General features: G+C 38.6%; 1 pseudogene; it reads left to right on the top strand.

Annotated features, from left to right (window-relative positions):
* The first annotated feature begins 25,879 nt into the window (after positions 1-25,879).
* On the top strand, positions 25,880-70,717 carry LOC149251539 (uncharacterized; annotated as a pseudogene).
* Positions 70,718-72,089: the final 1,372 nt, after the last annotated feature.

Below are 72,089 nucleotides of genomic sequence, written 5' to 3'. Positions count from 1 at the left end.
TTTGACAGGAGTAAAAGCAAACCCTAGACCTAATGCCTAGTGACCAAATTTTGCTTGAAGACTTACTGAAATGACAAAATTTGACCTTGACACCTTAAAATCACTTTGTAAGAGCATATTTGATCACTAGAGGAAGGCTTCAAAGACTGAAACTAACAGTGTCCTTAATCTGGAACCCCATAATTTGGGCATCAATCCAAAATTCTCTACATGTTATCTTCTTATTCTTCCATACCCTCCTAGAGTATCTTTTGGGTAATTTATCGGAGATGACTCCTCCCTCAACCTCCTCTTCTAGGATGGTCACTTTCACACTCTTCCGCAACTAGCTCAACATCTGGCCATCGTTCACAATCTGTAGAAATAATATGAACCAGTCTTCGATGGGTTGGACTACGGTGGAATGTGACAGGTATGAGCTCTTAGTTTTAAGATATTCTGGCTGACCCTTCTATGACTCTCCACCTCTGGTTAAATTGTTGAAAAATTTTGTTGCTTTCTTGTAATACTATTTCTGCTGCTCAGGGTCGTATCAACGCTTTGGGGAGGCCAGTATTATAATTGTGGGCTGGTCCATGGCTCCCCAATCAGCCCCAATATTTTTTCCTCCTCATGTGACTATATTAATATTCAGGAGGGGGGCTCCCTTTGATACCATTGGCTCTGCATTGATTAAATTGACTCCTGTCTCATAGTTCCACTCTTCCCATCTTACAATTAGTTCTGGATAGTCCTTTGTTGCATGCATGTTGACCCTACACTAAGAGCACCATGGTCTTATTGGTAGTTGGAAATCCCATGCAACATTCCCTTCTTGATCACAATTGTAATAGTGAACTAGACCTTTACCTCCTGCCCTTCCACCCCTTATTCCTCCTCCTCCTCGCTCTCGAGGAGTCTCATTGAATCGGAAGGTTGAGAAATCTAACCTATCAACTAGAGCATCTAGTGCCCTACACTGGTCGGTGTGGTGAGTTGTTGAAGCACATAATTCACAGTAATTTCTATTGGGAACATTGGAGTATTTTTGTAGTATTGTGCACAAACGAGGGGTGTGTCCATACCCCCCTGCATACCTTACAATAATCTAGTTAGTTGCACTGAAGATATAAACCTTGCGATCCTATTTGCGTGAATCCTGTTGTAGGTGTAGTCCTAGGTGGTCCTGCTGGTGTAGATGCGCTACTTGTGCCTCGCAACCTTAGACATTCTATAGCAACATTACCTTCCACTAAGCAGGTTGTACACCATACATTTGGTCATGTCAGGCGAGCTAGTTGAAAATCCTTCAACTTCTCTATCAAACTTGCGATTTGATGTTGGAGACCCAAAATGGATGGATCATGTGGTGTCGCTCCTCCCCAGTACTCGTGTGGGTATCCTACTATAGCTTCAATCTGAGTTTCTTACTCAAGAGAATCTTATAGCGTATCAATTTTATGTTACGTCAATGGAGTATGGGTGAGAGCCAATAATGCTTTGATAAACTAGTCACTTTGATGATTTTGATCTATCAGGTAACTTAGTTTACTGATTGTGTCCTTAAATATTTACATAAGCTCTCACGCAGTCTCTCCCTCCCACTATTTTATCTCCCACAACTCTAACGACCCTTGTTGATTGGTTTGTGGAAGTTTAAATTCTTATACATATTCTCTTTTAACATCATCCACAGTTGGATTCTGGTGTAACTCTAACCACTTTATGAACCATCTCAAGGCCCTTTCCTTGGGAGTGGTCTGAAATTTGATTAACTTCATATCATCTAGTGTCTGGGGGGACCTCCAGAGGGCTTCACATAGATACTACTATTGTTCTACGCCATCATTCCCCTTTCCAGAGAACTCAGGATACCTTGTGAACAATCCCACCATTTTTTTACTAAGTCCATGCTAAGAGCACAAATCCTTTCAATCCAGGTTGTAGAAATCCTTGCAAACTCATGCCACTACTACTAATTCCATTGCTACTAGCACTAGATTTATAATTAACATGCACACTATGAAGTCTTATAGTTTTGATTAACTTAGATAGGAACTTGTCAAGATTGTGATAGAGTACCAGGGGAAGGTTGGGGGAGACACTACCTGAGCTTCGAGGAGGTAGATCATTGATTCCTTTGGATACATCATCTTCAGCAAATAGTCTCCTTATAGCAAAATGCATGTCATCTTCTAGGCTTCCCTCCAAGCCTAGGTGGCCCTGTCCATCCAACATCTCCATCTCCACAGGCAGGGGTGGGTCCCTACCATCTTCCGGACCCACTGTGATTGAGGCCATATTTTCCCTTCCCACTGATATTTCTTTCATACTTTATCCTTCTTCCATATCTCTCAACACCGTTCCTACTTGTTGCAATCCATTTTTTCACCTTTTAATTGTCTCCATGACCCTTTTCTTCCATTTCTCCGCTATCTGCACTCTCCTTTGTGCTCTTATATCCTTGGCCTTTCGAGAGTCATATACGTCCATCCTTGTGATAGTCTCATATTTCCCCACTCGACAACATCCCTTCCTTTAGGTCCTTTCCCCAGTACTAGGTGTTTGCGCGGCCATACTTGGGTTTTGGAGCACCAACAAGCCCTCTTCCACCATTAAAGCCTTGATCCATAGGGTAACCTCTTTTAGTAGCTTCCCTCGTAACCCTGATTGGAACATGACTTTATCTTTCGAAAAATATTGGTGGATTTCTGTTGTAGATTCAATATTATACCCTTCCAACAGGGTCTGTACCTAGAGATCTACCGCTCTCGTCAGATCCCTATCAAGATGATGTAGTGCAGTGAGATCCACTTGAGTTTAGATGTGACGAGATGGGTTTTTTCCACTGGAATTTCTTTTCACATGTAATCTATGCAACCAATTGTAATGTTCTTATGGGAACTTGCGCTAGAAGATCTCGTACTAATCACTAGCCAGCTTCAAATACATGATTTACTACTTCAACTTCCAAATAGTTCATCAACGGAGTTCAGCTTGCTGACAAAGAAATTGGACCACTTGCTCATCCCTCCAGTTTTATAGTTCTTTCTTAAATATCCTCGATACCATATTCCAAACCTCCTTTTTGAATTTTAGGTCCCAAAAATGGAACCATTTGTTGGCACAGAAATAGTAACAGGGTTGAGACCCTGGATTTGGGTGCAGGGACCAACAAGTCTCCTTTGTAGTCTAGCACAACGCCAACATATTCACCTTACCTAGAATGGGTAAGGAGTCTCACCCGAGGCATGCCACAAACTTATTTAGATGAGGGCTGAAATCTAGTATCAGGGAGAACCATATTAGAGAATAAAGATCAAAGAAAATTGAATCATTCTACAAGGAAGTTAAATCGCAACAAGCCATACATGATGTAATAAAGAGACTACTTAAATATGTGTACACATAAAAATTTTAAAGAACCAGAATAACATAAAACTAACACACTATGATCCCAATAGCAATCTTCATTATTAATATGAAATTTGAATACATTATATCAGGCTCAAGGCCTCTTCCTCAACATACAAGACTCTAACAAGATAAAATACAAGCTTATGGAATGATAGACATAGAGTATTTCTCATAGCTCCACAACACAAGAGGAACAACATCAACAATAACAACAACAACAACAAACCTTTTCAGCTCTCCTTTTTGCTTTTTGTATTCTTCTTCCTTCTCTCTGCGCACCAACCTGAACTACCAGTTCCTTCCCAGGCTCTCTGCCTTCTCCCTTGCTTGGATGTATCCATTCCTCAGTTGTCCTTTCTCTTTTCCCGCTCAGCTGTATCTGCTCCTTCCTGCCATCCCTTGACAACTTCCAGTCTTCTGCAAGTTCCTTCCTTTTTCCCGGCTATTATTTATGCAACTCCCCAACGGCCATTTCCACCACTTGTCGCCAAACTTTTTGCTTTTCTCCAAAAAATCTTAATTCCTTCAAAAGCGAAGGCTCCAACATGATTCTTGTGACCATGCAATGCATATCATTGGAGGCCCAAAATACAAAACTGCATAGTTGACGATCACAGTGAGTCATGATTTCCATCAGTTCAAGAGAGAGAGGGCTAGTGGATTGCACAGTTGCACGGTTTAGGAAGGTAAGGAGGCATATTGTTGCTTGCAATTGTGCATTACGCAATAAGAGACTAACATGGAGGCATTATTCCACAACTGTGGAGTTCAAGAATTTGTATTGAGCATTGTGATTATGCAATATGAATTCCTTGGAGGAAAATACGCACATTGCACAGTTCTAGGAGGCAAGGTTTCAAGCTTGAGCCTCACAATTGCTTAATGTACAATTCAAGAGGGTAGAGTGAGCTCAAGTTGGTCGGAGCTGAGACTGTCCAGATTTTTATTAAGTGTGGGATCAATAAGGCAAAGATGAAACCAAGGTTGGAATTGAACATGATCATACACTCAAAAAAATCAATGACACAATATCAAAAACTCAACACTTAGAATAAAAAATGCTCCACTTAATGTGACGACAAAGCAACATTCTCCTCCAAGTGTGACACTTAGGATTTGTGACGATAGTGATGACACTAGTACGAAAATGCATAAAACTTTGGGAATGATTCTAATACATGTCTATATGATAAATAGGACCCATCGAAACCAAAGTTTCCTCTTGAAATGAACCATATCTCCACTTTTTCAATGTGCGACACTTCCCATGCCAAACAACAACACTTAAGTTTTCTTCAGAAAGGGACTTGAAAATTTAGAGGATATTCATGGATTGTCTCTTACTACTAGAAATGAAAGCTTGTAAGGTAAAGGTAATCTCTGAAATTTGGATGTAGGCCAAAATTTTCAAGGGTGTTGTAGCAACAAGAATAAGGAGTGTGGATCTCCTCCCTGTTTGAGAGGGAGTGAGGGTGGAAATCACATTCTCCATGTGTCATGCATTATGGCTAGGAATAACAATCATAAGCCTAATGAAGGCATTGGTAGGGAGAATTGTAAATTTGATAAGCTTCTAGGACCAATATTCTTTGAGGATTTGGATCCAAGATAAGAATAGTCCCAAGGACCAATATTCTTTGTGGATGGGGTATCCAAGGTAAGAGTAGTCCTATGAGGACATCCCTGGTGAACATCCAGATGCGGTATGTGCCTAGAGAGATGGTGGTGTCCAAATTTATGCTGCCTAGAATTGTGATCTGATCTAGTGGAGAGATATATATTTTTATTCAAGGCCTTGATATGTTTGACAATGCTAGTTATAATGATGCTTATAAATCCAAATCCCTTCTTATCAGAATATTTCAATTTGGGAGTATCTTGTTTTGTAATTATGAATACCTCCCCAGTTAAGAGGGAATGTTGAAAATGTAATTAATATCAATGTTCATAATGAAATTGAAATTCATCATTTATGTACTTTTATATTCATTTATTATTATTATTTTATTTCTATTCAAAGCATCTTCTTCATGCTTTTGGTGACGATTGAGTCAAAAGAAAATTTATCATGAGTCAATGAAATGAAATTGAGTCAAAGTCCCATTTAGAATTCTTGTAAAGGAAAAATAAAAATTATTTTTTGAGTAAAAAATTCCACCACAAAGATCAAGTCATCCCTGTTGGAGAAGTTAGCCTAAAGAGGCATCCATTCAACCTCCCGGACATGTATAAATACAAGATAGTTGACCTCATTTGATAATCCGTCCATCACTTTAATTTCCATGCAAGAAGGAGAATTTTAACGAAAGTTAAAGGAGCAAGAAATTTTTGTTTTTTCCCTAGTTTTTGTTCACATGTGTGAGTTTTCTAAGGTAGTTTTTGTGCTACTATAGGCCCAAACTTTCAGGGGTCGAAATTTCAAGAGATGACCATATTTATGATATTTGACCAATGTTGACTTACGTTGACTATGACTTATTGGAGATGCCTTGGAGGAGGGTTGACTGGGGTCTTTTTGGCTCTCTTGGTCTTGGTCTTGGGTCTCAGATATCTCACTTTGATCCAATTTAATAAGAAGGGGATTTTCTTGGGTTTCCCCCCTTGTGGGGTTTTTCCGTGGCTTGGAGCCTATTCTTTGTGTTCTTTTTCTCTTGTGATGTTCATGTTTTTTATATTTTGGGAATTGCTTGATGAAGAAAACAAAATAAAAGAAATAAAAATCCAACAAATATTCACAAGAAATTATCAAGTATGAGAAATCAATCCTAATCTACAAGTATCTTGATTTCTCAACATGGTATTAGGGCTAAGCTGAAGGGATGATAGATTGAAGATCACATCTTGTAGTATACCTAGGGGGGATAATATGGGGTACAAAGAGAGGTACCTAAGAGAATAATGTGATGTAATAATATGTAAGGATGATGAATAAATCATCCATAGTTAATAAATAAAGTGGTTAACCCACATTATGTAAGGGGCCACTAGTAGTTAGGAAATAATGAGATAGGCCCATGGTATTGTACGTATAGTATTGAGAGACCCATGATAATTACCCATGGTATTGTATGTATGAAGCCTATATAGAGGCTATAGACTCTCCATTGACATATGTCAAAGATTTTTGTATTGACAAGAATATGGCTTTTGGAGCATTCTCTTTCTTTAAGGAGTAGTTGTATGGCGTTACCCTACCTCAAGGGTTTTATTAATAAATATCTGAAACTTCTATATCTTGTTGTTGTATTTCTCTTGGTATTATTTGTATTTAATGGGTAAATTTTCAATTTTAATATATTTTCAGGTTAGATAAATTATAAGTGGTATCAGAGCTCTTTCTTGGGCAAAGCGGGAGGAAGTTTTATTTTTATTTTTTGTAGGAATTTTTTGGGCAGGAAGTTTGCAGATCAGATATGAAAATTTTGGTGAAATATTTTCAAAAAAATAGCAGATCTAAATTACTTGCAAAACAATACCCAATTTCAAAAAAAAAAAAATGGTCGAATCGAAGTCTAGATGAGGAAGATATATTGATTTAAAATCAACTATTTTATAGAAATATTTCCGACGAAATTTCATGGACGATGGCTTTCCAGTAATTTTTTGTAGTTTTTGTGAAAAATTTCAGAAAACTAATTGCATATTTGAGATCCTCTTGAAAATAATCCCATTTCAAAAAAAAATCATTCGAATCAAGGTCTATATGAAGGAGATATTGTTGATTTAAATCAACTATTTTTCTAGAAATTTTTGTGACGGTCAGACAATTGTAGCACGAATTTGAGTTTCCAAAGTGCTGAGATTGTGATTTCAATCAAAGGGGAAGATGCATAACTCTCATTTAATTTCCAAAAACAAGTTATAATAAGGATTTTGAGTTATATTGGATGAGTTATGCCCATTTTAAATTCTCTCCAAATTAAGTGATTTTCTTCAAAAACCTTACTCTATTTTAAGGGTTCTAACAAGATGATTTTTACAAGAAGTGATGATGGTCCCAATATTAAAGAATTTATACAATATCACAAATCTCTAAACCCACTAATTTAGGAGCTCTTCATAGAGAATCATTTGAAAGATGAAGTGGAAGTCATTGGACATTTCTTCATCGAAACTTTCTAGTAAAGAAATTGAAAAACTCCTTTTGGACAAATGGTCTCATGCTAGGAAATTGGATAATGAGAAACATAAGGGGCTATTTTCTGTTGGTATCTCCTTATTACAAGTTCATGGAAGTATTCAAAAAGAGAATATTATTGTTTCTATTCACTCTAGTTGCAAGAAAAATCTAATCAATCTCAAATTGGCCAAACGCTTGCAAGTTCCAGCACAACATATTGCAAACACACAGGTTGATGGGGCACCTATTCAAATATTTAAGGACTTGAAGATGACCATGGATAAATATGTATTACATGCTGAATTTTATGCTTTATACATGGATGATGCAGATGTTATTTTGGGTTATCCTTGGATGGACTTAGTGGGCACCATCAATATTAATATACAAAAGAAATTCCTGAAGCTATGGTATAAAAAGAAGAAAATTACCCTGTAGGATATTTCCATTAGAAACCAGACAAAGACTATGGAGGTTGGAGAAAAATATCTAAGCACAATGACACATTAGGTGATGAACCTTTGATGGTATATAACCAAACACAAACATCAAACCAAGTACCAGAAAACACACCCTGACACCACTCAGGCACCAATAGTGGAGGAGTTAACGAAATCTATACCATCAGTTAAAGATTCAACATATCCCCACCCACATCACCCAGCAAGACAATAACCAACAAGGTGGAAACAAATTAGCAACAAGGAAAACAAACCCTGGACAACACACAAAGAGGTGTGAGGATCCGCCCACAACACATCAACATAGAGGAACCACCAGAACCAACTTCCATCTCAAGTGAGTGAGGCACTGGCTAGATCGAGTGTTCACCTTTCTCTTGGATTCATATTATTCCCCCTAGGTATACTACAAGGTCGAGTGTTCACCTTTCTCCTGATATGGGGTACAAAGGGAGGTACCCAAGGGAATAATGTGATGTAATAATATGTAAGTATGATAAATAAATGGGACATAATTATTAGTGGAGGAAATAACGAAATCTATACCATCAGTTAAAGCTTCAACATATCACCACCCACATCACCCCACAAGAAAAAACCAACAAGGTGGCAACGAATTAACAACAAGGACAACAACCCATGGATGACACACAAAGAGGTGTGAGGATCCGCCCACAACACATCAACATAGAGGAACCACCAGACACAACTTCCATCTCAAGCGAGCGAGGCACTGGCTAGATAGAGTGTTCACCTTTCTCTTGGATGGATAGATGCACGTGCATGGTACCAGTGGACTACTCTTTTGAGTAGATCCTATTATTTCTGTTCTTCTCATGTTTTAGGGACAAAAAATGCTTAAGGGTGGTGGAATGTAGTATACCTAGGGGGATAATATGGGGTACAAAGGGCGGTACCCAAGGGAATAATGTGATGTAATAATAGGTAAGTATGATAAATAAATGGGACATAATTAATAAATAAAGTGGTTAATCTACATTATGAAAATAACCACTAGTAGTCAGGAAATAATGGGATAAGCCCATGGTATTATATGTATGGTATTGAGAGACCCATGATAATTACCCATGGTATTGTATGTATGAATCCTATATAGAGGCTAGAGACTCTACATTGAGATGTGTCAAGGATTATTGTATTGACAAGCATACAACTTATGGAGTGTTCTCCTTCCTTAACAAGTAGTTGTATAGTGTTTCCCTACCTCCAGGGTTTTATCAATAAGTATATGAAACTTTTATATTTTGTTACTGTATTTCTCTTCAGATTATTTCTAGTTTTGGGAAAATTTGCAATTTTAATATATTTGAAGGTTAGATATATTACACATCTTGTTGGCTTATTTGAAGATATCATTGCAACAATTACATCTGAAGACACCATTACAATAGTTAGATCTCTCTATGAATATCATATTGTTGAAGAAATCCTGGCGTCAATCTCTCTTGAAGACATTATTAAAGGATATTATAACTAAGATTAAGTTCTTTCTCATTAATGCACGTGCTCACTCATCAACAAGTATGTATCACATATCCGAAATCTGTGGTGATTTGATTGAATTATGAGGTACCTATCTAAATTTTATGGTGAAAGTACATTAGATTGATAGTTGTGACATCAAATACTACTCTAATTTTAGATCTGAATTTCTTGGCACCTTTGTAACAAATTCAAATTTCCTTATGACATCCATTCCACTCATTGTGATAAAAAATCCTATTCACATCCCTTTGAAGGATATGAAGAAGACTATAGACAAGGAGAAATATTTATGAAGTTTATAAAGAGATTAGTGTTATCGTCTTTGTAAACACCTTTCTTTTGTGGAATCCATATCTTCTAAGCCACATTGGTCATGATGAAGAGAACTTCTCTAAGGCACTATACTTCTAAACTTCGAGCTACAGAAGACTATGTGATCGACAAGAAATACTATCATCATCTTTGTTTAATTGCAGGATACTAGAAGCCTATATTTAGAATTTGAAGGCTAACTTGTCATTTGAAGCAAGATCCTATCCTCGTAAGAAGCATTAGTCTAATAATTTTTCATCCGAAATAGTAGACAAGGCCACTTGCTCTTGAAAGATGAACAAATATATCAAAATATGAAGTAAACTATCTAGTATAATATATATTTTGTAGGAATTGTATTATATCTCCTAGTTATCCAAATCCAAAATCTATACCATTTCATGCTTCATCACTATTTAAAGATCTTCTATGAAAGAATTCAAGTTTTATGGAAACTTGTGCATAGACCTAAAGGACATTACTTCCAGATGTATGCAAAGGATATAAGTTTGGTGTAATATGAAGATAAAAGAAAACACTTGTGATATCACCTTTAGAGACCTAAAATAGTATGTGGAAAGTAACCAAACTATAAAATCATATATTTGGTCATGAGAAAAAGGAATCAATTTTGATATCTAAATATCCAGTTAGGACTATGATAAGAAAACTAAAGGTGCATAAAGTTCATCTCAGTGGCAATATTTTTTGTGGCAACACATTTCTAATATTTTTGTGGCATAATTTGAATTGAATAAAATCAAGATACAAATCAAGATGGCAGACCAAAATCCAATGTTACCCATGTGGGATTGTTTAAAACATATTTACGATCCAAAATAATTTGGTATATAGGTCAATGGATCAAGGTTTGTGTTATGAAGGTTTATCATCTCTATAATTCAAGCTAGAATACAAGTCTACAAGATGTGGTCCAAGACCGAGCATCGTTGAGGAGTATGTAACTACAAGAAAAGAACTATGGAAATTTATAATAATACCATAATTTATATGAAAATATACTATAAATATATAAGGCCCATCTTTTTAACACAAGAATATGAAGCAATGTTATATCTCTTTGTAAGGTGGACTGCGAAGGTATAGGAAGTCAATTGCATAATCATCCTTCTCAAATATAAAAGACAGATGAATTCCATCTATGAAGCCCACTTATTTGATATTTTATCTTGAAAAGTGAAGGACATTGCAAGAAACCCAAACATATCTCTATGCTTAAAGGATGAAGGATTTAAATCAATGTTTGACCTCTTGAAGACCAAATGAAGACCTTGTTGCACTAGTATGAATAGAATTATTGTAGACATGTCTCTTTGAAGTAAAATTTACATACTCAAAGGAAAAAATGGAGATAAGGTAAAAGTAAAAGAGGTATGTATAAAATTCTCAACCAATGATCTATGTCAATAATAGTGATGCTAAGATAATGATCTCATGAAAGATAGTAATGAATTATAGAAAGGGTTTTTGTTACAAATCATTTGCATTTGAAGTATTTCCTCGCATATAGAGACTAGGAATGAAATGAATTCTATTTATAAAATGTGATAATGGTAATTATAGGGTTTGTTTAGAACTTGAAATTTATAATTTGGCATTCCTTGAAGACTTTGGAAACTAGGATTTGTAAATCCTAGCATGGTTTAGATTAAGAAAAACCCTAGGAACAAAACCCTATCTAATCATGTCCAATGTAAGAGGTAGATCTAACCCTTGATGATAATGACACCATGGTAATATAAGAACAAGGTTGGTGAATAGGTCCTAGAATAAGAGGGAGATAACCTTCCTCAAAAGATGAGTACCCTACATCTCCTTGATTACTACTAAAGCTAGTATCTTTTTTCGTTTCCATTTTTTCTTTCATAGTCTTCTAATAAAGGTTGTAGGTCAAGACAACATCTATCTAAGATTGACTAAAAACTGGAATAATTGGAAGAACGTAGAAAAGAACGAATATTTTGAAAAGAGAGAATTTTTTTTGAAGTATGCAACATGAAAGCATGACTTAATAAAAGGAATTTCATCTAATTCAATTGGAAAGAGGAAGATGTTAGATCTTGGATGTATACAATACTACTTGAAGTTTGGTAGAAAAACCAGAGAAGCTTGTGATCAAAAGAAGATGTCAGTTCTAGGGTGATACCCATTAGAAAGAAGTTGAAGAGGTATGATATCATTGTACCAACAACTGATTGGTTGAATCTAGGATTGAAAATACTAATGATGATAGGGATACTATTGATGATTGAAAGTTGAGATAATTTCTTGGAAGAACATGAAAACAAGAACCCTATTATGAAGAAAGAAGATATGAAGCTGTGAAGAAGTTTGGATGCATAATATGTTTGATGAAATACTTGATGACATGTTGGATTCAAAGTTGCATGAATATTGTTAGAGAACTAGAAAGTTCGAAGCTTGTTATGACATGATGAAGATAAGAACCAAGAAGCTACAACAAGATCTCCATAGAAGAAAAAGCAGCAGATGCATTGATGAGTATTTTTTGAGAAAATATTATCCTTCTGGTTATTCCTCCATGTTTAAGAGGGAGTGATGATCTCCTCCCTGGTTGAGAGGGAGCAATGATGGACATTGTATTCTCCATGTGTCATGCACTATGGCTAGGAATAATAACCATAAACCTAGTGAAGGCACTAGTAGGGAGAATGGTGGATTAAATTAGAATCTGGGACCAATATTCTTTGAGGATTTGGATCCAAGATAAGAATGGTCCCAAGGACCAATATTCTTTGAGGATAGGCTATCCAATATAAGAATATTCATATGATGACATACCCAATGAACATATGGATGGGGTATTTTCCTATAGAGGTAGCGATGTCAAAATTTATTCTCACATCATTGTGATCTGATCTAATGGAGAGATATAGCTTGTTAGTCAAGGTCTTGCTATGTTTGCTAATGCTGGTTATAATTATTATTATCAACCTAAATCCACTCTTATGAGAATATTTCAATTTGAGAGTTTCCTATTGTGTCATTACAAATACCTCCCTAGCTAAGAGGGAGTGTTGAAAATGTAACTAGTGTTGGTCTTCATAATGGAATTAAAATGTATCATTGATATACTTATTACATTAATTTATTCTTATTATTTTATTTCTAGTCAAAGCATGTTCTTCATGCTTTTAGGGTCAATTGAGTCAAAAGAAAATTTATCATGAGTCAATGAAATGTAATTGAGTCAAAGTCCCATTTGGAATTCTTGTAAAAGAAAAAGAAAAATTATTTTTTCAAGTCAAAGAGTAAAAAATGCCACCACAAAGACCAAGTCAGCCATTCTGGACAAGTTGTCTTAAAGAGGAAGCCATTCGACCTCATGGGCATGTGTAAATACAAGATCGTTCGATCTCATTTGATCATCCATCCATCACTTCGATTTCTGTGCAAGAAGGAAAATTTCAGTGAAAGTGAATGGAGAGAGAGAGAGAAAAGTCAAAGGAGAGAGAAATTTATATTTTACACCCTAGTTTTTGTTCACATGTGCAATTTTTCCGAGGTACTTTCTGTGCTACTACAGGCCCAAAATTTTATGGGTTGAAATTAAGGAGATGATCAAATTTTTGAGATTTGACCAACATTGAATTTTGTTGACTAGGATGTGTCAGAGATGGCTTGGAGGAGGGTGGTCTTGGTTCTTTTTGGTAGTATTGGTCTTGGTCTTGGGTCTTGGATATCTCACTTTGATCTATCTTAGATATCTCATTTTGATCTGATTCTATAAGAAGAGGGTTTTGTTGGGTTTCCCCCTTGTGGGGTTTTTCCTTGACTTGGAGCCTACATATTGTGTTCTTTGTCTCTTGTGATCTTCATGTTTTGCATATTTTGGTAATTTATTGATGAATAAAACATAATAGAAGAAACAAAATTTCAACAAACATTCACAAGTAATTATCAAGTTAGAGAAATCAACCCTAATCTACAAGTACCTTGATTTCTCAACACAAATGGGGCAAAAATAGGTGACATGTGGCATATATCAAGGAGCGACATGTGAAAAACATGTGCATGTGGTAGACACATTGGCAGATAGGTCAGAAGTGGTAGACACATCACCCTAATGATTTAACCCCGACAATTTCCTTTGTAGCTAAGAGTTGTATTTTCGATGTGACAGGGTGATGGGATGAGGTGGCATACATTCTGGCGTAAAAGTGGAGTGGTGGAATAATCAAAAGGTGGGACCTCTAAGGACATATCACCATGGAAATTTCATCTCGACATTTTTGGCCAAATATAACTAATTATTAGAATTGGAATTGGAAATAAAAACTCTGCTAAATCTTGTAAAATTCCAGAATTGTGAATTTCGCAGTTAAACTTAGATTCTCACCTCAAAACAAGCAGACCAGAGTATGAAGACTTCATGAACACATCAAGAAGAATTAACATAAGTAGTATATAAATAAAAATAACAATTCATGCATAATTAAGAGCTATACTTAATCAAATTTAGAAATCTAAAAATATCAACCCCTGTTCTTTATCAACATAAAGTAAATTAACAAGAAGGTTGTTGTAGTTGTTGGTGAATTGATTAGTGATCAAATATCTTTTAAGGTGATTTTGTGGTGATTGGATGTGTTATTTAGGAGAGATTTATTTGTTTTATGAAAAGTTGTGGCCTTCATGATTTGAGTTTGAAAATGTGATGAAAGATGAATCAAGGAGGTCAAGCAAGTGACAGCTTGCAAATCAGGGATAGTAGCTCCTTTCAGTAGAAATTGATAAAATAGTTAGTAATAAATTCCTTTAGGTTCGATCCTGAGAAACCAATAAATTGATGGTTGTAACTCTCAAATAGGTTGAAGCTTACAAATTGATGTAACAACAAGTTGAAGCTTTTTTTTGTGAATGTAATTGAAGTCTTTATGAGTTGCATGTATTCTTCTTGTGTTAATAATTACTTGAATTATTGTTAAAGATATTGTTGGTGTTTTAGTATTCTTTACTTTGTGAAAGATATTTTAAAATTCTCACAATACTGATTCACCATCCCCCCCAGTATTGTCCTTGTTTCTAACACTTTTGTCTCTCCCCTTGTACTGCTTCTAGTAGTTGGAGGCATAACAGGTATTCTTGCACTTGCAAAGCATGTACACAACACTAAATGTACAACATACACACAAAACCATATACCCAAAACTGTATGTACAACGTGTACACCACACCTCGTGTACACAACGCTGCATATAAATATGTACACAACACCATCTGTACACAATACTACACATACGACATGTATACAACACCATATATAAGAATGATCCCTGACAACCCTGTTCGTAACAACATACATACATACATATAAACATTAGCATAAAACAATCATGATCCCTGATGACTATATCAGAAAAAGACACACATACATATATATACATGTAAACACTAACATAAAATAATCATAATACCTGAAGAACCTATTAGACAACGATATACATACATACATGTATAGATATATAGGCATCAACATAATTAAGATCACAACATAATTACCAGATATCATAAGATCAAGGTTAAGATAACTCCCTTTATCCATGCACAACATTGAGAAAAACAATTCCCAACATAGCCAAGGCATTTGACACCTCAAATCCATTTAATATGCCTTTCCTATTACCTTTCTCATGATTGTCCTCCTATCATCCATTTACACCATTTGACCCAACCAATCCAACTAGTTGTCATGTTATTACCTTAAGCTTCCCTTTACTCATGCACCAAGCTTCATTTAGGTCTTACATTACCTATTGGGTTCCACACAAATCTCCCTGAGCTCCATTAAATTTCCTCTTTCCCAAACCAATTCCCAAGACCCCCAAAACATAAAGGACAAGTCAAGAAGGAAAACAAGAAGAAAACCATGAAAACCAATAACGATACAACACCACAAACAAAGTGGCATGGCCATGCACCATACATAAATGAAGATATAAATCAGGTGCAAAAAAATAAATACTGAAAGTACAAAACTCCCAACAAAAACCATGAATCAATCCCCATGGGTTCAAAAATAGATATACAATATACAATAGATATACATAAATAGATATACAATATACCAATTACCTTACCTTTCTTTCCCAAGGACGCTACCTTGTAACTGAACACATACATATATCAACTCTCAAGGGACTCCAATTCCTTGACAAATCCAGCCATAACTAGAAAGAAACTGTTATACTTTTTAAATACATGTTCATGAATATAGTACATATCCACATAATGTCAAACAAAATCAAGGTTAAGAAAGTTTCCTGTATTTATGTAAAGCACTCATTCATTTGTAATTGTGGTTTCCAAACATAGCCAAAGGAATTCTCGCCCAATTATTTTCTTTTACCTTTTCCCTGCTACAATTTAGTCTTATTATATGTTGTCACATCGCCCAACTATTATTTATATAAACAAATCAAATGTTACCTTTTCATGCTAATACCAAGCATGTTGCACTACAATTATTCACACATGTCAGTCACAAGATCAAGCCATCATGTCAATTAATTTGAAATCAACCTTTACCAAGACTAACAACCATGCCATAATCAACTAACATTCATTAATCATAAAAATACAAATAGCACCCACTTACACTCAAGTGCATATCAGTTGTATCAACACATATTGTGTTAGTACGATCGTCTTAAAACAAGATCATTCCTTCATGCAATCTTATAGAAACATACTCATATCATGCAATTAATCAAACATTCAGAAAAATTGTAAACATGCCATGTTAGATAAATCAAATAGACAACATAGTCAAACTCATACCTCAATGTATCTCAAGGGAGGCTATCACATCTACACAATCAGTCCAATCTAGTATGAAACAATATCACAAGTATATCAACTCATACATGAATATCATAACCATGACCATATGCACAGGAAAATTTAGGTTAGTACAATACATATAGCATTAATATCTTAATGCAATGACCATAATCATCATGTGTATGTACGCAATGCATACAATAACAAGTTACTACCATTCCTAACTATCTGACACATGTGCATATAATCATACTAATCAACTGGAATCTATCCTGCATATAAATACAACAATAATAGAATGATAGGCAGGTATATAACCCTAATGCATGTAACAACCATTAACAAACATACCTACATGCCCAACATACAAACTTGTATGATGATTTTCTCTTACCTCGAGGTCTAGTGATGCAACCTCGCTCTAATAATCTGCATCTCATGCTCTATCTCGACAAAAATGTTAGCCTCATAACATACCAACCACATTATAAACTACATAATTACCACCACAATGCATGCACAAAAAACACATATACAACTAATATGCATTCATGACAAACATGTTCCTCCCATCCAGTCCAAGTGTTGAACCTGAGAGCTCTAATACTAATATGTAACTCCCACATTTGCCACTTTCACTGGCCTGTTGGGATAAACATGAGCTAAGGGCTACTATGGCATGACTCAACCTCCTAAGTACATTTAAGGAAGTGGAATCGACAAACTAAAACTTTACTAGCCTTCCTGAGGAGCTACAGGACCCCTAGGAGCTAAACAACCACTCTAGGTTCCAAGACCATGTGCTATATTTCTTTTTCACTAACCTAAGCTACTAGTCACATGCATAAGCCTACATCCATGCAACTATATGCCTCCAGTCACATGAATAAGCCTGAAAGGTATCGACTGCAATCCCAATTTCTCAGTTTTGAGCCTACAACTGCGTAATATGTGCCACATTTTTAGGGCTAGACTCCATATCACTACCCAAAAGTTGATGAGTTTTTCCAAAACAATAAATGAAACAAGTACAAAGCCTCTAACACAATACTTAATCAAGGACATGACCTAACCAGGCCTAACCATGAAATTCATTTCATAAAACAAATTGAAAACATGTAATCTATAGGTCATGGATGCATATCTGAACATAGGGGTCTCAAAATTATCTAGGAATCATCAAGAAGGTCTAATGCCATCTCAAAATAGTTGCAATAACATTTTTTAACTCATACATTCAATAACCATTCATTAACTAATCAAAACATATTAAGAGCCATAGCTAAAACCTGTTATGAAACCATGCTTATAACCAACATATAACCAAAATAATAACCACAATAGAACAACCATCAAAGCCACATAATAACAAGTACAAATACTCATGAAATATAAGGGGGAAAGTGCTCTTATTAACATATGCAAAAGCTAACCAATTCAGGGACTTCCATGTACCACCTGCCCATATATTGGGCTAAACCAAATCTTTCTTTAAGCCAATCACCCCCATGCCATATTCCAAGCATGAATGTGAGACTCAAGAAAAAACAACCAAGGCTTCTGCAGGCTTTACCAAAATCTCGCCAAACCAGTCAAGGGATTCATAGACCTGAAGCAAGCACATGATCAACCAGGATTTACCCACAATCCCACCAAAATTGGTCAAGGGATCACTAGGCCTAAAACAAGAACATAAACAGCTAGCCTTTACCACAATCCAATCAAAACTAGTTAAGGGATTACTAGGCCTTAAATACAACTTAGATTCCTCTAGATTTATTCACTAATACATTGACGAATTTTCCTATCTCCACCCTCATGCTTTACCGCAATCCTTCCAAAACTAGTTAAGGGATTCCTAGGCCCTTGGGAATTTTCCTCATACCACCTCACCGAGTTCCAAAACCATTTGGAAATCTAAAGCTCAACCAAATGAAAGAACCCCATCACACCATGGCTATCCAGAAACAGAAAGACAAGGCTGAAACCATTATCACACTTGGAAAAACCGATGCCAATGACAACAAGAAAACCAAATATACACATGCATGTACCATGTATGCCAAAACTAGAAAGGAAATCATATATACAACTTGATAACTACAAGTAATCCCATTATAGCCGCTTGATCCAACTCTTCCTTGCTCAATATTTACTTTCCTATGCTTTCTTGTCCTTCCTTTTCCTTCCTTTCTCTAATGCTAGAGTTCTCAAAGAATTCTCTAAGTGTGCAAGAGTATGAGAGAGAGAGAGATCCAAGCTAAAACTGACAAAAAATCAATGAGTTGATCCTGATAAGCCTTTTTATCATTAAGGCCTCTATTTTCTTCAATTTCCTCTATTTTTCCTTCAATTTCCTCCTCACATGCAACCTGAGATGTTCGACCTTCCTTTTCTCCTATTTTACAATATTTTCATAAATAAATTTCAAATTAATGCGTCTTTTCCTTTCCAATGCCTTTGCCAATTTCCGTAGCCATAATAAACCAAAATGAACACCCAATAGGATGTTTTGCCTGCCATTTTGCTTGGAATACGTGTCCCATGACCTTGGTCTTATTTTTTCCTTTATTAACTTTTATTAAATGAATTTTTAACCCGGGTCTATTACAAAAAATTCATATTATGTGCATGTTCTATTAGGATATCTCTTGTGATTCACATGTGCATTATTAGGCATCTAAGGCTTAAATATTTAATTGATAAGACACTACTTTATCCAGTGCAAGTTGACTAATTTTGTTATTTGTTGATACACAAGGTAATCTTTTGAAGTTTCTTGAATTTTGATGCATCTGACACTACGATCATGCCTTGAAGGATCCTATCTATTGGTGGTAATAACTACCATGATGGTTATATTAATGCCATGATATGGGGATTCATCAGATATAGTGTGGAAGTTGGGTAAAGATGGTAAGGAAATACAACAATAGATGCAACATTCACATTCAACAATACGTTGAGAGGACACCACATTAGTTTCATGTCATCCCTTCTAAGGAATGGTATAATTTCATGGAAAATCCGATCCTAGATGCAACCTAAAGTGTCAAAGATACAATGTTCAATGGGTTACTAGGATTGTAATTGGAGTCCAATGACAAGAAGCATGTCGATATACTAGATATTGACACTAGTATGCCCCTTGGCTGTCCATATTCGACACACTCTCATTAAAGGATTTAATAGGAGTTGCTCAAGTCACATATTCAATGGCATGTAATGCCATTAGATAATGCATTAGAAGGACACCTCTTGTGAGAAAGACTATTTAAATATAAGATATCAACTCTATAAAGTTTTTGTAAATAATGGCGCCATATATTCCATGGGCATTGTGGATGTATATATTTGAAATACAAAGTGGTGCAACGCAAAGAAAATATATGGAGGAATACATATAATAAAGACACTAAATATGCGATCAAGTCACACTATAATAGCATCGATTATTCCTTTAAAGAAAAACATGCATGTGCATTGGGAAGAACACAATAAGAAATGAATGAGGGCACATTATATTGACACTTGTACTAAAGAAAATGATACATTAGGATATTTTTGGGGTCATATTATAAGGAACAAACCCTATAAGGCACACTACAAGGAATCATTTTCCATGGTCATTGTCGATATTGTGTTGGGGTGTTTCTATTGAATGGCATTGATGGTTAAGAAATGTATTGAGAAAAAATATATAGCCAAGACATGCGCTAGAGTCATGGTACATAGGAGTAATTCCAACAATCAATAATGTAGACAATGCATGGAGAGAACAATTTAAAATGTCACCCAAAGATGTGTTGAAAGGCTAGACATGGGAAGATCAAGTACTATTTGAAAAAAAACGTATTTCTTTGGTGTCTCTACCAAACATAGGGCATATTTGATACTCCAATGAAATGTGTATCATATATTGGCCATGCGTAGGCACTGTAAAGAAAATAAGCTCCAAGCTGAAAAGGATGAAATAACTACCTTTTAGTCAACACACATTGTGACTCCCAACATATGTATGTTATCACATAGAATTATAGGGAGGCATGTCATCGAATGCACAAACGTATACCAACACCACACCAAAGGCATGGTAATGTCTTATATATGTGTGTGTGTGTGTGTGTGTGGGTGTCCATAGAATACATTAGTTGCATGTTTCATCGTTGTGAACGAAGTGCATGCCTGAAATGATATAACCATGTGACAATACATGGGGAATCGAAGAGCCAAGATAGAGAAATTGACAATAGTGTGACCATCATTGCTACAACAACCATGAAGCTTCCAGAAATAATGGCACCTAGGTGATATGATCAATGCACGTGCAAGGACTAGACTAAACAATACGATGACTTGTAGATGGTGTACGCATAATCCACACTAAGCATTGCAAAAGGAAATAGTGCCTGAAGGGATTTCCCAATAAATTGTGTGCATTGCATATTGTGGTCTCTTCCATCACCTCTAAATGTTTCATGGATCTTCAAAAAAAATTCTCCATTGCTTATGAAAGACTTCTTCGAATAATTATTTCACTGACACTCCAAGCAAAGAATGGTTTTAAACAAATGTTGCTCTTCACATCATTTTGGGCAGTTTCTTGCCTTCTACAATATTTGCATTTCTCATGTTTGGATTTCAGCACCAATTAGATTGTCTAAACAGTTGACACCGTGGTGGATGGATAGAAAAGATCATTATTTGGATAAGAAAATTTGTCATTTCTTTGCATCTCAAGTGACCCTATAGGATAAGCTCACATAATCACACCTCCCAATTATGACTTCAATAATCCCAATGTCACTAGGTCACAAAATCACAAGTGAGAACCTTGAACAAAAATAAAAAATGTGACTAGGCTGCAATTTGTGACTATGTGACCTTCATAGATCAAAAGCAATCCAACGGGCCATATGATCGCATGCTAGAGCCTTGAAGAAATAACCAGGATTTGCGACCTATGTGTATTGCAACTCTATGACCCCTCTCCAAGTTGCTAGGTTGCATAAATGCACTTGAAAAATCCCATGACCTCTATGATCCCATTTCTTTTGTAATATGTGACCTTTCTTTAGGTCATAAGACCACAATGGATGCCCCCATCACCATGACCTTAAATTGCAACCTTTTCATGTTTACGACTTAGTGAACCATTCTCACCACGTGACTCCTCCCCACATGCAACCATTGCATTTTGTTTTATCGATTCCTGTATCCTCCTCTGATTATTTATACCTTGAACACTCCCTTCTCTATAGACTCTTAAATATATCCATTATACTTGTGCTTACCCACTTCAAATATATTTCCATCACCATTTCAACCAACTGTTGAATACATCAGCGTCCATAAAACATCAACAAAGGCACATAAAGATTGGTCATCTTGTGACTAGAATTCACATATCTATTTGACATATCTTATGGTCATGACAATGAGTGGAATGTTAAATAATGTATGCAAATGTAATTGGTGTGTGGTGTGAAAGGATCATGGCAAGTGATATCCAAAGGCAATGGGAATGACACATGAACATCATGTGCATTGGAAAGAAAAGGATTATGTCAAAGATTGTGTGAGTGCATCCATGGGCCATTTATTAATCAATGAATTGTTAAGGTTGACAATTACTCCATCAAACACATTAAAAGGAGTAATTTTGGGGAATTTAAAGGAAATAAAACAAACATATGAAGACTTGAGCATGTCATGAAATGCACACAACAAGAAGTACTTTATAGGAGTACAATGGCAAACGTGGGATGTAACAATAGCACATGGACACATGTGTTGGTAACATGAGGTGAATGTTGTAAATTGACATAGCCAAGTACATTTCAGAGGATTTCAAGCCCTATATTCAAGAAGATGGGAGCATGTATCGAATTAAGGCAATTGTAATAGAAAAAAGAAGCTCACTAAGGAAATAATATAGATGTTAGAGAGGAAGCAGATGATGTTGAAGTGATAGTGATAACAAGGGAATCCAAATGGTTTCCAAAGAAAATTTTATTAATGTATTACAAAGTGAAAGTTACATCACCATCACAAACAAAAGGAAAAACTGAGCCATTTTAAGACTAAAATATCAGGACTATAAATTATTACCTACTACCTTTTGGATGTTTTCTCATTATTTCATTAAGATGTATTTGTCTTAATGTTTAATCATGATTGTGTGCACTTGAAGGATTTGGTGTTATGAAATGGGCCCTCAATATACTCCCTAGATGCATAATCTTAGACAACAAGGGCATCAAGGGAAGGATGAAGATGCCTTCAAATTTTAAGAGAATTGTGCCTTCTACAGAAGGACTTGTTGAGGCTCATTGAATCTCCTCCAAAAAATTATAAAACACGGGAAATGAGAATGAAGAATGATATCGAGTTGGAGGCTACATAGTTACGGTTTCAACAAACAAGAAAACTGGCCCCACATAGCCACTAAAGGCATTCTGTCAATCTTGATGGCAGGTGTATGAATAGGCAAATGAACATTTCCACCATGTTCATCAACTCAGGTAGATCAAAATATCATGGAAACCGCATTGGAAACAAGTGTTATAGGTTTTCCAATAACCCTCTACATCTTCCTCTTCTATTTCATCACAATGCAAATATTTCTCATCATAATGGCAAAAATTATGTTGAGATTTATTTGAACATGTAACAGTCATTAGGCATGAGAGAGAAGTGAGTAATTTCAAGAGCGAGGGTAGGTAAAAGTTGACAAGAGGAGGTCAATAGTAACCCTCCTCACCTCTATAAATATATCCTCATGCTTCAATGTAAAGGGAATTTAGCACTTGAGATTAAACTAGGAGTACATAGTTGATCTGCACTTGAGAGCTAGAGGCAATCAGTTCTAGGCAGCTATTAGGGTGAGTTGTGGAGAGGCTAGGGTTTTTCATTGGATAATGGCATGAGAAGCCCATGTTCTACTCTCGGGATTTAGTGGCTTTCATTACTTGTACTTGTGTTTGCAGCAACACTAATAAATCTCGTGCAACTTTGTGATGGTTGCACTAGATTTCTTATATTTCCATCATGTTTGTATGTGTGCTTTCATGTGGGAATATGTTAATGGAATCATTCTTAAATTATAGATTTCATGTATGCTTTGAATCCATGCTTACTCATTCCATGCCATGTTGGTGACCTATTGTGAACTAATTTACAATTAACCTCTAGCATGTTCCTATTCAAGTATGTCTGAGATGATTTTAGCTCACTAATCCTTCTTGTGGCATGCGTTTCCTTTTTATTGTTGTTTCATCCTTGTATCATTTTCTGTAGGTTATTAATCTTCGGTCTCACTCCCATAGTATAGGCATTTAGTTCCTGCTCTTTCCCTGATACCTCCACATTTAACAACCAGGAGAAAAACATTCATGGTGGAAGCCAAGCCCACATGCTAGATGGGACTCCTATCCAAAATGGTGTGAGGTCTAATTAGGACTTCATGCAGAGGAGAATCCCTAACTATTGGTGGTACATTCCATCCTGTCAATATATGGGAAACAAGGGTTTAAATTGAGTGAAGGTGATTTTATTTTTAACAAATGCAAGGGATACATGGGCACTCACCCACCTAACCCCTAAGTCATGCTTTCTACCTCTAATGTTTGACAACCCTCAAAAGGTAAAACATTGGGAATTGAATGGAGGTAGATCCAATTCCACATGTTTTGGCTCTTTCATGTGGTTAATTACGGGGATTAAATGCCTCCCTCTAACCATCACCCTTATCCCACATTTACATTGAATTCTTAATGAGAATTTCTGATTTCATCAATCCTCCTTCATGCGAACTTCATTTTCCAACAATGGATTTACACCTATCTCATGCAAATTGGAAATAAATGAAGGTGTTCAGGTTAAATGACAAGGAGTACATAAGGAAGAGAATTCCTCCATGTGCATTATTATAGATGGAATCTCTAGGATAATATGAAATTATTTGTGGAAATTTTGTTACTTTCCCACACAATATCTCATTTGATGACTTTGGAGCTCCACTAGGAATAGCTAAAAAGAATCCTAGGGGCATAACAGTACATGATTTCTATGTTGTTTTTCTCTCATGGAAATAATAGTTTTTAGCCATGGCCTCCATTGGTGTGAAAATAAAATCAATGAAATGAAATGGTCAATAATTTGACACTAGAGTGGGAGAGGTTCAATGAGGAACAAAATTGATCAATAATTTTACAAGGGACAAGCATACTTTGGAGTTAGGCAAGAACCTCGCTACTATCCAGGACTCGAAAAGTGAGTTCTGAATGATCTTGATCATTCTATGAGGTAATAAAATTTAACATTCATACACTAAACAATCTCTTTGATCTCATGGCACACACTTCATCCCACCTTAATTGAAGAATTTCATACCTTGAATAAGCCTACCTCAGTTACAACCACTATTGGCCTTTTTTGGGGAAAAATCACTGAAATAGATTAATAGGAATAACTTGTTGTGGAATCCCTCAATGGTCCTTAATTTCTATTTGCTTTATTTATGTTTATAGCAATTTACAACAATATAAATAAACTATTATCGTGAAAAAAAAATAGTATTTACATATGAATTATTCTCATATAAAGTGATACCACTTACCAAAACAAACATTATTAAGAATAGAACAATATTATACTTGATTATGATGAAATTTATATAAATCTACTCCAAGTATGAGCGTTAAAAACCTACTTATTTGCAACATTAGGAATATTGATGGTGATGCATGAGCATCCTTAGACAATAAGTTATATTGTGTTTGTTTATTTCATAGATACATGCAAGAGCATTAGTACTTTGGTTTGAATTTCAAGATATGAACATGTTTGCTTTTCCTAAGGCATTCATTTTTAAAGCTCTATGAATGCATTTCTTAAATCAATGAAATGCTTCAACAATTAATGTTGTTACAATGAAGTGCATTCCTAGAAATTTCAAAACAATGTCAGGGGAAGGAGATCAATTATTATGCAATAAAACATGAGAAAGAGCACGATTTTCTCATATGTAGTGCATTAATAAACATGCATAAAAAAGTTTCCATGTAGAAATTGCTCGCAAGGTGTTCAATAAAGTGTCTCATAGGAATGTTGTCTTGTGGAAATGCAACATTCGACATTTTTTTTCAATTTGTATACAACCAATTTCGATTGTCATAGCTATAGCCAAGGATAATTTTAAGCCATTTTTAGTGTCATATATACAGGCAAGGAGAATTGCAAGCAGCAATTTCTAAAGATGGGCTTCTGGGGACTAACTCTAGTAGGAGTTGGATTTATAATCATTGGGATTTGGCCATAGGGACTTCACTAGGGGAGCAATACCATACCATGTGTGTTCATATTGAGGGATATATATATATATATATATATATATATATATATATATATATATATATATATATATATTGAGGAAAAATAACATAATATATTGAGCATATAATAGGGGATAAATGGTTTTTATATTGGAAATTCTAAAAAATGGAGCTCAAAGTAAATGAAAAGGTATAAAGGGGTATCAAAACTTTTAATGAAAAAATGGATACCTACAATATTTAGTGAAAGTAGGGGTTTTTAAATTGGGAAGGTGTATTGGGTTCGTATTAGTAGAGGGTTAAATAATGTGATTTTTAGTGGTATTGTCCAATATGTAGTCAAATTAAGGGTATTGTTTAGTATGCCACGACTTGGTATGTCAGAGGTTCATTGAGTGAAGTCCCAATGGATTTGGAAGACCTACTCAACAACTATGACCTATCTGACCACGTCATCTTCTTCATCTTCCTCAAGACAATTGTCCTCTTCAGGTTTGTACAGAAGAAATTCCTTTTACACCAAGAAGAATTTATTTATTACATCCATTGCATTAATCTATATTTCGAAATGTAGCCTTGTCAGCCTACAATGGCCTAAATAATGGAGACCATCTTGTTTTAGCTATTTAGCTAGAAAAAATATGTACGACATCAATTTTTTTATTATATTCAGATGGTTATGATATGTGAGTGCACTCACTTACTTCCTTTCCCTTGGGGGGTAAATAATATAATTTCCATATTTGCATTTTTTTGAGGAATTCCTTATTTTTAATCTCCAAAACTAGGGCTCAACAGGCCCTGATATTAGGTATTACAACCTTCTACTTGTACCCATTTCAGCATTCAAAAGGAGTTGGCAAAGGGAGTTCCACATAAGACGTACAAGCAAAGGTACTTGGAAATTTTTAAAAATTATATGGATGTGTTTGCTTTGTCTTATGATGATTTTAAAACATTTGATACTATTATTATTCAACATAAGATCCCTTTGAAGAGTGGGGTGAAACCATATAAGCAGAAGCTTAGGAAGATTAACCCTCTGTTACTCCCATCTATTGAAAAGGAGGTAAGGAAGTTTCTCCAAGCCAAAATCATTGTACCTTTGAGATATTCATACTGGGTAGCAAATCTAGTCCTTGTCAGAAAAAAGAATGGAGAAATAAGGCTATGTGTGGACTTTAGGAATCTCAACAAAGCCTCATTAAAGGACAATTATCCTCTGCCTAAAATGGATTACATTCTGCAAAAGGTGGTAGGATCTACCTAGATGTCTATGATGGATGGATTTTATGGATACAATCAGGTAGCTGTGCATCCTGAAGATCAAAAGAAAATTGCCTTCACCACACCTTAGGGAACGTTCATGTATACCAGAATTCCTTTTGGTCTCATAAATGCAGGAGCCACCTTCCAGAGAACCATGAATATAGATTTTGTGGGAGAAAAGTACAAGTTTTTACTAATTTACCTAGATGATATGACCATTTTTTAAAAAACAGAAGAGGAACACATTGAACATCTGCAACTCACTTTTGAGAAATGTAGAAAATATGGTCTTTCATTGAATCCTAAAAAACACAGTTCACTCTGAGTGAAGGAAATTTGCTAGGGCACATACTGGCAAAGGAGGGGGTGAATATTGATCCCAAGAGGGTGGAAGCCATCAAAAACATCCCATTGCAAGAAATAAGAAGGAGATCCATGTTTTCTTGGCAGAGTCAACTTTTTAAGGAGATTCATACCTAACTATGCTGAGATAGTCAAAGAAATCACAAAGATGTTGAAGAAGGATAAGGAAGTGAAAAGGACTGTAGAGTCTCATGAATTGTTCTCTAGAATTAAAAGGGTTTTTTCTAAATCTCCTGTGTTAGTCAGCCCAGATTATCAAAAACCATTTTTCAATTTTTTTTTGCTTCTCCTCATATAGTGGTTATTGTATTATTGGAGAAAAATAGTGAGGGGCATGAAAAACCAATAACATTCTTCAGTCAGGTGCTGTGATATGCTCAGATAAAGTATAACATTTTAGAGAGTAGGCTTATTCCTTGGTAAAAACCCTAAAGGCTTTCAGAATCTATTTCCTATAATCTAACATAATTGCTTATGTTCCTACAACTATTGTGAAAGACATTCTAGTTCAGGGTGACAGTGATGGGAAAAGAGGAAAATGTATTGCTAAAATTCAGGAGTATGACATTGATATTAAGCATACCAAACTCATTAAGGGGCAGGGGATAGCTAAAATTCTATCTAAAGAAAATTTCCAAGAATTAGGCATAAATTTACTGGTTGGACGAGATGGAGAAAGTGGAGATTTGGAGTAGCAACAAGAAATTGAAACATCAGCACATAGAATCCAAATGAAATATGTTGTGTCTCACTGGTATAAGAATATTTTTCATTATTTGTTTTATCTAAGGTACCCAGTGAATTTTGATAAAAAATAAATACATGGCTCTGAGGCTGCAAGCCCAGAAATTTGTTATCTTAAATGGCCAATTGCATTGGAAGGATCCTGTGGGGATTTTTCTTTTGTGTTTGGTTGAGGAAGAAATCCACAAAGTGATGGATGAATTTCATAATTGTGAATGTGGAGGACATTATAGTTAGCGGGATATAACACACAAGATCCTTAAAGTAGGCTTTTACTAACCCAAACTATTTGATGAGGTGCATACTAATGTTTGGTCTTGTGAGAAGTGCCAAAAATTTGTTGTAAAATAGAAATTAGCACTTCTTCCTATAATCCCTATTTTTTTTTAAGAGCCTTTTAGAAAATGGCGGTTAGACTTCATTTTGGAAATACACCCACCTTCCAATGGTGAGCACATGTGGATACTCACAACCACTAATTACTCTACTAAGTGGGTAGAAGCAGCCCCAGCTAGGAATGCAACTAATGTGGTAATTATTAAGTTCATCAAGGAAAACATCCTTGCCATATTTGGCTTCCCCAAGAAAGTTGTAACCGATAATGCTCAAGTGTTTAAGTCTGCCAAATTTATAAATTTATGCGAAAAAATACAACATTGTGGTAGGCCACTCCACCACTTATTAACCTCAAGGAAATGGGTTGGCCGAATGCTCAAATAAAACCTTGGTAATGATTCTAAATAAAAAATATTAGAAAATCAGAAGAACTAGGACTTATAGCTAAAAATTTTCTTATGGGCCAACATGTTTACTACCAAGAGAGCTACTAGAAAATCCCCTTTTGATTTGGTTTATGGAAAGGAAACAATTTTCCCTATACAACTAGATATGCTAGTGGATAAAATATTACAAGACATTGGGGAAGAGCCAAATTCTTTGACTAGAAGGATAAACTAATTGGTGGAACTTCAAGAGAGTAGGGAACGGTGTGGTGTAGATAAATTCTCAGTGCGCACACAAACAATTCCTCTAGCCTGAGAGAGCGGGTCTAGCCACAAACAAACAATCTATGGAAAATCTCCTTAAGTTAGAATCAAATAAGAGGGACTACCTCTTACAATGCTATTTCACTTGGTGATGATCTTGCTTCCTTAATCCAGCTATATTTCATTTCCTTCCTTTGAATACCTGAAACAAGCAAACAAACAACAACAACAAAGATGATAGCATACAATATTGTATTAAGCCTACTTAATAGGTCAAGGAACATTAAGCCATAAAGATGTAAGATAACACTTCATGTAGGAAAACCATCAATAGTTGTATTCATATAAATTCAGAAAGAGATTACAACCAAAGCCTTGACGTTGTTGGTCTCCTCCGACGTATCCGGGTCCCCACACTTTTGCTAGCATCTCATGGATGGCCCAAACCAAACCAAATCAAACCAAAACAAAACACACTATTCTCCTTCAAACATACACTAGAAAGCTATAAGCTATATATGTCTTGCTGATCATTCAAAATCACTCCAAAACTAGTTTAGCTTGGGAAAAGGGAGGTTTATATAGCTTGGATAGATGGGAAATGGTTCCTCTCATCATGGGAGAAGGTATTATCTCTTGAGTTTGTTCCATCCTGATAGGGAAAAGGAGCCCAAACTGACTTCTTCAGCTTCATCCATCCCAACCATCTACCATACTTCCGTTTCGAAGCTTCTAGAGCTAGAAGCTTCAACTCCATATTTAAAAAACTTGCCAAAAGAGGATCAATGTGATTGGAAAAGGGCTCAGTTGCTCCGTACAATGCTAGTGCTAGTTTTAATCTCTGCAAATCGACACGAGGAGGAAACTGGTCAGTAGTGTTGGTCTTGTAAATTGGGGTAAAAGGAAGATTCTTGGGAAATGATGCAAAGGGGAATTATTCTGCTCATGAAGAGGGACATACTGGGAGTTTCTTCATGATGGGAAAGCATGTAGGGTTCACTGTAGAGGTTCTCCAGGATCGTGGATGGGGAGTACAGGGACAGTGACAAAATGCTATGTAACAAATGCCCCCTAAAGCATGAAGGCCGAACTAGAGTGAGGGGTGAAATGCTTTACAAGTGGATGCAGGGAACCAAAGTCCATTTTCAGAAACCTGCAAGCAAGCACAAATACATATACATCATTGAAAAACTTTGACAAATGATACCTGAATCATGATATGGACGTAGCCATCTAGAGAATGATCATGTAAATGGATCCAAGGCATGAGTGTAGACATCCAACAGAAAGGATCATAACGAAATCGACGATGGTTGCAGCCATCCAATAATGAGAAAGATCACATATAACAACTCATGGTTTGGTTGCAACCATCCATTTGAAAGAGACATGTATATCAAGATGATCATGTCACACCACCTTGCAACTTGGACTGGTTGATCTGAGCCCAGGGTCTTACGCTCCAAACGACCCGATCAAAGTACAAATCCTAACATGTGAATGAATGTGTTGAAGTCGAACATGCTAGAAATTCGTTTGATTACTGGTCAATGATGTGAACCATTAACAAGCGCGAGAGAAACCACCAATAATGACAATGGCTCTCAAGGTACTAGCAGCATAGTTCATGGAATGTGAATAAAGGAACTGATGTCAAACACCCATGAAATCACCTGATTGAAAGCCAATGATATGAAATTGTCATCAAGTGTGAAGAACTTGCCATTAGGGCATGCAAGCTCTAAGGTACTGGAAGGGAGTCTCTCGGCTAGCTTCCTGGATAATGAGCTGAAGTCAACGGGAAGCAACTGCATCGAAGGAGGGCCATGATGGATCCCACATCATCGACATGAGACAAAGGGATGGAAATGATTTCAGATGATACAGAGAATCAGGAGTAAGTGTAACTGTAGAAAGACTAACTCTTGAACATATCGGTGACACAAATCTGGAGTTTAGCAGCTTTTGGATCCATAGGATCGATGGTCATGATGGCGTGGTAGAGATCAAATGGAAAGAAAAAATGAACGGCCCAACCCAAGAAGGTCAATGATGAAAAGGAGGATATCCCAACCCGAAACGAAGCATAAAGTGTCCTGTTCAAGAGTGAGTTGCCAACACGACTGATAGACTTTCCCATTTTCCCCCACCATTTCTGGCAGGTATCCCAATTATTTTTTATCGCAAGCTTGAAGGGGATAGCATATGCTTGCACTGTAACTTCATCCTTTGGACAAATCCGACCTAGTAAGTTTAAGGAGCCCTAGGAATGAGAAGCTCATGTCCATCATGGTGACGAATCCAATGTCGTTGAATGTTTTAACGAGTCTGACAAAGGTGTAACTAGGTATCTTTTTCATGTTTAGAGAGTTTGAAAAAGACACGAAAAAGAAAACTCCACATGGTCCCTTTCCTTACATTTGTGTCTCTTGAGCCCGAAGAGGTAGAAAATGATACTTGAGAGAACCACTTGACCATTTCAGTCAAGGAGTACATTTTTCGTAAATAGTTTATCCCAGCCCAAAAAAGGGGTAAACATATACTGGGTAAATGACGTTTCACAACCTTTAACGAGTTCAAAATTACAAGAGCTCGACAATCTTTTTGTGTTTAAAGAGTTGGAAAAGAGCTTGAAAGTGGACTCCCCATTTTTATTTTCTTTTATGAGTCAAAAAAGGAAAAATACTCGGCGATCTTTTCATCGGAGTTTTATGAGTTGAGAAAAGAGTTGAAATGTGACTCCAATACCATCATTAGTATCCATCACCTGTCGCTGCACAAAAGGTAAATGCATTATCCAGTTTTTGAGGCAAAATAGGTCAAAAATACTTTTAAAAACCCTAATATTTCATGAAAAATGAATAAGAGGAAAAAGTAATTATTTTTTACCGTTTACCATTTTACCTTTGTGTGAAGAGATTTTCACCCACTTGTGCCCTAGTTTTTTAGGAATAGATTGCTGGAGATCTGGGAGGCCATTTGTCGATCTGTTAGTTGCAGATAAGAGCCAAGACCTTAAGCTCCATTTTCATGCTTATTTTATCTATTTTTAAACGTTTTTTGGATTTTTTGAGGAGATTTTGACAAAAATAATTCACCCTCAGTCGACGCAACTTCTAGGCACGAAATCGCGCCGGTCAGGGGTTATTAAGATTGTCAAGTGCACCGGCGCCGTGAACATAAAATTTTCAAGTTTTTCCTAATTTTTCCAATTGAATCCAATTTGTTCTAGCCATATGTTTATTGACTTGATTATATTGTTTTTGCAGGGAAAAAATCGTGAAAAATGGTGGATTGGAAGGAATGTGAGCATGAGGACATTGACACTCAAGAAATGGAAAACCCAAATTGCTAGAATGCTCTGAGAAACAATGGGCTCTTCAATTTCTTCCTCACACCAGGTCTGCGGGCCCAACCTGAGTTGCTACAGTATCTGATCAGTCTCTGGGATGTGAATCAAGAAGTTTTCATGATCCGTGACCAAGAACTGGAGTTGGAAACTTCAGACATTTATTTCATCATAGGACTGTCCCGAAGAGGGGAACCAGTCAACTTTTATGGGTCAAGGCGCATTGAGGCAAGTGTGACCATGTTACTTGCAGAACACTGCCCAGAAGCACTCAAATCAAAAAGTGGCAAGATCGAGATCTTGTGTTGAGAGTGTTGTTGTTGACCATAAACAGAGTGGCTGGGGCTCAAGCGCGGCATGAGACCAACAAGTCAAAGTTTCAGTATGCTATCGACTGTACGACACCAACTATCTTCAACTGGGTGGAAGCCATGAAGATAAACATGAAGCGCCAGCTATCAAAATCTTAGGTAGGAAACCTAAAGTAGTTCTGCTCTGGGTCCATTCTAATGACGTTCTTCTTGGAGCGGGTTTTGTTGTTTCACTACTAGCTGGCTGAGGTGGAACCTCCATTGCCACGAGACCCATGGATGGTCTGTTGGATTGCATTGATGCCCAAGATTACCGTGGGCCAATAAATTTCCTATAAGCTCACCTTCTTCTCATGGCTATGATGATAGTTGATCGTAGTAGAGGATTGGCCCTACAGCAGTACCGACTTCTGCGGTGATCCAGATATGCCGCTTACAGAGGGGGAGGATTATGATGATGGAGGTAAAAACAAAAAGTTTTAATTTTTAATTTTTTATTGTTTTTGAAATATATGTATTCATGACATTTCGATTTTATAAATGTAGATGTTGGACCAGAACGTCCTGCTGGGATGTCCTCGATTGCCAGGCGCGTTGCTCGGCAGTTCGATGTTGCTCCTTATCAGGAAGGAAGCGACAGTGAGGAGAAGATCACGCGGAACCTCTAGGGATTGACCCACGGTATCCTAGAGCATGCCCTGATGGGTGATGTTCCACGCGAGTATCAGAGACATACAGTGGGGGTATCAGATTGGATCTACCGACTACTGACTCGTGTAGTGCAAGCAGTTACATGCTACCATGAACATCATGTTGTTTAGTTCATAGGTCTAGCATTCCACATTTTTGAGGCCTGCGAGCCACAGATGTATAAGGCTTGCGAGCCACTGATGTATTTGAACACACATATTATTTTTTGGGGTTTTGATGTATGACAAACATTATGAACATCTATATATATATATATATATATATATATATATATATATATATCTATATATATATATATATATATATATATATATATATATATGTTATATTTCCTTACTTACTATGGTACAAATGTTTTCTTTTTTTATTATCGCATGTTTCATAAATGTCTATCCAACACATAATTATCTAATGCATCTGTTAGTGTATTCATATGCTTAGGAATATGATGATATGTAATGTAATCAAAATTTCTCTCCAATAGACAAATACGTAGATACATTCTCAATATTTGATAACCAATTCCTGGATGTCAAGAGCGATAACTTCTGACAACAATTCAATAACTGCGCTATACTCAACGATGTTATTAGTTTTTTGACCTAGAAAAATACCTTGAAGATCAATCAACTCACCATGGCAGTCATAAATGGCCCATGTCGTGGATGATATATTCCGGGTACTACGGCAAGCACCATCAACGAAACCAATGTGAGGAGACACCGACATCTGCAAAGCAGGAAAAAACATAATAAGCAGGAAAGCTGCTTACAAAACAACACACCAAACCACATTGTACAAAAATGAATAACACACTATTGTACAAAAGTAGCCATGCAAGATGACCTAAGCATAATACTTTTTTAGATAAATCCCATTATTAGGCTTGTCTAAGGGATTGCCCTCATAGTCAATAAGCTCATAGGCCCCTTTCTGTAACACACATTTAACAATATAGGGCCCATGCCACATAGGTTTGAACTTGCCTGCCCCTAGCTTATCATTAGCTTGATCATACGGAAGAACCAAATCATCCTCAGAAAAATCTCAAGGAGAGATAGACTGATCAAAATGGGACTTGACCCGCTTTTTCTGTGCTTTGATGACCAAAGTAGCAAGATGACGAGTCTCATCTAGTCGTTCTAAATATAAGAGGCATTCTTCCTGAGCTGAGGTCTCAGGGAGAAGTTCGACAACCAGCTTGAGGGATGGAATTTCACACTCAATCGGTAAAGTTTCTTCCATACCATAGACTAGTTGGAACGGTGTGAATCTAGATTCGGTAAGCCCATAGAGATAAAAAAGCATGAGATGCTAATTTAACTTGTGCATCCCAAGGGTTACAGGTCATACAGTCGATGCCCCATTTGTAAAAAGGATCAACGGTAATAGTGGGGTGTAGGTGAGTGGTTGGGGTGTGCATTTTGCGCTGATAAATTTGGCACTCATGACACTTGCGAACAGCAAGGATGAAATCCTTGAAGATGGAGGGCAAAAAATAACTAGCGCTAAGGATTTTTTGAGCAGTAGCATATCTAGACAGGTCACCACCACATGCGCCAGAATGGAAGTCATTCAAGACTCTCTCAGCCTCCTCGAGAGTGAGACAACGATGAAGAATTGAATCGACACCGATGTGGTATAGTATCTCCAATGATATGGTAAGGTTGATATTGATGCCGAATGTGTCGGTGATCATCCTTGGTCAACGCAAACCGAAAATTGGATGTTTGGAGATACACCATGATATTACCGTACTAGGGGTTGACAGTGCTAATTAAGAAAAGAGTCTCATCCGGGAGTGATTCGTCAGCACCAACAGGAAGAGAAGCAAAGGGAAGGGAGAAAATCAACTCAACGAAGACCGGTGATTTCCTAGATTTGGCAGTAGTGAACACCAAATCAAATTCTTGGAGGATGACAATCCACTTAGAATACTTTCCCCCGAACAACTGATGAGTTAGGATGTAGGTCATGGGGTTGCATTTTTAAATCACAGTGGTAGTGCGGAGTAGGATGTAATGCTGAAAGTGTTGAATAGCCTATACGATAGCCAAAGCCAACTTCTCGATATGAGCATAACATGTTTTGGTGTCAAGGAGGTTGCGACTGAGGTAATAAATAACATGTTCATTTCCTTCATCATCATCCTATACCAACACCATAGTGATGGTACTAGAGGCTGTAGCTAGCTAAAGGAAGTAATCACGATGATATTTCAAGGGGTGCAGCAAAGGAGCGTTGATGAGGATAGCCTTTAGGTCATCGAAAGACTTTTGGGTAGCCTTATCCCAAACAAACAGGGTTCCTTGCTTGAGCAACCAGGTGAACCCTGAAGCTAGCTCAACGTAGTTCGGTACGAAATGACGGAAGAAATTTGCTTTTCCCTGCAAAATTTGCAGTTGATGCAATGAAGATGGAGAGGTTAAATTAACTATGGCCTCAACTTTAAGAGGATCAAGGTGAATGCCTCCCTTCAAAATGATAAATCTGAGGAGTCATCCAAATTTGACGTAGAAGAAACATTTATGGAGATTTAGCCGAATGTTGTAGTGTCTACAGTGAAGAAATTTTTTCCAGAGATGATCAGGGTGATCGTGGTATTTACAAGAATGAGCTAGGAGATCATCCAAGTAAGGTTGAACGATGTTTCTAATGTCATGGAACACATAAGACATCACTCTCTGAAATGTGGCCCCAACATTCTTAAGGCCAAAAGGGAGCTTTTTATACGTGAAGGTCCCCCACGGACAGATGAAGGTTGTCTTATCTTGATCAGTTGGTGCAATATTTATCTGGTTATAACCAGAAAAACCATCCATAAAAGAAAAGAATTCACTCCTAGCACATTCATCAATGATCTGGTCAATGAAGGGAGTAGGGTAGTTATCCGTAGGATAGGCACGATTGAGATCATGGTAATCGACGCAAATGCGCATAGTGCCTTGTTTCTTTTTCATCGGTACAATATTCGACACCCAATCTATAAGAGGGATTGGATAAATAAATCCAGATTTCAGAAGTTTTTCAACTTCACCCTTAATGGTGACCGCTTTTCTAGGGTGCACTAGACGAATCTGTTGGCGAATGGGCTTCACATGAGGATAAGTTGGAATCTCATGCATGACTATGCTTGGGTCAATGCTAGGCATTTCTTCATATGACCACACAAAAACATCCTAAAACTCTTGGAATAGACGTGTATAGAGTTTGATCTCTTATGGAGAACAAGCTACCCCACTATGGAAATTTGCAACGACACGAGGCTTGACAAAAATGTCAGTTGGCATCATTTGGGTAATGTTACCCATGTTCCCTTCCGACCAAACTTCATGAGTCATGATCGACATCTGAATTGGTAGGGACAGGAACTGAGAAGAGAGCTCCTCGAGACAAGTAGAGATGACCACCAGGCCTAGAAAGAATGAGGAATGATGATGAGTGTTGTTCCAAGGTACTTCCTCTAAATACATTACTTCCATGATACTCTCGTCAAAAAGAAAAGTCTTGGCTAAGGGATTGGGGGATTCTGAGGAACCAAGCTAGGGGGATTGAGAATATGCATCGAGAGATGTTCTTGAAACATGATGAGCAGAGGACACCGAAGGTGAAGCTGAAATAATTTCCACGTAGTTAATTTTGGCGGGACTTAACGGCATAACCTTACCCCATGGATCAACAAGATCTGACGAAGGAATGACCCAAGGATCAGGCTTGATCGAAATCATGTTGACAAAGGCAACATAAGGAGGTGGGAGCAGAAAAATTCCCATCAAGGTGGGATATTTAAAGAGTCCTGACCCCACACTCTCATAGGAAGCACATATGTGCTTTACATATGGAACATTGCCATTCGAGGAGGAAGAGGCAAAGAAGGATAGTTGGTCGATTGTGACTATCTTTCCTTGATGGGGAAAGCGAATCATACGGAAAAGATAGGAGGCTACAACATGCATGGAATGGCTCCAACTCTGCCTGAGTAGAAGATTGTAGTTAAGATTAGTGTCAATGATCTCTACTTCGACATGTAATGTCTTTCCCTCCAAAGTAATGGCAAGGTTGGGAAGGAAACCGAATGGTCACAAATCACACACATCAAAAGCTTCCAAAGTGTTAGGGGACTGGTTCAGAGTAGGAGAATCAATTTCCTTCCAACAAGAGACAGACATGATACAGGTAGAAGCACCTTCATTGATGATGGTCCTATGAATGGTTTTCTCATTTATGATCAACTAAATGGGAAAGGAAATATGATGAGGTAAACGTGGAATGTGGTTTTCTAGGTAAAAACAAATGAGATTAGAGTTATCTAGATCAATACCCCCAATAGCCGACAGTAATGATTTCTGCCGAGAAGGACAAATTTGAAGGACCTTGAGAGCAGACATAGCTGATGGCGCTTGAGCTAAATCTTCAACGATGTTATAATGTTGAGAGGCTTGAGCATTAGGATTGTACGAGGATTTTCATAGCACACCTCAAGAAGGTGGTCGAATTGCAGAATCAGGATTAGGTCACTCTATATGGAGAGGACTGGAATTGGACAGGGTAGAAGAAGAAGGGGTACCTTCTTTCTCTTTCCCTACTGTCGAGGTAGGAGTTTGATAATATTTTGACCTGGTAGCCATGTTAATTGGTGTACTCATCATGAACACTTGTGAACCTGTGGAAGTAGATGACTGAGGCTAGTCTACCATTTGGGTTTGCTGGGACGGAAAGGGCTCTTTCAGGACAGTTGGGGTCCCTTTGAGCAAACACTAACTTTGGACCATCTAGGACAATCTTTAGTATAGTGATCCTCCTCACAGATGAGGCATGGATATTTGGGCTTCCATTGGGAAGCATCACTAGCAGATGACTTAGGAGGACCCTATTTCAGGGCATCAACTTTACCCTTGCCTTTTCCTTTCTTCTTACCTTTAGAGGATTTATCCACTGCGATAGACTAGATAGCGTGAACCTCCGAGGTTTTACCAGGGCTAGATGAATTGTGAGAGGAGTCATTGGGAGCAGTGTTGGAGACTGAATTTTATTTGGATGAAGATTTTACAGGGGTTTGAGTCACTAAACCAATTACTCCATCAATAGGATGTGTAGACAGAGACTTAGATGTCGTCAGATCAGATGATGGTCTGGGCGCATCAGGTAACACATCATATAATGTGCTGGATTGTGAATAGGATAGGTCTAGATACTTGGAAAGCGCGATGGCTTGTTCCTTAGTGACGCATCCACCCATAGCAATGTCATTAGAAATTTTGTTGACGAATGATTTGGTGAACCACTCAATCAACAACTGATCAGAAATATCAAACTTAATCATGTGACACCTACATCTCCATTCATGGATGTGATCGAAGATGTGGGTCACAGTGTCTTGCTTGAGTGACGTTAGCAGATGGGTGCTAGTTTTATAGTGAACCGGCAACTGGAAATGTGTGATAAAGGCCATGGCAAGAGTGTTAACGTCAGTATAGGTATTTTGAGGTAGTTCAATATACCACTTGGCTACAGTACCTGTAAGAGTTCATTGGAAAAGCCGAAGACGAATGGAATCATCGACGTAGGAATTAGAGGAGCATCAAAGGTTATATGTCATCACGTGGGCTTGTGGATCCTCTTTTGCTTTTCCTTCAAACTTCATACAATCACTCAGAATCTTGGATGGAATTGGAGGCCAGTATGGTGAATGAAGAATTGGGTCATTTGTGAGTCTAGACACATCTAGCAATTCTAGTGTAGCTAAGAATGACAATTGGGTATTGAAAGGCATTTGAGGTCAATAAGGGGGCCCAAATGGCATGGTCCATCCCTGCTCGTAAGGATTTTGTCCCCATAGTAGAGGATTTTGTCCATATGGCATTTGATTTTGTCTCCACTATAAGTTAACTTGCCCGTAGGGAGGATTCTGACCTTGAAAGCCTTGAAACTGTCTAGCCATAGGCTGTTGATAAGCAGCATATGGGTTAAAAGGCTTTTGAGCCTGCTGGCCTTGGACATATGAATTTTTCACCTGACGTCCTTGAGCATAAGGGTTTTGGACCTACTGTCATTGGACAAAAGGTTTTTGGACTTGGTGCCCTTGGACATAAGGATTCTGCACTTGCTGCCCTTGGACATAAGGATTTTGGACCTGCTGTCCTTGAACAAAAGGGTTGAACCTGTTTCCCTTGGACATAAGGATTTTGTTCCTGCTGTTGTAGGACTTGACCCTAGCCTTGCCCTTGCAAGGGTTGACCCTGTTGATATGAATATAGGGTTGCTACTACCTGGGTTGACCTTGTGGCTGTAAATTCTGTCCCTGCAGCTGTAGAGTTTGACCTTGCAAAGGCATAGGATGGGAGGATTGTAGCGTGTACTGCACTTGCGACTGCATGTTTTGCTGCAACAGTTGCAAGGGTTTCCCCTGTAGTTGTTGCAATTGTCCTTGTTGCAACATCATCTGGCCTTTCTACTGCATGGATGGCCCTTGATGCAATGAAGGTTTCCCTTGCTGTTGTAGAAGTTTCCCTTGCTGCTACAAAGGTACTTAAATGGTTCCCAGAATGACACCTTGAAAGTTACCGAACTGTATCTGGACATGCCCACCAGGCATGGCAAATGGACCAGGCTAGACATAAGGTCTAGGCTGAGGGATGTAGGGCGAATTAACCATCACTTGTGAACCATATGGAACATAAGGAGGTTGGTACTAAACCTGAGCCATATTAGGCTGCTGGTACTAGATGTTACTTGACCTAGACGGACCAACATGGTTTGGTTGTTGGTACTAGACATTACTCAATCCAGCAGGACCAACAAGGTTTAAAATGGCACCTGAAGAGGGCTAGTTCATTCCAACCATGTGAGCTTGTGAGCCACTCACATTAATTGTACCAAACATCATAGAATAATTTTGACTTTGCCCCATAGGCGGTGTCACAACCTATCCACTTACTGGAGGGATCGAAGAAATAATAGAGACATGACTCAAGATCGTCGGTTGAACTTGACGAGTTACTTGGACCGACGAAACAAGAGGATTTGGAATGGTGGGTTGCACTGGGACTGAAGTAACTGTAGAATGCAACATCAGTTGGGATTTTAGGTTTTGAATGAACGAACCTAAGGTAGGCGTAGCGCCAGATGCCCAAATAGGGTTGTGATATAGTGACGAGGCAGTAGGCGTGCCTGAAACCAAATGAGGTAAAGTCACGTAATTATGTAGTAACTCAGGATGAACACTGGTCAGAATGCTTCTCATGTAAGGGAAACCTTCAGGAGGGAAAGAATATTCCTGCTCCTCAACTGTGCATGGAGTGGAAACCTCCGAGTGACCCAGAGAGGAGATTGGGATTTTCCTTTTGATTCCATGGGTGAAAACAGAAAATGACGGATGACTGAAGATGTTCGAGGGGATAATTCCAAATGAATACCAAGATGATCGTACAAATTGTACAAACGTTGTGGTGATATCACAACAAGATCAAACAAAGGGTTCAGAGGATAAACGACCAGTCCAAGCTGACCTTCAGAAGTCGTCGGACTCTCAGGAGTCTGGATAGGATTATCCAAAGATTCCAAGCCAATATCAGAAAGTGATCCAGTATCTGAAGGAGGGGGAGGATGAGATGAAAAAGGTTGAATACTCAAAAAAATTCCAAGCTCAACACCTTGGTCCTCAAGTGACTATGGTAATTCAAGAAAAGGCTCCTCCGAAAATCTTTCAAACAGAGGAGAGGAAGAGGAATTAGGCGAACTAGTTAGTTCAACCACGATGATTTTCTCTCAAATAACCAAAAGAGAGATTGATTCCAAGGCTTAAAATTGTATTTAAAGGTGTACTCACAATGTGGTCTAGAAAAAGACTAAACAAGGATGTTATATGATTATGGGCAACAATCTTTTTAAGATGCAAAAACAAACTGGTGCTCTTTCATGTTTTAAGAGAAGAAGAAGCAAAGGTGACTCTATCACTTTTGGTTTGAAACGAGCTCGAAAGGACAAGCGCTCCAGTGATCTTTTATATTTAGGGAGTTAAAAAGATCAAAATGACTACTCAGGATGATCTATGCAAAAAGGATTACCAAGTAATCGTGAACTGTAGAATACCTCCTGGTGAACTGAGAAGTACGAGCAGGAAATCTCCCCGAATGTTGTGTTTGCTGTATCACATTTACAAGGTAGCAGACTTGACTTTCTATGGATACTAGATTGCAACCTAGTGGGGTCTCCCTTTATATACACGATGGTATGGGGAGCACAAGTCCATACTAGTGGTGTATAGTGCTGAAGCGAATGACAGCTGCTAGGTTTAAAGACGCTGGAACACATCTCTAGCTTAGACCTTCTAAATGTGATCATTAGGTTAATGTGCCTTAGGTTAATTGAATACATTTTAGAGTTTATCTTGAAACTATGTCTCAGTTTTCAGGCCTTATTGATGTGACTCAAAAAAACCTATATGAAGCTAAATGAGACAAAACCCTTTCAATTCGATGAATTTTTTACACTAATGACAGTAGGAAACACACTCAATGATCCAGGTGGCTCCAGAGAGACATACAAGACAAAGGGTTTATGAATGATAAAAAATAAAAGTGTTCAGAATGATTTCGACCTAGGACCAGAGTGTAGATCTCGTCATCCTGATCATGGAGGTGTAAATGGCACTTCAATCCGAGTCCAGATGATGAAGTTATCACGAAAAGAGTTGCCTTGGTTCCTTTCAAAAAAGGAGTCTTTTTCTCATAAAAATGGGTTTAAAGCCTTATAAAGTCCAATCGCAATCAGAAGAGTCTAAATAGTAGACTTAAGGTCGGGCCTTTAGAACCCCTGATCAACGATCTCTGATTAACTAGAGTTAGGGGCATGCGATGTGCGATATCGGGCCTTTAGAACCCCCGATCGGCGATCTTCGATATATCAAGCCGAAGGAAGGCAGGCACGCGATATCGGGACCCGAGCAATTTTGAATTGTGATTGCGATATCAATTATTGGTATCGACGATCAGAGGAGTGATCAAATTAGAATCGTCAATCGGCGAAGAACATCGAGCCACAACGATTGTGATATGCTGATCAGCGATGCACGATCTCCGTCGTCGGATCAGAAAGCAAATCAACGGTCCAGATCTAATCGGCATATCGGCGTATTGGTGATCGACGTATCGGTGTATCGGCAATTGACGATCAATGATTCCCCAATATACAGGGCCATTGACAGAGCGATATGCGATTAGAGCAGACTCAATAGGCAAATAAAGCCCGATTTTATGAAATTTGAAGTCCGGATTATCAAAATTTTCAATGTTTTCTATGTATTTTGTGTTTCCACGTGTATTTGTCTGTTTTAACTGAAAAACGTATTTATATGGTTTTGTTGTGCTGACCAAACCTTTTTTCAAACGACTTCTATTCCTAAGAAAAACAAACCCTGATTTTTATGCGACCTTGTCCCAAAACGTGTTATAAAACACGATGGATGCAGAGAGCCAAGGTGGGGGGAGAGGGCCAGAGAGAGCTTGTGCCAGAGAGCCCCAAAGCCTGCATGGAGAGTATGCAAGACCCTGAGTTCCAGAGAGCCTCAATGAGGAGGCTACACCCGATGGAGAGCCACAGCACAAGGGGTCCAGATAGCCAGAGATAGCTAGACAGTGCCGCATTTACTCAGAGAAGCTTGAAAGAAGAAAGCTTCAAAGATAGAGCACCGCAGAGCTTGAGTGCCATAGAGCGTGATCGAGGCAGCGTGAGTAGGTGAGCCAAAGAACCAGAGGGGCAAGCAGAGCCACATAACTACAGCAACGTAGCCAGAGTGCTACACAACCAGATAGCCAGAGAGCTACGTTGTAGATAGCCAGAGTAGTCCTCTTCTTACAGTCGATGTTGTGAGAGCAATGGCTGAACAAGCTTCAACACTTTTACAGTTCTGTTTCAGATGCCTAGATTGTGACTAGTCAGAGAATTATCGATGCAAGGGGAGCCAAAGTCCAGATTGGTAACGGGCTATGCCTGTGCATCGACAATGTGAACTACGCTATTCATCGTGGATTGTCTTAGGCTAAAGATATGAACATCCACTTCTTCAGATGGCCCTTGGTGTGAGGTATATGATCTATTCATATATTTCTTCTTTATACATTATGCTGCACGGATCCTTGATTGATATTGAGGCAGGATCTTGTTTATTACATGTTGTCATGATTCCTTGCTTGATTTGATGGGGAATCTTCTATATGATGTACTTGCTGTCATAACTCATCGTGTTATGTTTTCAGATCCCTTGTTGTATGTTGTTGGGATACTCTTGTTGTCATCATGCATGATTTTGCATTAAAATCCCTTTTGTGCCATGTTGGCGGTGTTAGCACCTAAATCCGCCTCAGGCTGAAAGAAGGAAAAATTTAGGGTAACCAAAAACCACGCTTAGTCTGGTAGCTAGCCCTACCAGAACAGGAGAGGGCTCTCTCCGAGTCACACTCAGTGAATAGATGAACGAAACGGATTGAGATGACTTTTCAATGAACAATTTATCTTAGGCTAGTAAGTGAAAATGAACATAAGGAGGGATTTTTATGAATGACTATGTTTCTGGGATGTTATGGTACCACTGGACCTCAATGAACATAGAACTTAACATAAAGGCACAGATTATTTCGTGAGGCAAGGTAGGCGGAAAGCATAGCAATTTTAGTTTTGAGATATGGTGGAATGGAGAGATTGATTAAGAAGGTGAAAAGGGCATGGAAAAGAATACTTTTCAACAGAAGAATGAACATTGTACATGAAATTTTCCCACAAGTAGAGAAATAAAATTGAATTCTACCTAATCTCATTCGAAAAATTTCACCAGAAATGAATATGAAATGAAATATGGAACATAACAAGATACATATGAAACATAAGAGACACACTTGCTACGCTCACAACCACAGGAATCTCATGAAACAGAGCCGCTGCCTTTCATTAATTCTCTATAAAAATACAATGCAAAAACAAAGTTTCTTTCCCACAGTCTCCCAGAAGTTACAAGCCAACCAACCAAAAAAAAATTGCTTTGCAAATGTTTTGCATACAATATATAGAATGTGCCATGAAGAGATAGAACGCCCAAGGGTCATAAAATGAAGGTGGAGAGCCAAGAATCAGCTACAGGTGCAGCACCAAAAACATGACACATAGCTTGGGTGACCCTTTGCCTTCCTTTGCCACTTGTATAACTGACCATATGGAGTGAGAATATTTATAAAACCATCGCGCTCCTCCTCCTGTGCGTCGCGTTCTTTTCTAGGTGACTTTTAGAGGCCTTACCGATGTCCAAATTGAGTGCAAGATAGCTTGTTGGAAAGGTATTTGAGTCTAATTTCCAACCCAACTATAATTATTGGATTTGGAGTTCATTTTCTCTATCAAAAAGCAAATCTCCCAAGACTGGTCGAACTGTGCCAAATGAGGCTGCCTCAAGGCAGAGTGCTGTTGCGGTCAACTTTTGAATGCCTTCCTCAATCTCAAATTAAGCTCATGATAGCTCATTGGAAATTATGTCCTGTATAATCTCCATCCCAACCAGAGTTTTGTCAATTTGGAGTTCATTCGCCCTGTCAAAAATCAAATCTCCAAAGACTGGTCGAACTGTGCCAAATGAGGCTGCCTAAAGGTAGAGTGTTGTTACAATCAACTTTTGAATGCCTTCCTCAGCTCCAAATTGAGATCATGATAGCTCATTGGAAAGATAATTGTCTCTAGTTATCATTTGGATTATCAAGAAAGTCATTGGGCCAACTAAGCTAGGAGAAAACTTGATTTTCCAGAGGTCACTCCAGAGGTGCATCAATTCTCCCAAGGCAACTGTATTTTTGACATTTCCTCAAAACCATAACACCTGTATAAAAAGTGAAGGAGGTTTTTCTTCCTTGGTCTGTTATGGACAAAAATATCTCTCATTTTTCCAAAATTCATCTTTGATTTCTCAGAAACATCATTTGAGTGAAACATATCCCGATGTGTGGGACAAGGGATTTGCCGAAATGAAGCAAAATGAAGGGGATAGGGAGCTTCTAAATTCTTGAGGAAATTTCGGGAAGTATGGAGGGATGTTAGGAAGTAGGGGAAAGTGGAATCTCAGAAATTGAATGAGGGGAAGCGGTCCAAAAAGGCAAAACACAGGCCCAACCATAGAAAATTGCCAGGTTGTAGCAAGAAACTAGGGTTTGTGCGAAAATGAGGAATTTAGGGGATCTCAGTGATGGGAAGTGTTTGATAAGGTATTTTAAAGATAGGGAAAGGTGTATGAACATCAGGATACAAGATTTTCCGATGATTTGACCATCCAAGAGAAATTAGCTTCAAAACCCTAGGAGAGGGAAATGAACCTTGCCTAGGTGCAACTGAAGCACGAACAAGGTGTGAAATGACCCAATGGAACTTGACATGATGATGACAACCCTCTGAATGATGGTAGACTCAGCTGAATGGTGACATGGAACATCATTTGGACAACTTTGACAAGGGTAAAGTCACACCCTAGACCTAATGCCTAGTGACCAAATTTTACTTGAAGACTCACTGAAATGATAAAATTTGACCTTGACACTTTAAAATCACTTGTGTAAGAGCATGTTTGATCACTGGAGGAAGGCTGCAAATATTGACACTAACATTGGCTCCAACGGGGGATGGTAGATCCTTGGAGCTGCCAAGAACAGCAGATCTCTGGAAGAGCTAGACAGTGCCTTTTGTCCATTGGACTATGGAGTCCATTATTCCGACAAACCAACATGACTCAATTTATTGACTGAAACTTGACTGAAACTGACTCAATCCAAACTGACATGACTAAAAAAAACTTGACTTTGAACTTAAAACTTAAAGCTTGGTGGTAGAGCATGACCACCTTTATTTCTTACATGACTATATATCATCAAACTATATCAAACTGCCAATGTAACCAATCAAGAAGATGGCTTCTTGACTGATTCTTCCAATCAAATCTTCTGGTCAATAATTGATATTGGTAACTGGGCATCCAAAAACATAATTGGCCATGATCTCCTTCATCACTGAATACTGCAATAATCACCTTCACTATTGTCCGCAACAAATTTGCCATTGGATCATGAAAAACATGAAGATTTACCTCCTGCTGAAGAAACAAGATGTCTTTTTCTTTTGATTCTGATCTTCCTTCATAATGTACTTCAGAAAAATTATGTTCTTGGTCCTCAAAAATTTCTGAACAAGCAGATGAGTGGATTTCCCCTTCAAAGAACACTTCAAAACATGAAACATATGAGGAAGAATCTGAAATGGAATCCATAATGGTCTGGTCGGCTATAGTCTGAATACATTTCTGATCATCTTGACATGATATGACAGTCAGATTCTCATTACATTCATCACATTCATCAATCATGAGAAAAGCAACTTCGGATGATTCTTGAAACCCAACATTAACATTTTTATCATCTACCATAAATTCATCCAGAGAAAGCTTTTCACTTACTTGACTGCAGATCTCATCTTGTTGTTTATGAACTGACTGGATTACCTCGTCATGAAGGCTTTGTTATGATGACATGAGAACATTTGGACCTAAAACTTCGTCTTCTTTTATGGACCAATATGAAACGCCACTTTTTCTTTCATCACTTTCAGCCATATGGAACTCTCCAACCTGCTGATCTATTTCATGTAATTCATGCTGACTGTCAAGATGCAAAATTCCTTCATTTTCCACCGTACAAAGATCTTGATTTTGCTGCAAAGTTTCCTGAGCATCTTGATGGGACTCCTCTAGTTTCTCTTCATGTTGCTGAAATGGATTCTTATACAAGGCTTCCATGATATCATCATCCATAAAATTATCATCCCCGTAGTATTTTTCAAGGCTCTCAATAAAACCATGAGCATGCTTGCAACAATTTTGAACTAAATTTAATGATGGATAAGATTCTTTATACTTCTCAAAGAATATTGAATGGAAATCCTTTAGACAATAAATGGAAGCAGGTGGAAAACTTTCATACCAATATCTTGCTTTATCTTCCAGAGTGGCCATGAATATCTTCATTAAGAAATCTTCAGGAAAATCAACCTTCAACTTGCGAATATGCATGTGAAATCGAACTAGGTGTAAAGCAGCATCCTTCTTACCATCATCTTTAAATGTAGGCAGATTCTTTGACCAATCTACCTTCGGAATTTTATTTGGGAAGCCTGGGATGTGATCTTGGCTCATGGGAGCGTATCTTCTTGCAATCCGATCCATCATGAATGGAGTTGCCAGGTGAATGATTTCAACCATCTTCTTATGTCTAATTGTTGTTCACCATCAACATCATATCTGAACTTGAGATATGTCCTGGGACAAGACAATCTACAAGCAAACAATTTTGTAATCAAGTCCCCAGTGAAGTTGCCACTATGTTAGCACCTAAATCCGCCTCAGGCTGAAAGAAGGCAAAATTCAGGGTAACCACAAACCACACTCAGTCTGGTAGCTAGCCCTACCAGAACATGAGAGGGCTCTCTCCAAGTCACACTCAGTGAATAGATGAACAAAACGGACTAAGATGACTTTTCAACGAACAATTTATCTTAGGCTAGTAAGTGAAAATTAACATAAGGAGGGATTTTTATGAATGACTATGTTTCTGGGATGTTATGGGACCACTGGACCTCAATGAACAGAGAACTTAACATAAAGGCACAGATTATTTCGTGAGGCAAGGTAGGTGAAAAGCATAGCAATTTTAGTTTTGAGATATGGCGGAATGGAGAGATTGATTAAGAAGGTGAAAAGGGCATGGACAACATGAATCCTTTTCAACAGAAGAATGAACATTGTACATGAAATTTTCCCACAGGTAGAGCAATAAAATTGAATTCTACCTAATCTCATTCGAAAAAATTCACCAGAAATGAATATGAAATGAAATATGGAACATAACAAGATACATATGAAACATAAGAGACACACTTGCTACGCTCACAACCACAGGAATCTCGTGAAATAGAACTGCTGCCTTTCATTAATTCTCTATAAAAATATACAATGCAGAAACAAAGTTTCTTTCCCACGGTCTCCCAGAAGTTACAAGCCAACCAACCAAAAAAAAATTGCTTTGCAAATGTTTTGCATACAATATATAGAATGTGCCATGAAGAGATAGAACGCCCAAGGGTCACAAAATGAAGGTGGAGAGCCAAGCATCAGCTACAGGTGCAGCACCAAAAACATGACACATAGCTTGGGTGACCCTTTTCCTTCCTTTGCCACTTGTATAACTGACCATATGGAGTGAGAATATTTATAAAACCACCACGCTCCTCCTCCTGTGCGTCGCGCTCTTTTCCAGGTGACTTTTGGAGGCCTTCCCGATGTAAAAATTGAGTGTAGGATAGCTTTTTGAAAAAGGTATTTGAGTCTAATTTCCAACACAACTAGAATTTTTTTATTTTGAGTTCATTTGCTCTGTCAAAAATCAAATCGCCAAAGACTGGTCGAACTGTGCCAAATGAGGCTGCCTAAAGGCAGAGTGCTGTTGCGGTCAACTTTTGAATGCCTTCCTCAATCTCAAATTAAGCTTGTGATAGCTCATTGGAAAGCCTGTCCTATCTACTTTCCATCACAACTAAAATTGTTCAATTTGGAGTTCATTTTCCCTATAAAAGATCAAATCTCCCAAGACTGGTCGAACTGTGCCAAATGAGGCTGCCTAAAGGTAGAGTGCTGTTACAGTCAACTTTTGAATGCCTTCCTCAACTCCAAATTGAGCTCATGATAGCTCATTAGAAAGATAATTGTCTCTAGTTATCATTTCGATCATCAAGAAAGTAATTTGGCCAACCGAGCTAGGAGAAAACTTGATTTTCCTGAGGTCGCTCCAGAGGTGCATCAATTCTCCCAAGGCAACTGTATTTTTGACATTTCCTCAAAACCATAACACCTGTGTAAACAGTGAACGAGATTTTTCTTCCTTGGTCTGTTATGGACAAAAACCTCTCTCATATTTCCATAATTCATCTTTTATTTCTCATAAACATCATTTGAGTGAAACATATACCGATGTGTGGGACAAGGGATTTGCCGAAATGAAGCGAAATGAAGGGGATAGGGAGCTTCTAAATTCTTGAGGAAATTTTGGGAAGTATGGAGGGATGTTAGGAAGTAGGGGAAAGTGGAATATCAGATATTGAGTGAGGGGAAGGGGTCCAAAAAGGCAAAACACAGGCCCAACCATAGAAAATTGCTAGGTTGTAGCAAGAAACTAGGGTTTGTCCGAAAATGAGGAATTTGGGGGATCTCAGTGATGGGAAGTGTTTGATAAGATATTCTAAGGATAGGGGAAGGTGTATGAACATCAGGATACAAGATTTTCCGATGATTTGACCATCCAAGAGAAATTAGCTTCAAAACCCTAGGAGAGGGAAATGAACCTTGCCTAGGCGCAATTGAAGCACGAACAAGGTGTGAAATGACCCAATGGAACTTGACATGATGATGACAACCCTCTGAATGATGGTAGACTCAGCTGAATGGTGACATGGAACATCATTTGGACAACTTTGACAAGGGTAAAATCACACCCTAGACCTAATGACTAGTGACCAAATTTTACTTGAAGACTCACTGAAATGATAAAATTTGACCTTGACACCTTAAATCACTTGTGTAAGAGCATGTTTGATCACTGGAGGAAGGCTGCAAATACTGACACTAACAGGCGGGATGTTCATCATGCATGTTTTTGTGTCATATTGATAGGAGTCTTTTGTTTGAGAATTCTGATTGTGGAATATCTCTTAGAGCCACTCCCGCATGAGGGCATTTTTCCTTGTATGATCGCGACCTCATCTCTTGTGTACATCATCTTTATTGACAACACTTAATGCAGCAACCTACACCATCTTGACATCGGGGCCCGGAGACGTAGTTCCTCTTGGACAAACTCCATTATCAACATCTTATGTTTTCATGTGTTGATGATTGTCTTGTTCCTCTTCTTTTCCGCATGCAAATGTATTCATTAATGTTCTTTTAAAATGAAATTTTAACACATCATGAAAGTAAAAGGTCTTGGAAGGGTCCTTCTTCACACCCGGACCTGGATCAAGTGGTATCAGAGCGGTCTTTGCATTGATGTGAATTGCAGTGTGAACAATGACAGAGGATGAAAGAGCGATGTACGAGACCATGCTCGACATTTCCAAGAAAGTGGAAATTGTGTATGAAACTCTATAGAAAGAGACAGAGGAAAATGAGCGATTGTAACTTCAATTACAAGCCACAGAAGAGGCCATGGATGAGCTGAAGCAAAACAAACATAATCTTCAAATAAAGAATGATGAATTGAAGATGTACCTACATGAAGAGAAAGAGGAAAAACAAAGTTTTCTACGACAGCTGCAAGCAAAGGACGAGGCCTTGGAAAAGCTGCAGTGTAGCCCATGTGAGGTAAAAAGTAGTTCTCCATCTTCATGTATTTTTCCTGATGATGATTTCACTATTTTTTAAAATAATACCACAGGAATTGGCTCCAAACTATTGAAGAGAATGGTGTATGAAGGAAAAGGTTTAGGTGTTAATGGCCAAGGAATTGTCAACCCCATCAAAGTAGAAGAATTACCCCATCAGGAAGGACATGGGTATGTTAGGAAGGAAGTTGGGGAATGTGCTGAGAAAATTAGCAAACCACCAACAACGGATGATGAGTAGCCCTCATCAGATCTTTCCAAATCGAAAGAGAAGGTAAAAGATGTTGATTTCCTTTTGGTTTCATCTTATCATAGTATTACGTCTGTTGGAGATGTGGAGATCCCAATTACAGGGACAAACATGAGGCTCCTTACAAAGATGAGGCACAAGGAGAAAGAAGAACTTGGTGTTAATAACCAAGGCATAACTCCACCTTTGGAGGTTGTGCACGAGCATCCATTCACAGGCTCAAGATACACTAAAGGAGAGTGCTCAAAGTTGTCAGAGTCGTCCGAGACATGGCTGAAATCAGCGAGGAAAGAAAATGATGGGAAAACATCCCCATCATCCTATGGCAGTTCCCATTATAGGGAGAGAGCTGACGCAAGCTCTCATCGCCATACTGACATCAAAGATAGCAAGATAAGGTATAACCATTTTCGATCTTCGAATGTTCATTTTGATTATGATCATGTTGTTAATAATGAACGAAGATCAAGCCATTGAAAAACATGTACCTTTTGTGGTTTACCTAACCATACCTTTTCTAAGTGTTGGAAAAGAATGGCAACACTCATGAGGCATGAAAGACCCTCTCAACAGCATGAAAACAAATAGGTTAAGTAGATATGGAGGAAGAAAGCCTACTGTAGTCATCGTGACAGAAATGGCCATTAAAGAGCCACTTGTTGGAGGCTCCATCCAGAGCAGCACCTTAAAGACAAAGCATCAGTGCGTGATCAGGAAGAGAAGTTGTTCGACAATCAAAACCACCTCAAGGAGGTGACCTATTCACATTGATCAGTGAAAAATGTTTTCTTGACATGTTGTCATTTCATGGTCATTCTTTTGTAAATCATTTGTTGCATTTTAAAGTGTAAAAGTGAAGATGTGTTTTGCATCACTTGGTCAGCAACAATGATGTCTGGTCATGTTTTGAGTCATATTTTGAGTTGCATGTTAAAACTCTAAAAGTGATGTTATGTTTCCATCACTTGTCAAAACAATAGTATTTGGCCTTATGTATGTAAATCATGTGTTGTAGTGATGATGTGTTTTCCATCACTTTTTGAAGCAACAATGATGGTTGGCCTTGTTGTCATAGCTGGGATATTACGTCCATCTTGTTGTAAACTTGACCACCAAGTATGTGTTATAAACTCGTGGCAAGTACGAGATATTTTGGGTCATTAGTTGGTCATAACATGCAAGCATGTAATTTGCAAATAATGTACTATAGGTTGTAGAAGTAGTAGGTGTCGGCTCGTCGCTTAAGGCCCCGAAGAACAAAGGTGAAGGAGATGGAAGCGAGACCTTGTCAGGACACTTTTGATGCACGCGGGGTATAGAGAGAGTTGTAGATTATTTTTCATGCTTTTGGGGGACCAAAAGCTCCTCAGTGGGGAGGATTGATCCGGGTGGCTCCAGAGAGACATACATGACAAAGGGTTTACGAATGCTCAAAAATTAAAGTATTCAGAACGAGGTCGACCCAGGACTAGAGCATAGATCTCGTCGTCCTGATCGTGGAGGTGTGAACAACACTTCAATCCGAGTCCGGATGATGAAATTATTGCGAAAAGAGTTGCCTTGGTTCCTTTGAAAAAAGGAGGCTTTTTCTCATAAAAATGGGTTTAAAGCCTTATAAAGGCAAATCACAATTGGAAGAGTCCAAAGGGAGGACTTAAGGCCAGGCCTTTAGAACCCCCAATCAACAATCTCTAATTAATTGGAGTCGGGGGCATGCGATGTGCGATATTGGGCCTTTAGAACCCCCGATCGGCGATCTCTGGTATATCGGGTTGGAGGAAGGCAGTTACACGATATCGGGACTTGGGTAGCACCGACTTGCAATTGCGATATCAGCGATTGGTATTGGTGATCGGAGGAGCGATCGAATCAGTATCGGTGACCGGAGGAGCGATCGGATCGGCATTGACAATCGGCGAAGAACCCCGAGCCACAACGATTGCGATATTCTGATCAGCGACGTGCGATCTCCGCCGTCGGATCAGAAAATAGATCAAAGGTCTAGATCTAATCAACGTATCGACAATTGTTGGATCAACGTATCAGCGATCGGCAATCAATGATTCCCCAATATACAGGGCCATTGACAGAGAAATATGTGATTTGCGATCAACGCAGACCCGATAGGCAAATAAAGCCCGGTTTGATGAAATTTGAAGTCTAGATTATAGGATTTTTCAATGTTTTCTGTGTATTTTATGTTTCCACGTGTGTTTGTCTGTTTTAATAGAAAAATGGCATTTCTGTGGTTTTTTTGCACCGACCAAACCTTCTGTTCAAACGACTTCTATTCCTAAACAAAACATACCCTGATTTTTATGCGGCCTTGTCCCAAAACGTGTTATAAAACACAATGGATGCAGAGAGTTGAGGCGGGGGGAGAGGGCCATAGAGAGCCTATGCTAGAGAGCCTGAGAGCCTACGTGGAGAGTACGCAAGAGCCTGAGTGCCAAAGAGCCTCAATGAGGAGGCTGCTCCTGATGGAGAGCTGCAGCACAAGAGGGCTAGATAGCCAGAGATAGCTAGATAGTTTCACATTTACTCAGAGAAGCTTGAAAGAAGAAAGCTTGAAAGCCAGAGCGCCATAGAGCCTGAGTGCCACAAAGCGTGATTGAGGTAGCATGAGTAGGTGAGCCAAAGAACCAGAGGGGCAGGCAGAGCCGCAGAACTATAGCAACATAGCCAGAGCGCTACACAGCCAGATAGCTAGAGAGCTACATTGTAGATAGCCAGAGCAGTCTTCTTCTTACGGTCGATGCTGTGAGAGCGATGGCTGAGCAAGCTTCAGCACTTTGACAGTTCTGTTTTAGATGCCCAGATTGTGACTAGTCAGAGAACTATCGATGCAAGGGGAGCCGAAGTCCAGATTGGTAACAGGTTGTGCCTGCGCATCGACAAAGTGAACTATGTTATTCACCATGGATTTTTTTTGTCTAAAGATATGAAAATCCACTTCTTCACATGGCCCGTGGTGTGAGGTATATGATTTATTCATATATTTCTTCTTTATACATTATGCTGCATGGATCCTTGATTGATATTGAGGCAGAATCTTATTTATTACATGTTGTCATGATTCCTTGCTTGATTTGATGGGGAATCTTCTATATGATGTACTTGTTGTCATAACTCATCATGTTATGTTTTGAGATCCCTTGTTGTATGTTGTTGGGATACTCTTGTTGTCTTCATGCATGATTTTGCATTAAAATCCCTTTTGTGCCATGTTGGCAGGATGTTCATCATGCATGTGTTTGTGTCATACTAATAGTAGTCTTTTGTTTCAGAATTCTGGTTGTTGAATATCTCTTAGAGCCACTCCTACGTGAGGGCATTTTTCCTTGTATGATTGCGACCTCATCTCTTGTGTACATCATCTTTATTGACAACACTTAATGCAACGGCCTACACCATCTTGACAACGGGGCCCGGAGACGTAGTCCCTCCTGGACGAACTCCATTATCAACGTCTTATTTTTTCATGTGTTGATGATTGTCTTGTTCCTCTTCTTTTCCACATCCAGATGTATTCATTAATGTTCTTTTAAAATGTAAATTTAATGCATCATGAAAGTAAAAGGTATTGGAAGGGTCCTTCTTCACATCCGGACCTGGATCACTTAAATGCAACAAAATGAGCAATCGAAAACAAAATAACCTTTTCACTATTTCAATTTTTGAAAACAAAATGATGAAAAAACTCTTTCCAATTCCTAACTTTCCTATCAAACACACTTCAAGTAGTCCTTTCACTAGTAAAAAGAATTCATTTCTCTTCCAATGCAAATGAAAATGCAACTCTAGTCTTCAATGATGCTAACTAATGTAACATATTGATTCAGCAAACTAGAGTTATGTATTTTTCAATGAAATGAGAAAATGAATGCTTCATAAACACTTCACACTTCAATGAAACATTTCCAATACAATCAATCACAAGCAAATGCAAACTACGAAAGAGAATTCCTTTCAAACTAATGATCCAAAGACTCAACCAAAAAAAAGATGGGAAATGTGATCTATGCCCAAAAAGAGATGCTCAATCAACAAACGAAACTTTTCAAACTTGTTAAATGGAAATCAAAGAAACAAAAGGACTAACAAATGAAATGCAAGGAGTAACTTGACTATTGACTTGACTTGCTGAGCACACAAATAGGTGAATGGATGACGACCTAGATGCCCTAGGGTTATACACCATCGAAGAACTCAAGAAACCAAGTGAAGAAAATGCAAATCAAACAAGCATATAAACCAAGCTAAAAGAGATTTCTAGTCAGGGAGAACATAGTCAAAACAAGCTGAGAGACAGAAATCAGAAGGGCAAGATGCACTAGTTATGATCTAGGGGAAACCCTGAGATTCACCTATAGGAATCGGTATGACTGCCTAATTGACAACAAGCGCCAGAAGGGTGTCGACGCAACTTTTTTTTAGACACTCACGCTGATTGGCGCGACTGTTAGAAAAATAAACATGCTGACCGAGGATTCAAGGAAAAAAAAAATCAAAGGCTAAAACCAGACTTGCCACTATAAATTTCAGGCTCAGAGCAGTATACCAGGCAAAGCAGATAACACTAAAGGGAAATGGTGATACTAGAAATGTTCACATGATTTGTGGTGCAAGTAAATTCTTAGTGTGGACACAAACAATTCCTCTGGCCCGAGAGAGTGGTTCTAGCCACAAACAAACAATCTATGGAAAATCTCCTTAAGCTAGAATTAAATAAGAGGGCCTGCCTCTTAGAACGCTATTATGGTTGGTGATGATCCTACTTCCTTACTCTAGCTATCTTTCATTTCCTCCCATCGAATACCTGAAACATGAAAACAAAAAACAACAAAAAAACGTGATAGCATACAATATTGTATTCAACCTACTTAACAAGTCAAGGAACATTAAGCCATAAAGATATAAGATAACACTTCATGTAGGAAATAAATCAATAGTCGTATTCATATAAATTCAGAAAGAGATTACAACCAATGCCTTGATGTCGCTGGTATCCTCCAACATATCCGGGTTCCCACACTTCTGCTAGCATCTTATGGATGGCCCTAACAATGGATGTTTCAAGGCCTCTTCCCTTTAGTCTCAAACCAAACCAAAACACACCATTCTCCCTCAAACATACACTAGAAAGCTATAAGCTATAGATGTCTTGTTGATCATTCAAACTCACTCCAAAACTAGTTTAGCTTGGGAAAATAGAGGTTTATATAGATTGGATGGATGGGAGAAGGTCTTATCTCTTGAGTTTGTTCCATCCTAATAGGGGAAAGGATCTCAAACTGACTTCTTCGGCTCCATCCAACCCAACCATCTACTGAACTTCCATTATGAAGCTTCTAGAGCCGGAAGCTTCGACTCCATATTTAAAAAACTTGCCAAAAGAGGATTGGTGCAACTGGAAAAGGGCTCAGTCACTCCATATGGTGCTAGTGCTAGTCTTAATCTTTGTAAATCAGTATGAGGAGGAAATTGGTTAGTAGCACCATCTTGTAAACTAGGGTAAGAGGAAGATTCTTGGGAAATGATGCAAAGGGAAATTATTCTACTCATGAAGAGGGACATACTGGGAGTTTCTTCATGATGGGAAAGCACGTACAGTTCACTGTAGAGGTTCTCCAGGATCATGGATGGGGAGTACAGGGACAATGACAAAATGTTGTGTAACAAACGGGTGAATTAAAATTTGATCTATTATCAAGAAGAAATGAAGCCCTTGTTTGACAGGAATTCAAAAGAAAAGTATTTGCAGCCAGGATATTTAGTACTGAGATGGGATGTCAGGAGGGAAGATAAAGGAAAGCATGGAAAATTTGATCCCCTTTGGTTCGAACCTTTCAGGATTGCTGAGGAAAAAGGGAACAACACCTTCCTACTAGAAAATCTAGAAGGAGAAGTGCTTGGGTTTCCTATAAATGGGTAGTTTCTCAAGCTTTACTTCCAACACTGAAAGGGTCCACTCCTATTCACTATAAATACTGGTGAGCCATTTGTAAATAACCATCACTGCTTTCTATTTTCTATTTTTGTCTTTTTTTTTTTATAATGAAATTCTGAACGAAATGAATCCATGTCTAAGGAGTAAGGCACTAAGCTGCAAGTTATTAATGCATTGTATCCAAAACACTATCCCCATTTGGATCCAATTTTGTCACCCTTCATCATCATTTTCAAGAAATTGATAGATCAGAGCTAGGACTCATATCCAAAATTATTTTTACATTAGCTTCTGAATCATTGGTAATTCCACCTAAGTTAAAAGACAGTCAAAATCAACCAAGGGGGGCACTATCAGGGCCTAGAGCTAAAGAAGAAGGTCTAAAAAAACACCAAAGCTGCTCATCGGACCCCTATCAGGAAGATACAACATGGCAGTGGAGTGTGTTTACATAGGCGTGCATTCTTAATTAAACATTGAGCAGTTTATGGGCAGATCATCGTCTATCCCCACTCAGATACTCCTCAGAAGGATTTCAAGGGGGGGAAGGTGGGGGGGGCTAACCTATTTAGGCGATAATCATGCGCCCTACCAGAACGAATCTTCAGATCTGGATCCAATGGTCCAGATTCATTCTGGGGGGGAGCACGGGGTTCGACCTCTCACTATCTGACCCACCAGAGGATGGTGGGAGTGGTGACCACACTCCATGTGAGCCAATCGGCGGATACCTTTTCAAGCTAGTGTAGATTCAAAGAGATGGAGACTAGGCCTCTAGTAACCAAGGGAAAAGCATAAAAGAGGACCGTGGACCAAACTGGAGATATAGAGATGGAAGATATACATGCAACTAAAAAGGAAACAACTCAACATATAAAAGAAGAGGAACTTGAAACTAGGCTAGTGGAAACAAGACCAAATCAACTGAGTTTCCAAGTGATCTGAAAGGATCCATCACAGATTGCTGCCACATCCTCTTCAAAGGTAGATATTTTAGGTGCAAAAGGAGGTGTAACTGTTACTGGGTCAAGCTGCCCTACTGGAAAGGCTATTGAAGAAAGAAATAAGAAGGCGAGGGAGGAGAAGCAGCATAAAATGGAATCTCACTCAGTTCCATACCAAACCATACTATTGGCTGTTATGGGTTTAGAAAGAAATCAGATGAAATTTTCACTATAGCATCCACTGGCCTAGTCTTTTCCTTTAGGTTCTCAGTTCAATGCTTTGGATGTTTCACTGGACTTAACAAGTGTTCCCCTACAAGACAAGATAAATTTCCACAAGCAGGTTGGAGAGATGTTGTATAGAAATATCAATAGGAACACAATGACCATCAACAAGGCTTAGAAGATTTTGGAAAAGACAGAAACCAGTTTGAAACAAGAGAGAACCAACTCAAGGATCTCCACATGTAGAATGAGAGCTTTAAGGAGCTGGTCATGAATATAGCTGTTAATCTAGAAGATGAAACTACTTTTGAATCCCTCCTTCAAAGTTCCCAAACATAAATCTAGGAGCTTAAGCATAAACTAGAGATTCCAGGTAGTGAGCATGTTCAATCCAAAGAACTTTCACACGTAGAAAAAAGAAAAGGAGATCTTAGCCAAAGAGCTCATTGATAGGAATAGTGAAATAGTGGCCCTTAAGAAGTAGGCATAATAGATGTAAAAGAGAATAGACTCACATATGTGTAGTGATAGTGCCCGAAGATCCTCAAAACCCAACTAAACAACTCACAAAGATCCTCATTGAGCTCCATCTTTCAGAGGGGGATCTTAAAAGGGTGCAAAACGATATAGATGTCACCAAGAGAAGCCTAAAATAGAAAGAGAATCATCTAGAGGCGGCCAAGGCAAATGCAAAAATCATTGGTAAGAATCTATAGACAACAAACCATGAGATCTTCGATTTAAAGGCAAAGATGAAAGGAAACATGTCCATGCTATAAGCCAAGAAACTGGTCTGTAAAGAGAACATTGAAGAGGTAAGGAACCACTAGGAGTATATAACCTTGATGGATGAACAAAGGATTGTAATCAAAGACTATGAAGGCTTCATCCTATCAGCCAAAGAGGAGGGAGAAAATAACTCCCAGATTTCCAAAAGGTTCATTCAGTTTGTGAATGAGAGGCCACTCAGTGAGTTGAGGCCCATAGATGTGGTGGATAGAGTAACTACTATCATGGAGATTTCTAAGGTTGTCCAGAAGGAGGAAGCTAGGGTCAAAGCTGAGGAGTACCTAGAGGTGGTATCAAAGAACATAGTTTCCTTCAACACTGAGTTCAACAAGATTGTCAGAGCAGGCTTGCCTAGCTGTTGGGACTTTGGGGGAGTGTTGATCTAGTGGGAAAAATATAGCCAAAGACTAGTGGAGGCCAAAAGCAAAGTAGACTCTTCACATGAGAATACTTCCACTTTTAAGAGTAAGACCATGGTAAACTATATGAAGAGGGAAATTCAGTTTTTGGGATGGTAAAGGTCGTGTTTCACCCTAGTAGACTGAACTACACAAGTCTGACCAACCTCAAAATTTCATATCAATGGTTCTTCCAAGATCCTCTACCAACGCCAGCATTGTGGCAAAGATGCAAGCAGTTCGTCAACCCTCCTGTGATCCAAATCACCAAAATACCTATGAAACCTCTAAAACCTACCTATCATGACCAAGGATACTATAGATTGTGTCGATTATGACACTTTTTATTTTTTGTTTATGTAAATATTTTATTTCCAGCCAATCAGTTAGGGTTTGCTTAGTACAGTTGTGCCACGGAGCACGTTGAATTTTTTGTTATGATTATCCACTATAATGAAATCAAGAAGGAATATTTTGTAATGGGTTCTCCCTTTGAGGCCCTATAAAAATAGTTTTATGAGACTAAACCAAGGGTTCAAAATTTTTGGTTTTCCAAGAGAGAAGTTCTATTTACTATCAATGAAATGTATGCTCTGTGGAAGATTAATACAAATTCTTGGCGATTCCATCTCATCTGAATAGTATGTTCTCTTCTGTGTTTGTTCCATATGTCTTTATTATTCTTCTCATATTACATGTAATAGTAGCTGCTACAAGTGTTTTCATGAATTTATGGATTCATTTTAGTCTAATGCCCATGAACGGTGTTGTTGTAGCGAATATAACCACCCTCCAAAATTTTGGCCCGCACCTAATTTCAGAGCCTCCATTGGGAGCTTCACTTGATGGTTGTGCACACTCGGGCTCACTCCGTGAGCTTGTGTGAGTATTCGCACCCACCTTTCTTGATCATTTAACCCAAGTTTTTCATGTTGATGTCAATGTCATGCTTGCAACCATGTTCTACTTATACTCAGGGTCTTTGCTTCATGTGTACTTGTTGTGTTTGTTATGTAAACATCTGTTGCACTCACACACAAAGTCACATACACAGTCATGCAAGCATCGTCACGATCGACCAACGATCAATCACAAGTATCACATGTCTCTTACACCATCGGTTAGTCATGTTGAGCATGTGTGTCTGGATGGTTTGAGTCATCTCGTCGTCAAGCCATGTAAGTGTGTGTTTGCAAGATTATGTATGCATCTTTTTCTCGTTCACACACTTAGTCACTTTGCTGAAGTTCTGATGATCAGATTCACCTTTGAAAATTGGACCATCACCCCATCTTCAACTCGATTGACTATCACCTAGAACATCGTAGAAGCCCCAAGCAATCCATTTCAATCAGCGTTGTTCACAAGCAAATCAATCAACCTTCATGCTGGTCAACTGGAGAGTTTGACCCAATAGCCACCCCGGGACTGACTCCCCTAAAAAATTGCGTAGAGCGTGTAGGCCTTGCCCACCCGCTGACTGAGAAAGTTGCATAGGCAGGTCAGACAGACACCAAGTGCTCGTCCCTGTCTCCCTTAGAAAATTGCACAGTTTTTCCAGCCAACCCTCCCGACAGTGGAACAACTGATCACCAAGAAAATTGCACAGTTTTCATGAGCAAGTCCCCTGCTGCCCAGCAATCCGCTCAACTCAAAAATTGCGTAGAGGTGACCAACAGGCCAACCTCCCAACATCAGTGTATTTTTTCCTGCCAACAGCTCCCGATATCTTAATGATAGTTCCCCTCGGGAATTGCACAGTTTTGCTACCAAGATCCAGTAGCTAACAGCTCGTTCCCTTCAGGAATTGCAAGTTTTTTCTACCAAGCTCTAGCAGCTGACTACCAGTTCCCTCCAGGAATTTCACAATTTTTGCTGCCAAGCTCCAGGCAACCAACAATCAGTTTCCCTTAGGAATTATGCAATTTTTGCTGCTAGTGACCCAATAGCTAACTGCTAGTGACCCAATAGCTAACTGCGAGTTCCCCTCAGGAATTGTGTAGCTTTTGTTGCCAAGCTCACGTTGCCCGCTCATTCTGGAAATTGTGCAGATCTTTCCTGCCCAGCCTTTCCACAGCCCAGATTTTTCCTCTCAAAAATTGCACAATCTTGTTCTCTAGTTAAGTCAGACCCCACGAACAGTCACTGTCAATCCGGATTACCCATCTTCATCACCCAGTGACTCCTACGTAGTTTTCATCAGCAGTGCGCGGAGCCTCCATCCCAGCTGACAACCTTTTCTCCTCTCCCAGTCACCTCCATCCGAAATGATCATGTATCATGGTAGACTAGGAGGTTTTAGATTTGATGTCATCTCGTCTTGAGTGACTGCAGATACAGGTAAACAAACAAACATGGTGAAACGATGGTTGGGATGAAAAAAGGGAGTACATGCAGAAGGATAGGTTCACCAACGGATGAACAAACAATGCATGCAAAGAGATGTGCTCGTGAATGGACGATCATGCAAAGAAGTGTTCATGGATGGACTATCATGCAAAGATGTGTTCGTGTATGGATGGACGAGAAAACATGCAAAATGTGTTCACGAAAGGATGGACAGACAAACATGCACTTTTCGTAAACGAACGAACCTGTCAAGCCTTCCAACATACAAGCAAGGAGAAACGTGCGAATGCAACATCAAGCAAAACCAAAGACCATTGAAGACACTGCACATGTTGTCATGTGGAGGTGAAGCTGTGACACACCATGAGGACATCCATCACCAGCAACACTATAGCTCAATATGCACACCAACAGTAGCACGAATGTACAAGCACTGTCATGTCAAGTCATGTCGTCCACATCTCTGCTGTAGGCCATACTTTCAATCAATGTATTGTAACGTGGAAGTCCAAGAGACCCACTTGTTGTATGAAGAGTCATGTAAATTCAAAAACTCATGGAAGTCAAATAGTCATGAGGGTAGCTGAACAACCACAAGGGTCGATTTCACCCTTGGCTATAAATACCCCCTCATTTGTACATGGAAAGGACTTTTCACCTCAACTTCTCCCACATAGCCTTGAGAGTCTGTAATATTTTCTTTGAGGAGTAAGTAGTGGCTCCAACGCCCCGCACACGAGTTTAGTGATGTATGGTGTAACGATGTGTCTTGGAACTTTCACTTAATACAAAAGCCTGCTAATAGGCCAACATGTTTTCACACATGTATTGTAACTGTTGTATGACTAATCTTGAACACTTGTAACGAATGTTGATTTAACCTTTGTTTAACACTTGAACTCATTCACTTGTTGTAATACATATATGTTAATGAAAATGTGTTATATATGATGTTAACGTTGTCTTGCCTATGTTGGCTACCCTCTTAGACATCAGACAAAAAATTCACGTAAACTTTCTATAACAACCGTCACACTCGTGTGGACTTATCTGCTGTGTGTTGTACATATTATCGTTCCTTGTGGGTTGTGACTACCACATCTGTGTGGACTGCTCCTATGGAAGTTGTGCACGTCCTGTTGTGTTGTGTGTTCCTAACATAGTTGGGACTTCCTCTCATCTGACTTGGGACTCACTCTCACCCTCTTCCTCTGTGGTGAAAGAACCATTGACACAATTAGCACTATAAATCACCAGGCATGCGAACCTCGCTACTCGAAGACAAACCAAAACACTCTCCTAGGCTGACAAGCAAGAGCTGAGGCAAACATTTAAGATAATGGGAACCAATCCATCGCACTAGATGGTACTCATACACCAACGGTGTGAGGTCTAGTTGGGACTTCATACTAGGGAGATCCCCTGATGTTGGTGGGTCCAACACTGTCAACATTTTGGCGCTAGAAGGAGAGCCAGATGACAAGCTGAGCCCACATCTGGGTTGAATCTCTTACCCAATGAATAATATGAAATTCGTGCTCTTAGGGTGTTTCTCTCATTTCTCCCTCAATCGGTTATCAATCCCTAATGAGCTTCTCGATCACTTGTCCTTGTTAAATTTTGACAGTGAGGACAGAACGTATGTAACCGAGCACATTTATGATTTTCTTCATTTCTGTGAATCTCATGAAATCGATAGTGATGAGCTTGTTTGTGTACTCTTCTTCCTCACCCTTGAAGGTCGTGCTAATCGGTGGTGTCATACCCTACCACCTGCTTCCGTCCATTCCCTTCTCACTTTCCTTACGGAGCTCCATTAAGCCTTCGATGAGTGTGACCACCAAGATGTCAATGAAAGAATATCTAGTTTATGAATGAAGCATGGCAAATCAGTTGAGGACTTTTCTACCCGCTTCCTTCACCTATGTCACGAAATTCTTGAACGATTTGTGTCCCTTGACTTCATGAGCCAAGAGCTGAAACACTTGGTTCATGTCTCCCAAAATAGTGAACCTCTTGATTTTCCTTCTTCCTCGATTCTTGCAAATCACGAGACACCTCATTTCTTGAAGAGGGTGCCCCCTCGCAGCAACTGAAAATCTAAGAAATCTAGGCAGTAGGTCCCCCCTCGCAATAGTTGCAAAGCTGATAAATCTACACAGCATGTTCCCAACCCATCTGCTCAGCTGTCTCCCGCCCCAATAGAGGAAATTCCAGAATGGTGCAGAAAACCTATGGCGAAAACTCATCCCTCCATTCCGTAAGAGGACATCACCATTCATAACCCAAGTCTTAAGTCTAATCTGCATCTCTGCCATCCTCCACCATCTACAAGCCATGACTCCTTGCACCATGACTCACTTGAGCGATCTGCTTCACAGGCTAGTTGTGCGCACTCTATTGATTCTCAAGTTGCTGGCTTAAGTTGCAGTCATGTGCAAGGCAGTCTCATCATACAAATGGAGGAGAAGGATGGTGAAGAAATAATCGGTTCCTCTCAAAACATTGAGCCTCCATTCTAGATTGATTCTTAATCTGCAAATCTTGGTGAAACATCATGCACAATCAACTCTTGCGATCAACCTCCAGTCTTGGGCTATCATCACTCCCATACTTCCTTATGTTGTGATGAATGCCCAAGCACATCATGTGATCTACTATCATCTCATGTACACTCTAACTCAGATCTGAAATGCGCACCATTCAAATCGGACATCCATATCCAAGCTTCCTTTGCACCTCACTTTCCCATGTGTCCTATCATTCACAGCGCATCAACATGCATCGAAGATATTCCACGTTCTTTTGCTTCTTCATCCCATGAGTTATCTCCTTGATCGACACAAGGCAATGAGGTTTCCCACAATGAAAATAGTATCAACACACAGGATTCTTCCCACTCGTCATCATCTTATGTGTTGCATGAAGACAGCTCATCAAGTCAGCTTGCTGAAAATTTTGATGAAGCCTATGAAAGAGATGGATGTCATCCTGAAAACAGTTTTGAAATCAGTAACAATAGCCATCCTCAAGCCATGCATGATCTTGTTCACATCTCAAAATGCAAATTTTCAATTCTAGAAAGTTCCAGGACGTGCCATGGAGTCGAGGCACTTCAACGTCTATTGATGGTTATACCAGGATCTCGCGACTCTGGTAAGCCCACCAAACCAAATTAGATCTCATTTCTCACGCACAATTTGTATATCTACATGATTGCACTTGACATGGATCCCTGTGTAAATAATATTTACTATTTTGGGTGTGATATTTCAAAATTTCAATTTTCACTAATGATTGAATCCACAAGTTTTTTATAGAATTTTTGTCTTCATGCACCTCTCTTACATATAATTCAGGTTGGGAGTGTCTGTCCCTCATTCAATCATGGGACATCAAAGTTGAACATTTCAAAGAATATCTTTATATGGAATCATACTTATCGGATGTTCTATATAGTAATTAGCACCTTTGTCTTTTTGCACATTTCACACGTCAAATCTACCCACTCATCACACCAGGAATCTCCCCGTGTGATGACGAGTGCACAACCTATCGCGCAAATCAAGTTACTCTCATTTCGGCACACCCCAACTCGTTTCACACATTCACGGTGCTGGAATCCTTTCTACATATATGTGATTACCATTATGCCTGCGCACCTTTTCATGAGTTACAGGTGGATGTTCTATCACATCTAGCAGACAACGAACTTGGTTCCCTCATTCAGAGTGTTTGCACGATTGTTAAAAAAATTTCGTTGTTCGTGTCAAACTGGGAATCTTCCATCTCGATCGACTGGTATGATTTTTACTCTACCTTGGGTGGCTGTCATGTAGTTTATCATTTTTCCAACATTACATCCAATGGCAGTCGCTTCGCACACTATGATTTTCACTGTGTAACATATTTATTCTTAGATTTCTGTAAAGCAAGTGCGGCACCTTGGCTTGTGCTGATGGCTATGGCAGGCACTCACTATCTTGACATGACTGATGAGAATTACCAAATCTATCTATCCATATTAGATTCCCATTGTGATCCCCTCTCTCAAATCAGGAATCCATATTCTCAAAGATCACGAATCTTTCAAAACAACCATCATGAATTTTATGATCCAATCGCTGAATGGTTGGAACAATCTTACTTAGCGAGTCATGTTGCAGGTAACAAGCTTCAGTCCTTCCTCGTACTCGCTAAGAAACTTGGTGCAGAACAACACACACTTACAAGAGGCCTCCAAGGTTTGTTGAAAAATGATAGTCACAGAAGAGGTCAGCATGTGTGTTGGGTGGTTGTGACACATTATTCCTCTCACAAGTGAGACCTTCTCTCTCCTGTGCAAGTTTTTGAAGTTTTTTCATTTTTTGTTGCACACTATTTTTTATCTTTTTTAATCACTCATATCTTTGTGATTGCAGGTCAAGTACAACTATGGTGGCTTCACTGGAAATTTCATTTCACGTAACCCTAACCATTTAACGTAGGAGTAGGAGTAGTGTTTTCTTTTTCACTTGCATTTTCTTTCTTGCTTGCATGTTTGTTTTCTTGCTGACTTGGTTACCTTACTTACTTGTTATTTTCACTTTATTTACTTTGCTTACTATATATATTTTTGTTTGTTTGGTTTTCTTAATACCTTACTATTTTTGTTTCCGTAAATAAGTGTTGCCAACTACTATGTTTTGGATTTTAAATAGAGTATGCAACTGAGATTTGAAGAGACTTGTGACACTGCAGCACTTGGCCAGTCTTGTGTCCGTCTTATCTGTGCTCAGTTATAACCTTCGGTCAATGAATTCTTGATGGAAAATATGAGCCGTCTGTGAGGGAAGTTTTGGTCCAACCATGAACCCGTGTCCACACTGGGAAGTCCCATGCCTGTACTTAGCCTTCTGCTCTATGTGTTCAATCTCACCCAACTAGTAGAAACAAAGAATGGGAGATCTAAACGAGCAAACCTATGTTAGAGGTCTTACATGCTTCTCTCAAGGAAAAACCTCTTCTTCTCTCAATAAGTTAGGATCCCTCTTCCAAACCAAAATTAAATAAGTGCCTATGCACAATCCTCTTGAAAAAATACAAAGGCAAAAGAAGAGAAAGGATTCCTGTGTAGAGAGGTGAAGCATGAAAATCCACCAGGGTATTGACCAAGTACGCTGACAGTGGAGCAATGCATGTGTTCCTGCATGACTTCGCCAGGGTACTGTCCAAGCCTGCAAGCAATGGAGCAACACCAGAGATGAAAACTTATACTCTGAAAATCTTCAACTCACGAGCTAAACTACCCTTCTTGAATTAGAAACACTATATCAAGCTAAAATTTTGATTATGTTTGACTAAGTTGGCAAAAGGTGAACCATGTATGTCCATGGGGTAAGTGGGGAAGCTGGAGTAACCCGCACAATGATTCAATACTCCTTGAAAGACCAAGGCCCTGTGCTATCAATGAACCAAAACAGGGAAGTTGGAGTTCTACTAGTGTGTTTCCAAGTGTTGTAGTGGCTACAACCACCCACCAAAACTTTGGCCTGCACCTAATTTCAGAGCCTCCCTTTAGAGTTTCACTTGATGGCTCCGCACACTCGGGTTCACTCCATGAGCTTGTGTGAGTCTTCGAACCCACCTTGTTTGATCATTTCACCCAATTTTTACATGTTGATGTCAATGTCATGCTTACAACCATGTTCTGGTTATACTCAAGGTCTTCGCTCCATGTGTACTTGTTATGTTTGCTATATAAACATCTATCGCATTCACACATGGAGTCACATACACTGTTGCACAAGCGTCGTCACGATTGACCAATGATTAATCACAAGTGTTGCCCTTATCACTTACTCTAACAGTCAGTCATGTTTAGCATGTGTGTCTGGATGGTTTGAGTCATCTCGTCATCAAGGCATGTAAGTGTGCATTTGCAAGATTATCAATCAACCTTGTCCGCAAGAAAATCAATCAACCTTCATGCTGGTCAACCAGAGAGTTTGACTTGACATCCACCTCGGGACTGACTCCCCTAAAAGATTGCACAGAGACTATAGACCTTGGTCACTCTGCTGACTAAGAAAGTTGCACAGATAGGTCAGACAAACACCAAGTGCCCGTCCTTGTCTCCCTCAGAAAATTGAACAGTTATTCGAGCTAGTCCTCCCAACAGTCAACCAAATGCTCACCAAGAAAATTGCATAGTTTTCATGAGCGAGTCCTCTGCTACCCAGTAGTCCGCTCAGTCCAGAAACTATGTAGAGGTGACTAGTAGACCAGCCTCCTAGCATCAGTGCATTTTTTCCCACCACCAGCTCTCGATAGCCTACTGAAAGTTCCCCTCAGGAATTGCGCAGTTTTTTCTTCCAAGCTCTAGTAGCTAACTGCTAGCTCCCTTGAGGAATTGCATAGTTTTTTTGCCAAGCTCCAATAGTTGATTGCCTGTTCTCTCGAGGAATTATGTAGGTTTTGCTGCCAACCTCCCGACAGCCAACTGCTAGTTCCCCTCAGGAATTACGTAGTTTTTGCTACCAGTGACCCAACAATTGACTACCAGTTCCGTCAGGAATTGTACAGTTTTTGTTGCCAAGCTCCCATTGCCCGCTCATTTTGGAAATTACATAGATCTTGCCTGTGTAGCCTTTCCGCAACCTAGATTGTTCCTCTAAAAAACTGCGCATCTTTGTCCTCCAGCTAAGCCAGACCCCGCAGACAATCACTGTTGATCCAGACTTCCCATCTTCATCACCCAGTGACTCCTACGCAATTTTCATCAGCAGCGCTTAGAGCCTCCATCCCATCTCACAACCTTATCTCCTCTCTTGGTCCCCTGCATCTGAAACGATCATGTATCATGGTAGACTAGGAGGTTTTTGAATTTGATGTCATCTTGTCATGAGTGAATGTAGATATAGGTACATAAACAAACATGTCGCGATGACGGTTGGGATGAACGAAAGGAGCACATGTAGAAGGACAGGTTCACCAATGGATGAATAAACAATGCATGCAAAGGGATGTGCTTGTGAATGGACGATCATGCAAAGATGTGTTCGCAGACAGATGGACAAGAAAACATCCAAAATGTGTTCACGGACGGACGGACAGACAAACATGCACTTGTCGATAACGAACGAACCTGTCAAGCCTTCCAACATACAAGCAAATAGCAACGTGTGAATGAAACATCAAGTGAACCCAATGACCATTGAAGACTCCCTGCATGTTGTCATGTGGAGGTGAGGCTGTGACACACCATGAGGACATCCATCACCAGCAACACTGCATCTTGACATGCACACCAGAAGTAGCACAAATGTACCAACACTGTCATGTCGAGTCATGTCATGAGTCATGTCGTCCACATCTCTATTGTGGGCCATACTTTCAATCAATGTATTTTAACGTGGAAGTCTAAGAGACCCACTTATTGTATCAAGATTCATGTAAAGTCGAAAACTCATGGAATTCAAACAGTCATGAGGGTAGTCGAACAACCACAAGGGTCAGTTTCACCCTTGGCTCTAAATACCCCCTCATTTGTACATGGAAAGGAATTTTCACCTCAGATCCTCCCACATAGCCTTGAGAGTCTGTAATGTTTTCTTTGAGGAATAAGTAGTGGCTCCAATGCCCCGCACATGGGGTTAGTGATGTATAGTGTAATGATGTGTCTTGGAACTTTTGCTTAATACAGAAGCCTGCTAACAAGCCAACATGTTTTCACACATGTATTGTAATTGTTGTAAGACTAATCTTGAACACTTGTAATGCATGTTTCTTTAACCTGTGTTTAACACTTGAACTCATTCACTTGTTGTAATACATATATGTTAATGAAAATGTGTTGTATATGTTGTTAACGTTGTCTCGCCCGTGTTGGCTACCCTCTCGGACATCAGACAGACCTTTCATGTAAACTTTCTATAACAACCATCGCACTCCAACAGACTCATCCACTTTGTGTTGTACGTGTTATATTTCCTTGTGTGTTGTGACTGCCACATCCGTGTGGGCTGCTCCTCCAGAAGTTGTGCACGTCCTATTGTGTTGTGTATTCCTAACAGAGTTGGGACTTCCTCCCATCTAACTTCAGACTCACTCTCACCCTCTCCCTCTGCGGTGAAAGAACCATTGTTACAAGTAGCACTAGCAATCACCAGGCACACGAACCTCACTACTCAAAGACAAAGGAGACCACTCTCCTGGGCTGACAAGCAAGAGCTGAGGCAAACATTTAAGATAATAGGAAACCAGGACATCATATCGGATGGGACTCCTACACCAAACGGTGTGAGGTCTAGCTAGGACTTCATAATGGGGAGATCCCTTGATTTTGGTGGGTCCAACACCATCAATAGGTGCCTATATTGATATGAAAGCTAATCCTTAAAATGCACTTCATGTATATTTTCATTTCATTCAATTATTTGTTCCATCTATTTCACTTTGAATTTTGATACATTGGATTCTAGGAGCTACAACAGGCTCAACAGGCCTTGAGATTAGGTATTATGACCTTCTTCTTGTACCCATTTTAGTATTCATTGCATGTAAATCCCTAGAGATCTCCTACCCAAGATATTTGTTGTCGCCTATGGGGGTTGTTGTGGGTTGATTATGTAAGGAACTAGGTTTTCCAAAATCGGTATTTCATTCTTCAAATTTATGCCACACCTTTAATTTAATTTTAATTACTCAAATTCTTCACATTCAAGTTAGGGTTTGATTTGAAATTCATCAAATTGGGGCAAAATTGGTTCAAAAAACCTTAAGATTCAACCAATTTATATTTTCAAGAAAAAAAATGTGACGAATTCAGTGACTTACCTCCATATCTCATCCTCATTCTCTCCTATTGATGGCTTGGTGCTCGTGGAATGCAAATATTCTTCCCCTAGAGAATATGAATCTTCTTCCCATGTTCAGGGTTTTATGGCTTATTTTTGGACCAATTGCATGTTGATCAGGGTTTAATGGATTAGGTTTGGGTTGATGGCATGTTGATCAAGGTTTATGGTAGACTGCCTGTGGAGGCAACTTATGGAGAAAAAGTTGAGTGTTGATCAGGTTTTATGGTGTAGCCCACGGAGAACATATAAGTGAGACCTATTGAGAACACAATCAAGTGTTGATTAGGATTTACGACATGACCTACAAAGAATAAACAGGAAAACCCTATGGATAATTCACAGTCGAGTGTCTAACCGGGTTTATGGTGTAGCCTATAAAGAATAAATAGGCAAGATCTATGGATAACACAGTTGGGTGTTGATCAAATTTTATGGTGCGTGTCCGCAGGGAATACACAAGCAAGACCTATGAAGCACATAGTCACATGTTGAACAAGCTTTATGGTGCAGCCCTTGGAGAATAAATAGGCAAATGAATAGTATATCTAGGTCAAATTTATGGTCAAGCATTATATAATGTGGGTGACGAGTGTTATATTATGTGTGTGTGTGTGTGTGTATAATAAACATTAAACATTTAGACATTTATTTATAATATAATATATTATATATAATGTAAAATATACCATATATATATATATATAGATATATAGATATATATTAAATTTAAAACATATCTTATCAATTTTTTCATATATTAAAGATTTAAATATTTATTTATTTATTAATATACTATATATTATGTTTGTGTTAGTAGTTTTCATTTGTCAAATGTCTTTCAAATTCGTTAATTTTCAGTTTGAATAAGTTGAACTTATAATCATTGTTGTTGTCATGACTTTGAAAGCCATTGTACAACATCGCCATGAGTTTAGTCATCAACTGGTCTAGTCAAAGCATGGAACAATATCGATTCATTGGGAGTCATGGTTAAAAAATTTTGAACATTCAAGTCATGGGCTATGTGTCAATTATGTGTCTGTCTGAAAGTTTCTCTTGAGATCATTGCAGTCAATTTCTATTTCTCAAGGAAAATGGTCTTTTGAGAATATCCTATTTCTTATTTCCCCCTCTAATCTACCCTTGTTTCCCTAGTTTCATAACCTAAACCTTCCATTATCCATTCATAAATCCCTTTTTCT

This window comes from Pinus tabuliformis, chromosome 7, assembly GCF_031772625.1.
Source record: "Pinus tabuliformis cultivar Carrire ecotype Pingquan chromosome 7, CPIR1, whole genome shotgun sequence".
NCBI lineage: Eukaryota > Viridiplantae > Streptophyta > Pinopsida > Pinales > Pinaceae > Pinus > Pinus tabuliformis.
The sequence above is the reverse complement of the archived record's forward strand: the minus strand, read 5'-3'. Positions and strand labels throughout refer to the sequence as shown.